The sequence below is a fragment of the Scaptodrosophila lebanonensis genome, unplaced genomic scaffold (assembly GCF_003285725.1).
Source record: "Scaptodrosophila lebanonensis strain 11010-0011.00,11010-0021.00 unplaced genomic scaffold, SlebRS2 tig00000166-arrow-arrow-pilon, whole genome shotgun sequence".
NCBI classification, from domain to species: Eukaryota; Metazoa; Arthropoda; class Insecta; order Diptera; family Drosophilidae; genus Scaptodrosophila; species Scaptodrosophila lebanonensis.
Window position 1 is genome coordinate 921829 of NW_022060600.1, and position 72089 is coordinate 993917.

The 72089-nt window shown below is 39.6% G+C and overlaps 1 protein-coding gene across 1 annotated transcript; it reads right to left on the bottom strand.

Moving 5' to 3' along the window:
• Window positions 1-9978: 9978 nt before the first annotated feature.
• On the bottom strand, window positions 9979-33604 carry LOC115629841 (mitogen-activated protein kinase ERK-A). The gene is made up of 8 exons (XM_030526422.1): window positions 33450-33604; window positions 33152-33326; window positions 22436-22562; window positions 22268-22378; window positions 22070-22204; window positions 21717-22001; window positions 21464-21652; window positions 9979-10267 (listed from the first exon to the last, which is right to left on the bottom strand). Exons 2-8 carry the CDS (start codon window positions 33307-33309, stop codon window positions 10142-10144), a joined length of 1131 nt encoding a protein of 376 aa, XP_030382282.1. The 5' UTR covers window positions 33310-33326; window positions 33450-33604; the 3' UTR covers window positions 9979-10141.
• Between the last annotated feature and the right edge of the window lie 38485 nt (window positions 33605-72089).

The window sequence follows — 72089 nt, forward strand, 5'->3', positions numbered from 1 at the left end:
CATTCATATCCCCAGTCATAGTGCGTGTGGGACCAGTAGCGGGCGGCAGAGGTAGAACGGCACATGTACGAGACTTGAAAGCGGTGAATGCAGAGAACAGCGAGGCCGACGAAGGCGGCAACGACGGAAGCCGCGTTGGTATGGTCACCAGGGCCATGCCACCGACAACTGCACAACGGCCACAGCAGCCCATTCCTCAGCGACCACAACAGCAGCCACAACGGCAGTCCGGGCAACAAGGTCAGCCACATCAACGAGCACAACGGCAGCAGACGGCTTCGTAGCAGCCACACCGACAACAGCAACAGCAACCCCACCGGCGTCCACCAAAGCGGGAACAGCAAAGCTGCCGTTCTAGCCGAAGAAGATGCTCATGTAAGCCTACAAACATAATTAAACGAAGGTTGTTGTTACGTTTCAGGCCATGTAAAGCGATGTAGATTACCACACCGCCTGAGATACACACACAGCGCCGAATATACCAGATGGGCGGTATGGGTACCGCAACCGTTCCATTGGCGATCCCTAAACAGCTACGGCAACAGCAGCCAGTCCCACAGCAGCCATTACAGCACCCATTACAGCAGCCACGACAACAGCAGCCAATTCAGCAGCAGCCGGCACAACCGCTACGACAGCGGCCAATTCCGCAACGGCCTTTACAACGGCCACGACAGCGGATGCAACAACAAGCCCAGCAGCAGGGCGCGAGCACCAGTAGCAACAGAATCCAGAGGATGACGACACGCCAGTACCACGCGGCGGAAATGGAGAGCGAAAACAACGAGGCGACAGAATGACAGCGCGAGCAGCTGACTGTGAAGGTACAGGTGGCTTTGACAGGTGGCCAAACGCGAGGGGTGGCAGCGCTGCCACCCAGCTGCTACACATATGGCTTTCGATTATGGCACGGTGAAGAAAAATTCGAAAGCACCACCGATCGGGCCGTTCGACCCCTTGGAAAAAGGGGGAGGTGTAACGACGCGCGGCTGACTGCTGTGCAACGCGTCGTCATGTTGAGTAGTTTAAGTAGTAATAAGTATTTGTAAGTAGTTGTAAGCCATGAAGGCAAAGGAGTTTTAAGTTCTTTGAATATTGAGTAGTTTTAGTTTTTTTGGTTTGTTAACAGAGTAACAACATTACAAACATTAATATAAGTATATCATGATTGACAGAGTCAACAGCTTTGCTGAAATCAGTATAAACAACGTCGGTTTGTCGATTTTGTATAAATCCGTCAATAACGTTTGAAGAAAACGTAAATGATTAGTGGAGGTTGAACGGGATGTAATAAAACCGTGTTCCGCATCAATGAAAATCGATTTACAATGATGTTGTATCTGAGATGTAATAATTTTTTCGAACATTTTTGGTATGGCCGATAATTTGGCGATACCTCTGTAGTTCTCAACGTCAGCCTTGTTCCCCTTCTTGAAAATGGGAGTGATAAAAGATTCTTTCCATAGAGAGGGAAAATTAGAAATTATAAGAGACCAATTAAATAGTTTTAACAGAGGGGGACACAGAGAAGAAGCACAGTATTTTAAGACACAGCTGGGTACTAGATCAGGACCAGTTGAAAAAGAATTCTTCAGTGATTTTAAATTTTGGAGAAGATCAGATTCTATTATTTTAGGGTTGCAGAGGATGGTCGAATGAGGTAAACAGAATGGGTAGGGAGTTGATATATTAAAGGTAGAGGAACTATAAGTGCTTTGAAAAAATGTAGCGAAAAGGTTGGAAATGTCACCAGCAGAATCCGCTTTTCGGCTATTCAAAAACATAGAAAGCGGTAAGGAGTGTGTCTTGCGCTTTGAATTAACGAAATCATAAAAACGGCGGGGGTCATCACGACAGTTTAATCTGCAACGATTTAAGTAGTTTTTATAGCATTCAGTGTTTAGTAAATTAACACACGAACAGAATTTGAAGTGTCGGATGGTAGGGATCTTCGGGAGTGGAAAGAGGTTTGATAGTAGATACATTGTATATTGAGCTATCATCCACAAATATGAGATCCAGCATTTGAGCACGAAAGTTTTTGAAACCGTTAATTTGGTTTAGAGAGAGGTCCAAAAGACCATCTACGAAATCATTTTGAATAAAAGGTAACAAAGCATTAGAGTCTGACGAGGGGGGCCACAAAATAGAGGGTAAGTTAAAGTCACCTAAAACAATAATGTGATCATTTTCATACATAAGTGATGATATATATTTAATTTTGGCTAAATGGTGCATATAAACATTAAGATCAGAGGAAGGGCTTATATACGAGCAGGAGATAAACAAGTAGAGAAGCTAAAGTCGGGTATCCCGACTTTGAAATACTCTGTACATATGTGTAGAATAATTATGAGTGTATTTGTGTGTGTCTTTGTATGTCTCGTGTGCCTGACCAAAGCAGTAACAACAACAGAAGAGGCGGACACTACTTGGTCTTATGTACATATATGGCTATAAATGATAAATCGGCCTATCATGATGAAACTTGGCATTTGGACTTATAATACCTAAATGGAGGTATTTGCCAAGTTCGAAATTCCAAGAATTACGGGAGTTACGATATGCGGGGGAGAGGGGGAGAGAGGGAAATTCCAAAATACACATAAGGCATCTGGGACTAAAATTTGGTGTCCCTAGGTCTTATAGTCTCCAAGATATAGGCTATAATACAAATGGAAAATCGGGAAAACGGCAATAGGGCGTACACACATAAGGCATCTTTGTGCAAAATTTGATTTGTGATGCTGATCAAGAACATATATACTTTGTGGGGTCTGCCACGCCTCCTTCTTGGAGTAGTTGTGGTAACATTTGTAGAAGTTCCCTTTTCTGATTCAGCAACTAAATCTGTGGTGACAGTGACAGAGGCACCAGGTAAAAGAGGAGACGATGGTTGCTGTGACCAAGGGATTCCATCCGAGATCATTAAAGAATTATCAGTTTGAAGGGACCGTGCAGGTGCATCAAACGTAGGCGACAGTATGAGCAAGTTTGGCGTAGTAGCTCGGTCAGGAACTGAAATTTGCAAAACATTATTATTATCAGAATCAGTCAGTGAGTTACGTTTATTCCTTTTCCTTTTAGGAGAGTCAGGCAGCAGTTGTAATCCGTTAAAAAAGTACTCGAGAGCATCAAATTTGGAGGCAAGCGATCTTAAGTCATCATTTATATCGTTAAATCCATTCCTGGTTTGCGCCATGAAAGTTCGCATCTCCATTTCAATAGGGTCCCATGCGTAGCGAAATAAAATCCAGTACGCGTCCATTAAGTCCTACGCATTTAACATGCGACAAGTTATTGCAAAGCCAGCATGATAAAAACTGATCGGTTGCAATTTTGTTTTTAAACGCACAATTTTTTATGCAACAGGTAAGCATAGCGACGATGTGTGTTTGACAGTGCAGTAGCTAAACAGATGGCTGAGATGACAAGCAGAGGGCACGTGTATAGTCCACACGCTAGAAGTATAGGCAGAGATAATAAAAAGCAAAAACAAATACGGGTGTTTGGTGCTAGCGCGGTTAGCAGAGCTTTTAAATCGAGTGAATTTGTGTTGTTGTTTACACGTTCAAGCACAGTGTATGCAAAAATATATCAAGAATGCAACAACAATTACAGAGAAAACTGCGGCGCAAACAATATTAATTATTGGAGAATATATAAAATCACTGTCTTTCACAAGGCGATATTTAATAACAACTCGAAGCGGGAGTTGAGCCCGTATCTGCGTGAGTTATTTAAATTATAAAAAAGCTCGGAATTTAAAGTGAAAATTAATTAAAAGCGGAGCTAAGTAAAAACACGACCGAATGCAAAGACAAGCGAAAGCTTTTTTGTCTTGTCATCCTGATCAATAATATATATACTTTGTGGGGTCTGCCACGCCTCATTCTGTGTGTTACATACATTCGCACAAAACTAGTATACCCTTTCACCCTTTGTGTACAGGGTATAATAAATAAGTACGAAAAATACTCCGGAATGCCCAACCACGCCTTTAGGCGGTTTCAGCTTCAGAGCGATTTTAGTGAATTTAATTAACTGATTACTTTAAACTAAAGACGATATCCTTTCAAGAATTGGGAGCATACCTAAGGGTTAGGTATCTGAATTTTGGGAATCCCCTTATTTAAAAATATTTATATTTGTCGTTTTTATGGAATTTTTTGTTGACCCCGCCAAAAGGCAGGGCTGGGTATTAGAGGGTTAATTGCCGAGCTCACCATCATTTTCAACAGCATGATGAAATGGGGCTATTATCCTCAACAATGGAGAAAATCTGTCATCACAATGAACCATAAAGCCGGAAAGGACAAATCTCAGCCATCATCATATAAACCTATCAATCTCCTGCCGTGCCTATAGAAGATATTCGAAAAACTGCTCCTGAATCTCATCTAACAGCACCTACACACCGCTGTTTTTCTGGATGTCATCCAAGCTTTCGACCGCGTTTGGCTGTATGGCTTAGTTCCCAAAATCAAAATATTACTGCCACAGAACATTCATAAAATAAAGTCATACCTACAGCAAAGAAGTTTCGCGGTCGGATGCAAAGATTTCCTCTCCGAATACAATCAAATTGAAGCTGGTGTATCCCAAGGGAGCGTGCTTGGACACTGTATATCATATACACAGCAGGTACACCGACAAACAGTCATACAACAATTTCGACATTTGCTGATGATACTGCCATCCTAAGTCACTCCAAGAGCCCAACAAGAGCTACAGAATTCTTGTTATCTCACCTCGTGGCCATAGAAGAATGGCTAGCAGACTGGCGATACATGTAAACGAGCAAAAGTTCAAACATGCCACCTTTACGCTAAATAAACAAACTTGTACTCCATTGCCGCTAAACAACTTTAATAATCCACAAAAAAAAAGATGTAACATACTTTGGTATCCATTTGGATAGACCGCTTACTTGACGCAAACACATCGAAGCGAAGAGAGATCAACTGAAACTAAAAGCTATTTATCTACATTGGCTCTTGAATGTCCGTTCACCTCTAAAACTGGAGTGCAAAGAACTCTTGTACAATACAGTTCTCAAACCAATTCGGGCATATGGATCTGAACTATGGGGAAACGCTTCCACACAGGGAACCCAGGTACATACGGAGTGAAAATATCCGGAAAGATTTACATGTGAGATCTGTTAAAGATGAAATCGCCAAGGTGAAAGCAAAGTACCAGCTTAAGCTTCGGTACCATCCAAATAGACTTGCGCAGAATTTGATTTGGCAGGCTAGCCAACACGACTCCGGCGAAGAGACCTCCCCACCCAGCAACAACAGTTAGGGCCATAATTCAAATTTTTAATTGCAATTAATTAAATAAGTATATTAGATTAAGATTTGACTACTTATCGTAAGTCTCCGAGAGAGAAGTTCGATAAATGAAGAAAACTTAAAAAAAAATAGTTATGTGGTTCTTATTTGAAACGAGAATTGCGTCAATTATAGTATGTATTTTATTTTCAACTTTCGTTCAAATCACACAATAAGACTTAATTCAGCAAAATGTGATGTTCGAAAAATGTAATTTTCATTTTGAGCCTAGGGGGCCTCTTTATTGCTAAGTTATTTTGGATGCTACGTGTGAATGCTGGTGTTTTAAGTATAACATTTAGTAATTTGATAATTCAATAATATTTACATAGGATATGCAAAATATTTTTGATGCATATTTGTGTGAATGTACTATATGTAACACACAGGAAGCGTGGCAGACCCCACAAAGTGTATATATTCTTGAACAGGATGACAAAACGAGTCGATATAGCCACGTCTGTCTGTCTGTCCGTCTGTATGAACGCAAGGATCTAAGAAAGTGTAAGAGCTAGAATGACCTGGTATCCAGATTCTCTTAAGTCCGAGAAAGACGAGTTTGTCTTTTTTTTCTAATGCAAAAATATCTTTGTTCGTGTTTTTAATCAAAGCTCCTGGAAAACAAACTCCTGTGGCAGAATTGGTTTTAGGGCGAAACTTGAGCGGAAGAGAGTTCTGGGGCACCCCTGTATATCTTAAATCCACTGATAATACACAGTGTAACCCAGACAAATAAATACGCACAATACAATGCAACATCCAAAATGTATTTTAGGCATGATAGTTTTTAGACAAATATGAAATTTAGTTAAAAGCATTATTTAATTTGGCTAACAGCATGAAAAAATTCAATATTAAATTTTTTAACACACATTTTTAGTTAAATTATAGCGACAGTAACGTACAGAAATATTAATAAGTGATGTGTTTTGTGAAAAATTTGTATTTTATGGTTATGCCAAGTATATATTTACATTTTATAATTTTAGGTGTTCGAGTTACGCGTTAATTGTTCTACAATAGATAAATAAATTTACACTATTAAGGTATGATATTAAACAGTTAATTCCACTTATTACATTATGAAAACTAAAAAGGAATTATTAATCTAATAATGAGATTTGATTCATATTAGTAATATTTATATTTAAACAAGTATAAACACACGTTTGTCTAAGATTAGTACCATTAATCAATAAAATTCGCTTTGTTATATTCATATTACAATGAGCATCATTATTTAAAGTGATTTCAATGAAAACGTTTTATTGATTAAAGCTACTAACACCAGATTTATTCAACATTGGAGTACTCTTCAAATTTCGTTTTAAACCCGAGCTGTATCTAAGGAACAAACAAACAACTTATAAATTTCTTTACAAATATTTCCTGGACAAATATATTGTTTATTACAAGATAAAATTGTATGCTTTTAACCTTTGACAATTTGTACACAAAAACTTTTCCACATAATTTCGACATACGTAACACCAATTTAGAAGGTAAATTCTAACTGAACGTACTTACTGACACAAAATTTTAATTTTTGCTATTACTATACTATTACTTGTTTTGTGCCTATACTACATACTATATTTTGTTGAATTTGAATGCAAGGACACGTGGTAGACCTCCCGTAGAGATATAACACGATTCTAGTATTACATATAAATCATTTTACGTGTGGCTTAGTTTCCCCAATAGGACATACTAAGACTAAATGAGAAGTTAATTTTTTTTAAATTACTAAATTTATATCAGAACTATGTATGAAAGGGATTTCCAGACCTCATGCTATAGGTATGTACGAGTATATAATCAGCATGATGAAAAAATTTATATAGATGCATAGACATCGAGATCATTTTTTATAAAAGCTTGGGACAGAAACCTTTTTTATACACCAATAGACCAACTTGTTTTTAGACCTTATATGGTCTTATTACTACTTGTATATGTAGTTGCAATAAAAGCGATAGGTACGAAATCGCTCCTAATTACATAACATTTTCATTGAATTTATTTTTGTTAAAGGTCTAAAATATTTGACATTTTAATTGTGCTTTCAAAGACTGTTAATGAGTACAAATTGTGATATTTTGTATATTGTAGTATTTTAAATTTTATGTATTTACAATGATTTTTTAGATTCATTTTTATAAGTTAAATATAAAGGCAGCCATAGTCACAAATGTCACATTTACCCAGTGTTTCCCAACAGCTGTTGAACGCCACCATGGCATATGAATCGGTAAAAGTGATTTGAATGTTCTAAGGCTTTATAACAATAAAGTCAATCAAAAAGCGGCCAAAATCTTCTGTGTAATTAATTGAAATGTAATTTATATCTCAAAATCAGCGACTCATCGCGCTTTGGTGAAACAATTGCGTCTGGTTCTTGCTTCATTCAGCAGAAGTTGACTGATAACCAAAAATCGGTAAACACTTGTGACTGATTTTATGACAAAAAATAGCACTTCAACAATCTACCCCTCCGCATATTGCATGACTTGGCACCATGCGGCTTTTAGTGATCTGACACAGTCGCAGTGCGCAGAGTCCACACGATTCAGGAACCAGGATATTGAGAGAGGCGGTCACTGCGTTTTAAATTTATTATGCTAAACATACGTATACAAAAACCATGTACACTGACACCTTTTAGTGAAGGCTATGGAAATGGAGAATTTGTATTAATGTTTTGATGCTCATTCTTATATTTCTCGATATTTACGTTCATACAAATAAAAAATGCCAGCTGAAATTTTAAACCTTTGAATTAACCGCCTTAATTGATTTTCTGTTATACTTGATACACTTCACAATGGGCATTGATGCTTCTCATCTCACAAAAACAGTAACCATAGTGGAAATACTTTGCATTCGTGACTATTATTTATACTGAGTTTTAATAAGACTCATATAAATATTTAGATATGATATACCTTTTAGTAAAAATAATAGAAGAGCCAAAGTAGAAATATAGCTGCCATTTTAGGTGTCTCCTTTATCTGATAATTTTTATTGGATCTTACTTAAATATTGATATCATACTATATAAATACGGGTCTGTTCAAAAATTAATAATTCTCAAAGTTAACATGCATTCGAATTATACGCATGGAAAATGATACTAAAAAGGTTATATTAATATTAATAGCACTTTACTGGCATTATATGTTCTGTTTACATGGTCATCTCGCCTGTACCGGAAATTAAAGGAACTGATCAGAATAATGTACTACAATAACGTCGTTGAGTCCTTATAAGATGCTGTGACTGGTTTTTAGTATTACCAATAACTTCAACAATTATTTTAAATATTTTAGAATGCCGCCTCAAACCATAATTCAAATTTTAAATGAGTGATGCAAGCATATTGCATTGAATAACAATGTCTGGACAAATTATAACACAAGAAGAAAAATTGGAAACAATTTTTCATTCTGATATCATTCCGAATTCAGCATGGCAGACCTTCAAGGGTTTGAAATCTTAATAATTACATTTGCATGAGTTTCGAGATAAAATTTTTGAAAATCTTCAAAAGCAGGTAAGTAGATCTGCTTGAAAGTTTCTAAAACACAACTATCAGAACAATATTGGTAGTTCCAGTACTAAAATCTGTTAGATAAGCTATGATTCAATGATAATAAAAAAAAGGATAAAAGTTGCTGTTCTCATCTGTCCGCTTGTAATAAATTTTATTCAAATTATTATTAATACCAAACTATGAATTTTTGAAAATTGTAGAAGCAGAAATTTATCACCTATTTCTTTATTTTAGAAGATAGATTTTGTCTTTTTAAATTTCGATTTTTTATTTTTGTATTTATAATTATCTGTTTTACTTATTTTTCTGGTTGCAGGTTAACGCGTCCGCACAAATAAATTTAGAATTACATAAATGCCATTCCATTGTAATATAAATTTGTACAGGTATTGTTAAAAAGGGGACAAGCACTTGATGGATTCAAAATTATAAGTGATAGTATTTTAAGGATAAACTTACAACAGATACCACTGAACGAGCGTAGAATTTCAGATCAACAAGTTACAAGGCAATAAAATGGTAACAATTTCAGTTTAAGTACTGCAACTTTGAATTTATCAAAAAATTTAATTAATCATATAATTTTCATAACCCATAAGCTTACTAATCAAAATTTGTATTTGCCAGAAAAGGCATTACTATATCGTATTTTACATAGCTGCACAACGACGTGTTGAATAAAAAAAAGCAAAATCTTCGTGGTTGACTATTTTATCTAGGGCATCAACTTATTTTTGTTAGAAAAACGGGACTGTGGACCCTTAAGGTACGCAATTATATTTATTTTGATTTCCCCTACTCTAAAAATGATTGAATTTAAATAGAATATTACTTCATGAATGAAATATATATACAAAATAATTCTGACAGTAATAATGTAAATACTTTTAATAAAATGTTGTTCTTTCATACTATTATTGTTTATATAATTCCTTTCAATATATTACCTTATTCGATTTTTAGCACAAATAAATATTCAAATCTAATTATGTGCACATACACTTTCGGAAATAATTAAAATTTTTAATTTTATATTTCTATAATTATTGATACTTGTTGATAGATTTATTTACTTTTAACGAAACATTGAAATTTACATGCATGATGCATGCACAAAATCATCTTAATTAGTGAACTATTTTATAAATCACAATAATTGGCGGTAACTGTAAATATAAAACGGTTAATCAAGGTGTCCAAGTTAATCAACGTGTCAAAATATGGTAGCATAGTTTTGTTTTTGCTGTACATTTTAAATCGTTTGCTCTGGCTGTCGCTCTTTAAATTTCAACGTTTCTTCAAAAATTAGGGACTTGAGAGCATCTCGCGATATATCATCGTTTTCCATATTGATGCGGAATGGTACTTCGGCAACGGGCTGAAAAAAAATATGTATAGAATATTACAATCACATAAATATACATAACATATACACGTATATTTTAGTTCTGTGCTTTTTATATCCTGTACCGAAAGGGTTAAATGGTAAAGATAGAATAAACAAACTTCGTACCCAGATTCTCCTAAGTGCGAGAAAGGACAAGTTTGTGTTTTTTTCTGATGCATTCTGATTTTTTCATTTTAAGTGACAGGTAGAGGGTATTTAAGAAGCGAGCCTTACGCTTCACTTTAGCACTTCTTTCTTGTTTTTATTATACCCTGTACCCAAAGGGTACACAAGTTTTTGGCGAATGTATGTAACAGGCAGAATAAGGCGTGGTAGACCCCACACAGTATATACATATATTATTAATCAGGATGACAAGACGAGTCGATATAGCCATGTCCGTCTGTCCGTCCGGTCTGTCTGTACGAATGCAAGGATCTCAGAAAGTATAAGAGCTAGAATAACCAAACTTGGTATACAGATTCGCCTAAGTCCGAGAAAGTATGGGCCTGAGTTTTTTTTCGATGCACCCCCCACTATTGTTGTGATCCGCCTAAAAAAGTTAGTATCGAAGCAACTGAATCCAAATTTTTTCTGGTTATTCTCTCAATATATCTTAACCAATCCATGTACAAAACAAAACATAATCATGTAAAATCTTAGCATAGAAAAAATGAAATCCAAAACAACTAGTATGAACTCAATTTTGCGTATTTTGAAACTTTCGCACGACGCTTATCAGAATCCAAGGAAACTTTTTTTTTCTACTTTGTCAGTTTTAATTACGCTTTTAATTATATGTGGCATACCTTCGACTAAATTTTCTTTAATTTCCTTTGTCACTCTTAAAACCACTTCGCATCATATTGCCGAGAAGTATATTGTTCTACTTGGGACTTCTGTGCAATCCTTCAGCGCCAGGTTGTATTTTAAATGAACGGTATAACCGCATATTTTCAGAGCAGATCTCCAAATTAATTTTCTTTAAAAATTTTAATATGAATATGAATGGAAAACATTTTTATTAAAAATCGATGTATCGATGTTAAGTTTTTCGATTTTCGTTTCCGATATATAACATTGATGTTCATTTCGGATTTACATCAATACTTATGATGCAAAGGATGAAAAAAGACAAGAATTTGAGCCCTAATGATGCTGCCGGCAAGCCAGTTAGCCAATGGATTGCATATCGAGCACTTAAGCGCACAACGTAAATCTCAGAATTGAGAAAGAAGAAACCGGCCTTAAGACGAAAGAACATCAAAGCTCGATTAAAATTTGCAAAGGCTCACAAAAACTGTACTGTGAATGACTGGAAAAAAGTTATATTGCCGGGCGAATCCAAATTTAATCGATACAAATCGGACGCGAAACAATATTGTTGGAGAAAGCCCGGAGAGTCGATGCAAAAAGTTCACGTCCAGGATACAGTGAAACACTCGGACATGACCTGGTCTGAGGCTGTTTTACTTAGTGGAGTCTTGATCCAATAAAAATTGATGAAATTATGAAAAAAGAAGACTATTTAAAAACTTTGCAGACCCAACATTGCGACTTTGGTGACAAATACGCGTATTCTGAAAATGAGACCACATTACAATATTGTTGGAGAAAGCCCGGAGAGTCGATGCAAAAAGCCCACGTCCAGGATACAGTGAAACACTCGGAAATGACATGGTCTGGGGCTGTTTTACTTAGTGGAGTCTTGATCCAATAGGAAATGATGAAATTATGAAAAAAGAAGACTATTTAGAAACTTTGCAGACCCAACATTGCGACTTTGGTGACAAATACGCGTATTCTGAAAATGAGACCACATTACAATATTGTTGGAGAAAGCCCGGAGAGTCGATGCAAAAAGCTCACGTCCAGGATACAGTGAAACACTCGGACATGACCTGGTCTGAGGCTGTTTTACTTAGTGGAGTCTTGATCCAATAAAAATTGATGAAATTATGAAAAAAGAAGACTAGTTAAAAACTTTGCAGACCCAACATTGCGACTTTGGTGACAAATACGCGTATTCTGAAAATGAGACCACATTACAATATACAATATACTAGTTGTTTGTGTTTATAATTTTTTTACGTTAAGATTTAAATGATTATGTCTTGTTTTGTACATGGATTTGTTAAGATATACTTATATTGAGAGAATAACCAGAAAAAATTTGGATTCAGTTGCTTCGATACTAACTTTTTTAGGCGGACCAACACTCAATGGCTGCAAACATGTACTCATTTTTGCACGCCACTGCATGTATATTTATTTATTTCCACCGACAAACAATGCAGTCGATGTACATAAAAAAATCAATACAATACAATAGAGAACTTAAACTTAGTAAAACTAAAGAAATAAAAAAGCATATAAAAATGACAAAAATATCTAATAACGAATCCGACACGGTGGGGGATTTTTAATTGCCAAAGGCCAGCTATGCCCCGATTCACAGCAGAGAGTAGTCAGATACGTTATTAGACGTATCAAAAAAGAAGTGGAGATGAAAAAATATAGCAACAAAAGATAGAAGAAAACAAAATAAAATTAAAATACTTAAATAATAAAAGATAAAATATAATCAAAAATTAAAGTTGAAGAATCACTGACCCGTTGGGGGAACATTTATTAGCCAGTCCGGGAAGCTATTCCCCCTACTCACAGCAGTGGTGATCAGTGATTCTGTCGGAGGTAGCTGAAAATAGAAGATTTTAGTGAGGAGAGAGAGAGAGCTCACTTGAGATTAAAAAGTCAAAAGTATTATAATTAACGCATAATACTCGAAAAGGATTGTGCATGGGGTAATCACTAGTGCATCTGTTAAGTTGAAGAGGCAGAAAGTTCCTTGTTGGCCTAGAAGGAACCGAAAAATTGATACGGCCTAAAAGCATAGAGGAATCAACATCTCCGACAATCAATTTGTGGAGGAACAGAACAAGAAGTATTCTACGGTGAGCTTCCTACTGGAGTAGGAAGGTAATCGTAGATTTAGATCCCAGTTTAGACCACGAAGAGCAAAAAGAAATTTCTGTTTCTGAACCGATCCTGATACAATTTATACTGAGGACACCAAACACATGAGCAGTATTCTAGCACTGGCCGTACTAGAGAACTGTACAGTAACTTGGTGGTGTAGGGGTCGTTAAATTCTCTGGACCAACGTTTAATAAAACCAAGAACACCCTTAGCTTTGTTAACGATAGTGGAGATGTGAAGATTGAAATTCAATGATCAATGTGATCAAAAAGAACTACAAGATCTTCAACTGTAAATATACAGTGCAATGGTATATTGTCAATCGCATAAGTACCTAGTCTGGACGAGAATGATAAAGTGGGTCTTTATACGAAAAAATTAGCTTCACATCATCGGCATACACTTTTATTTGATCAACATTGTGGTTTTCTTGTAACGGTCTTTTTTAATGACGTTCTGCTTGGGACTGGAAAAATCGATTGACACCAGCGAATCTCGTGCCAACTACTGAATCTTGCTAGAGCGACAGGACGTTCGAGCTGGATATATAAATATATTTTCTGTTATAACAGGTAATGATAACGTCCTCCGGGACGCAACATGGTCCTTCGAAGACAACAGAACGGCCATTGGATTGGATTACGTAACATAGTGCTAAGAAGCCAACAGAACGGAACTTGGATTGCACAAAAGCGACGCTTGATTTGGTCAGAAATTCCTGGAAGTTGTGTATGATTGCTAAGCACGATCTCGGACATACACACATACTGAAATTCACACGTATACGTACATACTCACATGAACGACGACAATTGCGAGTGTATGTATATATTGAGTGTGTAACGGAGAAATCGACAGCAAAGCGCATTACAAAAATTAAAAGCTGTGGTATGCATGTACTGTTAGCTGCGCTTGAACAGACTCAAGCATAAAAGCTGTATATATACATGTTGTATAGTTGGTGATATTATTGGTGGGAACGATTGGATTGCGTGGAACATTGTGACGTCATACGCGTTCCAACAACAAGAAAAACCACAAAGCTGGAAAGGTTGCTTAGCAACATCAAGTTATGGACACGCCACGTCCAGACCCGAATATTGGCAAGCAGCATGGCACACTTACACAATTAGACGACTAAGGACACTGTAATGCCAAACAAACATTTACTATTGCCTGCATCTACTCCGAAAGGGGTAATCAAGCGAGATGTTGATGGTCAATCCCAGGAGCATAGCGTTCAACATTCTCATACAAATGAACAACAAGAAGATGGCGCCAACGAAACTCTTATGGATAGACAAACGATTCGACAAGATTTACTAACATTTTCTGGTGATCCAATGGTATGGCCTATGTTTTTCTCGGAATTTGAATGTAGCACTGGCGCATGTCGATTTACTAATTATGAGAATATTAATCGTTTGCGAAAGGCATCAGCAGGACGGGCTAGAGATTGTGTTCAGGCACTATTGGTGTTACCACCATGTTGAAATAATCATGAATATTTTGAAAGAACGATTTGGTGATTCTGATCATATCATAAGGCAGTTAATTGAGAAAGTCAAATGTTTCCCGGTAATTAAGGATGATAAATATGAAAGACTCATAACATTTTATGATTTAATTACGACCTTGATACACATCAGAGAACTGCAAAGCGTATGTTCGACCACCCGTGCTGAAAATTCAATAAAATCAGATCTTTGCTTGGCTGCAAACGAGCTCGAACGAGTTGAGTACTCTCAGCATTTTTCTTATGATCGAACTTGAACGAGCCATCGTTCTATTTTTATGAACAAGCACCGGTCTTGATTGATTTGCTTTCAAAAAGTTCAGACTCGGTCACTTCGAGTATTTTGTTCATTGCGAACGGGTACCAGCCTTGATTGGTTTGCTTTCAAACAGTTCAGGCTCGGTCACTTGGTTTAAGATGACTGGGTCCTGATCGAATCAAACCAGACTTTCGAAAATAAGCGTTTGATCGAACGAGTATAGCTCAGTATTGTTTGGGTATTGCGCGAGTTGTACTTGGGTATTACTCGAGTATTGCGCAGGTTTTATCCGAGTATGTATCGAGTATTGCGCGGGTTTTACCCGAGTACCATTAAAAAATGCATGTACGAACATATTTATGTATTTGTGCGTCCATGTGTTGTTTGCAATTATGCGCAAACATGTGTATATGTATGTATTTTTAATAAAGAGGTACAGAATGAAAACAATATATTATGATATTCATCATGATTTTATTTCTTAAAAAAGGAACTCAAATATCCTAAAGTATGCAAATTAATATAAATTAAAACAGCATAACTATTTTGAATAAAGGTATTTCTTTTCGCTAATAGTTTCCATAGATTCCATTTAATTTATATGCATATACTTGTATATGAAGTTATAATTGAAATAATAGCCGAAAAAACAATAGAAAATGCAAGTGCACGCGCCGATATCATTGGTCATTTCGGTCATGCGGGCATGATTGTAAATACGACGTTCGATCATTTCTTGCACGCAGGCAAACAGTTTCGCTCACAACCGCTCACTTCTGAGTTTTTGCAGTTTTGAGTCGAACTGACTGGTTGGTGAGGGTTCGTTCACAACCGGTCATTGCTTGCATTCATGCAAGAACTTTCGGTCACAACCGCTCACTTTGTAGTTTTGATTCGAACTGAGTGTTCGTTGAGGCCTCGTTCGCAACCAGCCATTGCTTGTCACTAATAGTGACTCACTATACCCAAATGAAATAATCATAGCGAGTATGGGTAAATAAGTACTCGAGTATGACCGAAAATGTAGTATTCGTTGCAGTTCTCTGATTGTTATCAGTCGAAGACATTGATCAAATTCGTAATCCACTGCTGTTTAACGAAATATTAGAAAAGATTCCAGTTTCACATTTTGGAGTGCTCAATACTACAATGAACCAGACAAGCTTAGAATTGTTTTCGATGCGGCGGCTAAAAGCCATGGATTTTGTCTAAACGATTTTCTTTTGTCAGGCCCAGACCTTTATAATCAACTTTCTGTGTTGATACATTTTCGGAAACACAAAATAGCTTTTGTCGGTGACATAAAAGAAATGCTTTGACAAATTCAGCTTCAAGAAACGACCAGACATGCACAAAGAATCTTATGTAGCAAGAACAGACAACACAGACCTAAGGTGTATGAAATCCAAGTTTTATTTTTTGGAGCAAAATGTTAATGTGTAATTGGACTTCAAATTTACCAGAGGTTATAGAACAAATATACACTTCTGATCTGGCGACTGACAAGAAAGTAATAATTTGACTCAGGAACTCCCATTGAATTGGGACTATGAAAAATACGTTTTTACTTTCAATTTACAAAGTCGCACTTTGAACTTTTAAAATTGACTAGAAGACCAACAAAGGGCGAGGTATTAAAGCTAACAATGTCAGTTTTCGATCCGTTGGGACTTCTTTCAAATGTTCTTATTTCAAACAAGTAAAAAAGCTAAAGTCGGGTGTCCCGACTTTGAAATACTCTGTACATATGTTTACAATAATTATAGAAAATAAAAAAAATTAAGAAAATAAAAAAAAAATTTGATTGATTTTACCTCTCTCGGTATTCGAACTCACGTAAAGGGTGTATAATTGCACAATTACATAGCAATTGCGTCTGTGTGAGTGTATGTATGCCTATGCGCATCAATTCGTGTCTGTGTAAGCATTTTCGCAGTCAACCAAACAGCAACATCAACAACAGCCGCGGGCAGCGCTTGAGCAGCGCTGCAGCAGCAAATATATTTATGGCTATAACTTCTTGGTAAATCGGTCTATCATAGTGAAACTTGGCATACGGACACAAATTTACTAACTGGGGGTATTTGCAAAATTTTAGTTCGAAATTCCAAGAATTACGGGAGTTAGAGAAAATCGCATTTGCGGGGGAGAGGGGGGAGGGAGGGGAATTCCAAAATATAAATTTTCTGCGTATTCACACAAGGCATCTTGGACTAAAATTTGGTGTGCCTAGGTCTTATAGTCTCCGAGATATAGGCGATTATACGAATGAAAAATCGGGAAAACCCCCATAGGGGGGAAGTGGGGGGTTGTACAGAATACACACATAACGCATCTTTGTGCAAAATTTGGTGTCTCTATCTCTTATAGTCTCTGAGATCCAGGTGTTCATACGGACGGACAGACGGACAGACAGGACTAGATCGACTCGTCTTGTCACGCTGATCAATAATATATATACTTTGTGGGGTCTGCCACGCCTCCTTCTGCCTGTTACATTTTTCAGCTCCCGCAAACCTAATATACTCTTGTACATTTCATGTACAGAGTATAATAAGATACTTTTCCAAGCAATTTGGGGCAGTGGTATAAGTTGGGACGACATCATCACAGACGAACATTTTGAAATTTGGAAAACTTTATGTAATTCTTTAGGTAGAATATGTGACTTTGGTACAACAAGAGCAATGACTTTCTTGCTATTAAACGAATGCGACTTGTGCATATTTACGTTTTGAACACAATACAAAAGCCGAAAGTATTTTGATACTGGCCAAATCACGAGTTGCACCAATTAAACCAATGTCAATTCCGCGACTAGAGCTTCAGGGTACATTGTTTGGAGCTAGACTTAGCAAAATAATAAAGAAGGATTTGCAGATGAACATCACGAACACATTTCTGTGGACAGATTCAGAAATTGTCTTATACATATTCAAGATTTTCGAATTGATTCCTGAGACCGGTGGCATAGGTACAAAGATATACCTATACCTATTCTAAGTTTCTTAGGAACTCTTGAATATTAGATTTTTACTTTTATTTTTTTATATATAGCTATTAGATATTGATAATTAAAAATCCATAAATATATTTAGTATTTAATTAAGGGGACATTTCTTGTCTTGAACAAGTAGAGAAGCTAAAGTCGGGTATCCCGACTTTGAAATACTCTGTACATATCTGTAGAATAATTATGCGTGTCTCGAGTGCCTGAGCAAAGTAGTAACAACAACAACAGCTGCGGGCACTACTTGGTCTTATTTTCACAAAGATGCTTTATGTGTGTACGCTGTGCAAGTTTGTTTTATTTTGTTGATTCCCCCCCCCCCCCCACTTCCCCCCTATGCGCGTCTTCCCGATTTTCCATTCGTGTTATCGCCTATATCTCGGAGACTATAAGACCTAGGGACACCAAATTTTAGTCCCAGGTGCCATCTTTTAAAATAACGGTAATATCAAAAACAAATTTTGCATATATATCAATTTTACTGAGGTATGTACATATATCAAAGCTTAAGCGAATCAAATTCGAGGACGACGAACTTACCGCGAAAGAATTAGAAAGAGCCGAAATGTTGATATTTAGGAGAATACAAATAGATTGCTACCAGACCGAAATAGAATGTTTGAAAAAAGACGAACCAATACGTAGTTCAAGCAGCTTGAAATCACTACCAATTATTTTGTCAGATGATGGTTTGCTTAGACTCAGAGAAGGCTAGATTTTAATGAAAATGAGTTTGACCTTGATATGAAAAATCCTGTTATTTTGAGCAAAAGAGTATCCGATTACGAAATTGCTGATACATTACTATCACGTAAAAAACTGTCATATGGGTACTGAATTCCATTTGTGATTTCCAATCTTAGACAATCATCACTATCATTGACTACAATCATTGACTATTGTCAGCACTGCAAAAACAAAAAAACTCTGTGTCAATCACCAGTGATAGGACAGCTTCCATTATATCGAATAGAACCAACTGCAAGAGCATTTTTTATCCCGTGAGTCCATCTCGAAGTAGCTGAGGATTTGTCTTGTAATTCGTTCATGCATGTGTTTCGATGTTGGCTGCCGACGTGTATTTCCCACCGAATTATACATGGACTAGCAGGTCTTGCAATCTTTGCTGGGCTAAGTAAAATGTGCTTATAATTACAAGTTTATTTACTATATAATACTAGCAGGTCTTGCCCGCCTTTGCTGAGCTAAGTAAAATGTGCTTAAATTTATAAGTTTATTTACTACTTGTATATGATATTCTTCTTTCGACGCTCTCTAAAGTTTTTTAAAGAGTTAATTTTCCAAATAGCAAATATAGTACAATAAGTACTATGTACCGAAAAGTCCGACGCATCCATTTAATTTTGATTTATAAATCGGGACGTTCCGCCAAAATTGGAGCGTTCGGCAACCCTGATATGTACATACATTTAAATTTTTCATGCAGGCGTTATCCGCTTATATACTTGTACATACATACATCCATATATAAGTATGGATTAAATTTTTTAATTCAACACTAATTTGTGTCTTCAATTCCAAATATGATTGTTCTGAATGTAAAAGGTGTGTTTCTGCTTTTGTAAATCGCATGAATACACTCACAAAATAGGCTTAACGGTATATGACTCTTAGATTTGTTCATAATACATTTGTAGCGTTGTTAGCTAACACTAAAACGGTAAGTCGCTGTAAATATGCGATCAGCTGAGATGCTACAGATGGGCATGTGTCGGATGCTCTATGTGCTAGAGCATCAAAACTATCGATAGTTGAATCCGACGATACAATCAATAATTCCAGAAAATTTAAATAATAACATCTTATAATTTATTGAGATCAATTAGAACAAATAATATACAAACATACATATGTACATCTGCCCGCAACGCGAAGCAGAATATACGTAGGTCCGCTTTCGGTTTCTGCTTTACTATCGCTTACGCAGTCGTTGCCTAGCGACGGTAACTGTAAACAGTCAGTCAAGACAAACTGTTTTATATATATAGATAACGGAACTAATTTTAAAAGTGCGAGTGGGGGTATTAAGGACATTAGAGTTGGCTTTAAAATGAAATTAATTAAGTTAAAATAACAACGAAACAGTGCACTTGGTTTTTCAACCCGCCTCTGACCCCTCACATGGGAGGAGCCTGGTAGAGACTTATTCAGCCAGTCAAAAAATATTTGTGTGAGTTGCTTAAAGAAAGGTATCCCAAGGAGTTTAAAACTCTCTTTTGTGAAATTGAATTCATTTTTCATCATGAACTTCGACTTCTTTTGTACATATGTGCGCATATATGTATGTGTATATATATACATATACAAGGAATGTTGCAAAGTAAATAGGACTTTTAAAAAAAAACAGTACAAATGGTTTTTTCGGCAAAATCAATTTATTTTATTCAAAATAGTCTCCTTCTGCTTCAATACAGCTTTTTGCACGATCCAAAAGCATGTCAAACGAGTGCTTTAGCTCGTTGGCCGGTATGGCCGCCAGTATGCCGGTGCAAGCCCTTTGAATGGCCTCTACGTCTGCATAATGCTTTCCTTTCATGGGCAAATGCATTTTTCCGAAAAGGTAAAGTCGCACAGTGCCAATTTAGGTGAATACGGCGAGTGGTTATTGGTTAAAATGTGATTTTTGGTCAAATAATCGATCACAAGCGTCGATCGATTCTGAGCAATTTTTGGTCGTCAGTAAATTTGGGCGGAACAAACCGTGCACACACCTTTCGTAAGCCCAAATGTTCGGTCAAAATGTGATAAATCGATGTTTTGGAAATGTTCAATTCCATTTCCATAAATTTCAATGATGATTTCGGCTGATTTTTAATGAATTCAAGCACAGTTTCGATGGAATTTTCGGTGATCACGAATTTTGATTGATTTGAAGGCAATCATCGCCATAAACTTGTTCCATCAATTAAATCGTTTCGGTAAAAGTTTTACCAATTTTAAAACAAAATTTAATGTTGGCTCTTTGATCGAAGGTCATTTTCGCACCGATAACACAAACATACTGACACTTAAAACGCAATAACTTCACTTCCAATCCGTGAAATGTCATGAAATTCTCACTGGACACTGGATCGATAAAGATAGCAGATTCTAACGCACCAGTCGACATATAGATAGCGCCACCAGGGGGCTCCAAAAACTCCACAAACCCCGCATGGAGGGGAAGTGGGGGGTAAATCAAAAAAATAAAACAAACTCGTATAGGGTAGATACATAAGGCATCTTTATGTAAATTTTGGTGTCTCTATATCTTATAGTCTCTGAGATATGCACCAAACTTAGTTAATTTCATACGAAACCAACTCTTAATACTGCCAAAAGCAATTTTCATGCAGCTGTCTTGCCGATGCAGCTATACTGTATATATATATATAAGTATATGATTTCTTTTCTTTAAGTTACCTCATCTCCGGGGTCGTAATATTGCTCTAAGTATGGATGTGCAAGAGCTTCTTCAACGGGAATACGCTTGTGCGGGTTAAATGTTAACATTTTTCCGAGTAAATCTAACGCTAACGCATCAGCATTCGGAAATAGCCTCGACCACGGTACATTCGGCTTGAATGGAAGGGACTCCAAATAATTTCTAGCCTGGGAATTTGTTACAAAAAACAACTTTTATTAAACATTCAAGATATTTTGCTTTCGTCCATACCTTCTCATTTATTATACATTCCAAATCTTCCTGTGATGGCGATCCCAATACGCCCAAAATGTGGTTAAGTTGATCTAAATAATGTTTTCCAGGAAATATTGGTCGGTTGCTTAACATTTCAGCCAAGATGCATCCTACCGACCACATGTCAATAGATTTAGTATATCCCTTTGAGTTCAGCATTATTTCAGGTGCACGATACCACCGCGTAGCTACGTACTCCGTAAGAAAACCAGTATGATCATGTTCCGGATCAGCAATTCGAGCCAAACCGAAATCGCAGATCTGGTAACAAAAACCAAAAAAAATTTGTAACAATTACGTTTTAATTTAAATAATGGTATTCAACGAACTTTTAAGTCGCAAGTCTTGTTTAGCAAAAGATTGCTTGGTTTTAGATCACGATGTAAAACGTTAGCCGAATGAATGTACTTTAAACCGCGCAAAATCTGATACAGAAAGTAACAAATATGGTCATTGCTCAGCCTCTGTAATAAAACAAATGTTGTATCATAAAATATATAATAAGTGCAATTGAACATTTAATTTACCTGTGTTTTAAGTAACTTATACAGGTCAGTCTCCATTAAGCATTGTACAATATATACGTCCCTCATTTGTTCTATGCTATCTACTCGCAAAATATCTCGAATGTCTATAATCTACAATTATAGATTAATATTACAAGTCACCATACAAATACATAATTGCACACTTACATTTTCATGTTTGAATCGCGTTAGTATAGTTATTTCTCGCAGGGTACGCTGACAATAAGTTTGGTGTTCAAAAGGTGAAATTTTTTTGATTGCTACGCGTTGGTTTGTTAACGTGTCATCAGCAGATCTGTAATTAAAAACATTTGCTTATATTTTAAATAAAATTAAATATGTGTGACCAGGATCGGTTTTTACCGATAGTTCTCAGCAGGGTTCGTAAAATGTGCTCATTACCCGCTGCTACCCATAAGGAATGCTGTCTCGGGTATTAGTGAGCCGCTGCCGCAAGAGGCCGTGACTCGAGTAGGTCGCTGCCGTATGAGCCGTCTGCAGAAGCTGACGCTCGTTCGTGCCAAACAGGCATATGTACATTTTTGTGATGTGTAAATTTGTATGATGTGGATATACTTGTGTGTATATACTTTTTACGGCGAAATGTGCGTGATCCTTTTCACTCTGCATAGCCATAAATATATTTGCTGCTGCAGCGCTGCCCAAGCGCTGCCCGCGGCTGTTGTTGATGTTGCTGTTTGGTTGACTCCTAACATGTTTACACAGACACGAATACTCGAGCATATACATACATACACTCACATAGACGCAATTGCTTTGTATATGTGCAATTATACACCTTTTACGTGAGTTAGAATACCAAAAGAGTTAAAATCGATCAAAATTTTTTTTTGTAATTCTCCTACTTTTTTAAATTTCTATAATTGTTCTAAACATATGTATAGAGTATATGTATGACGTTATTGTACAGCTTTTTTGTAGGCTTTCTTATCTTGTAAGTTCAGACTTTGTTGTATTAATCATATTTGTATTTTAAATATTAATCTTAATATATATATAATATGTTAATACATATATATTGTTTTGAAATAAATCGACAGAACTACTTGTTGATTTAAATAAATAAATAAATAAATTTCAAAGTCGGGACACCCGACCCGGCTTTTTTACTTGTTTAATAAATAAAATCATGCTGAATATCATAATATACAAATAAATAAATATGTTTTGTTTTCATTCTTTACCTCTTTATTTAAAATTAGCAGGTCTTGTCCGCCTTTGCTGGGCTAAGTAAAATGTGCTTAAATTTATAAGTTTATTTACTACTTGTATATGATATTCTTCATTCGACGCTCTCTAAAGTTTTTTAAAGAGGTAATTTTCCAAATAGCAATAATAGTACAACTAGCAGGTCTTGCCCGTCTTTGCTGGGCTAAGTAAAATGTGCTTCAAATTATAAGTTTATTTATTACTTGTATATGATATTCTTCTTTCGACGCTCTCTAAAGTTTTTTAAAGAGTTAATTTTTCAAATAGCGAATATAGTACAATAAGTACTATGTATGGTCAAGTTATCCCCGAAAAGGCCGACGCTGGACATTTAATTTTGATAAATCGGGACGTCCCGCCAAAATTGGAGCGTTCGGCAACGCTGTAAATACATTTAAATTTTCCATGCAGGCGTTATCCGCCTATATATGTACATATATACATACATATATAAGTATGTATTAAATTTTTTAATTCAACCCTAATTTGTGTCTTCAATTCCAAATATGATTGTTCTGAATGTAAAAGGTGTGTTTCTGCTTTTGTAAATCGCATAAATAAACTCACAAAATAGGTTTATATGATGCCCCTAACTATTTGATATTTGCGTTCTTTGTAATTTGTTGTTGCTGCATAAAGTTATCAATGAAAACCCAAATGCCAAATGTACTATACAAAAAAAAAATTACTTTTAAAAATGTTAAATAATTTTTAATTTATTAACATTTATTGCTCTGTCAGTGCAAGACGAATGAACATACATACATACATAGATGTGTACATGTACATAGATGTGTACATATGTATGTGTGTACATTCACACATTAGTGCCTCACATTTTGCTTTGGCTATTTCAATCGTTTGCACGCAACTACACGAGCAGCTGCTTGTATGTGTGTGTGTGTATGTATACTTAGTTGTCCCCAACTGTTTGATATTTTGTATTGTTTGTTCTGCCTGATTTTGTAAAATGCATATTTTGAAAATCCTTGAATGCAAAGTTGTAGATTTAGTTACGTAGATTACAGTCCCCAAATTTGAAATCGATCGGAAAAAATTTATAACACAAACTTTTCATTTAAAAAGGTGAATAAATATTAAAACCCCAATGATTCAAGCTCCACCTCAAATTTCGAAAATCCGAGTATGCAGTTTGTCTTGGAATTCTTTTGGGAGTATACATTTTGCATACAAACTTTGGAGCTCGATTTCCCCCCTTTGGAGCTCGAATTATCTTAAATCCCTTCTTATCGCCAGCCTACACTATGAAAGGATACTTGAGTCGAAATTTCAGCTTCCTAGCTTTTACCGTTTGGGCTGTGCGTTGATCACCAATCAGTCAGTCAGTCATTCAGTCAGGACAAACTGTTTTATATACTTGTATATAGATAGGTACATACATATACACATGTTTGCGCATAATTGCAAACAAGGCATGGACGCACAAATACATAAATATGTACATACATGCATTTTTTAACGGTCATACTCGGGTAAAACCCGCGCAGTACTCGATACATACTTGGGTAAAACTTGCTGTAATACCCGAGTGCAACTCGCGCAATACCCAAACAATACTGAGCTATACTCGTTCGATCAAACGCTTATTCTCGAAAGTCTGGTTTGTTTCGATCAGGACCCAGTCATCTTAAACGAAGTGATCGAGCCTGAACTGTTTGAAAACAAATGACGAAGCCTGGTCTTCTCGAAAGCAAACCAATTAAGTCCGGTACTTGTTCGTAAAAATAGAACGATGGCTCGTTCAAGGTCGAACATAAGTAAAATGCTGAGAGTACTCAACTCGTTCGAGCTCGTTTGCGGCCAAGAAAATATCTGATTTGATTGAATTTTCACCAAGGGTGGTCGAACATACTCGTGCAGTTCTCTGGTACATATGTATATTTATGTATGTATATAGTATGATAGGAATAAATTACTGGCCTTGATTTCTAGAATTAAACGTTGTACAATTTGGCAAAGGTTTTTGGTCAATTTATGCAACTGCACAACATTTAAATTAGCATACACACGGGACTGAGCCGGAACGTCTGGCAACGCTGATATGTATATATGAACATTTTATTTTTCGATGCAGGTGCTATCTATCCTTATATACATGTACATACATATAAGTGTACTAGCAGGTATTGCCCGTCTTAACCCGGCTCAATATAATGTTTCCAATTGTATTTATTTTGTGTGTGCATAACCTACCCATATGTTTTCACCTTATAAGTTACCAGTAGGAAGGCATTTAAGGTATTTAAATGAACATTTTCTGTTCTTGACAAAAAATTGTTCAGTAGTCCGTTACATTTTTGTTCTTGCCAAACTATTTCGTTAAACGAACATAACTAATATTTTTTAATATATTTTTTTTGCCGTGCAGCGATGAGCCACGATCAAAAAGCACTGACAATTCTCATCTCAATTTGCTAGAGTAAAACTTTCGATAGTTGAAGCCACCGATACCATCAAAATATCGAAGTTTGAATGCAATAAGCAGAATATTTAAATAATAAAATCTAATTATTTATTGAGATCAATAAGAACAAATCATATACATACATACATCTGCCCGCAATGCGAAGCAGAATAAGCGTAGCTCCGTTATTCGTTTTCTGCTTTACTATCGGTTACGCAGTGGTTGCCTAGCGACGGTAACTGTAAACTTTTGGCGTTTTGCCTTTGCAATTAACATTAAATGGTCAAAACGAAAGAAGATGTGCGAGCCAACAACTTGAAGTTGTTGTTGTTGTTTTGTATGTACATGCTACATACATATACAGGCATACATACTTACATATGCTTGTACATATGTAAGTATGCATGGGCACACATAGACACGAACTGTTGCTTGTTGTATGTATGTGTGAGTGTGTGTATGTGATGTCCCCAACTATTTGATATTTGATATATAAAAAACATATTGCTATATTTTAATCGTTGAATGCCAATTTGTTGATATAGTTATGTTGATTACATTACCCAAATTTGAAATCGATCGGACAAAATTCATAACACAAACTATTCATTTGAAAAAGTGAATAAATATTAAAACCCGAATAATAAAATTAAATGCGATATATCGAAAATATCGATACTTGTGTTGATATATCGTAATACATGTCGAATACAAATACATCGAAAAACATCGTTTGAGAGGTATTGATTATAATACTGTATTCGATTGTTCACTGTACACATATATACATACATACATACATACAAATGTATTTGTATGTGTACGGTAACTGTAAACTTTGGGCATTTTGCGTATGCAATTAACAGCCGTAAATGATCAAAACGAAAGAAGATTTGCGAGCCAATAACTTGTTGTTGGTGTTGTTTTAAAAATTTTGATTTGAAATCATAGAACACTATTTATTACAATTAAACAGCAGTGTTCGATGGCCCACTGCATACATACAAACCTATATATGTATATAAGAATGTACATATGTACGTACATACTTACTTATTGATGTACATATGTACATAATATACATACAGACGTATGTACATATGTATGTATGTACGTATGTAATACATATAGTGCTGGTGTAATTCATAATGCGAATTTTTTTCTAGGGGGAGCAATGTCCCCCCTGCCCAACCTGCGTACGCCCTTGTAGTCCGTTGTCCTAAAAACCCCTTATGCCAAATGTACTAAACAAAGAAAAAATAACATACAAATGTTTATGTTATAATGTTAATAATTTTTAATTAATTAACATTTCTTGTCCTGTCAGTGCAAGACGAATGTACTTTTATACATATGTATGTATGTATGTACATACATGTGTACAAATGAACATTCACACATTAGTGTCTCACATTTTGCTTTGGCTACTTCAACCATTTGCACGCAACTACACGATCAGCTGCTTGTATGTATGTATGTATGTATGTGTGTGTGTGAATGTATACTTAGTTGTCCCCTACTGTTTGATATTTTGTATTGTTTGATCTGCCTGCATTTGTAAAATGCATATTTTAAAAATCGTTAAATGCAAAGTTGTAATTTTAGTTACGTAGATTATATTACCCAAATTTTAAATCGATCGGACAAAATTTATAACACAAACTTTTCATTTGAAAAAATGAATAAATATTAAAACCAATAATTCAAGCTCCAATTTCGAAAAACCGAGTATGCAGTTTTGTTTGCATTCTTTTATAGATTATAAAAACCAAATTTAAAGTTGATCGATTCAGAAATGCAGAATTTTCAAACAAACTTTGGAGCTACTTTTCACCCCTTTGGAGCTCGAAAATCCCTTCTTAGTGCGCATCTACACCATGATAGGATACTTGAGCCCAAATTTCAGTTTCCTAGCTTTTACCGTTTGGGCTGTGGGGTGTTGATTGTGTTTCAATTTTTCCACGAAAAACCCCCCCTTTTTCATGGTGAAAACCCAAGTATACAGTTTTTCTTGTATTCTCTTTGAGAGTATACAAACTAAGTTTGAAGTTAATTGGATGAAAATTGTAGATTTTTCATACAAACGTTGGAGCCCGTTTTCCCCCCTTTGGCGTTCTTAGTTCTTCTTAGTTCTCATCTACACCACTGAAGACAACATGTGTCCAATTTTCAGCCTCCTAGCTCTTACCGTTTGGGCTGTGCGTTGATTGCAAATAGCTTTTCGTTTACTGTATTTTCCACCTGAAAATCATTATTATTCAGGCCGCAGGAAAAATATTGAAAATCCAAGTATACAGTTTTTTTTTGTATTCTTTGTGAGAGTATTCAAACTAAGTTTGAAGTTAATCGGATAAAAATTGTAGATTTTTCATACAAACGTTGCAGCTCGTTTTCCCCCCTTTGGAGCTCGAATTTTCCGAAACCCCTTCTTAGTGCTCACTTTCACTATAAGAGGGATCTTCAGCTTCCTAGCTCTTACCGTTTGGGCTGTGCGTTGATTGCCAATCAGTCAGTCAGTCAGTCAGGACAAACTGTTTTATATAAATAGAGATGTATTCAATTGTACAGTTGAACACTTATCCATATGTGTATTTTGAATATGAATGTGGTGAGTGTAAAAGGTGTGTTTCTGCGTTAGTAAATCGCAAAAATACTTTCGTGGAATGAACTTAACGCTTAATGTCTCCAAGAATTTTTCAGAATACATTTGTAGCGTTGTTAGCTGACGCAATCGTTTAACACAAATGGTAAATCGCTTGTACAGCTACAGCTCAGACAGGCAGACGGCTAGAAATTGAGAGTCAGATGGAAAAATGTTCTTGTAGTAAAAAGGAATAAAAAAAATATATGTATATATATAAGAATAACAGAAACTAACTTAACTTTACTTAATAGCATTACTTATGCCACATATATATATATGTATATATATTTTAATGGAATATGCAGTCCTAGCTCCTTTTACCTGATGGCCATCGCAAAGAAATGAATGTAACTGAGATATACCTAGTACACTCTTCACTTCCTTCCATTTTTCGTTTAACTTATAATGAAGGGATAACTTTTCAATTTCAGCAGAAGGCATAAAATATATTTTAGTTCTCGAGCTGAAGACCCACGTTGCCATTGCTCAACATCATTGCTAGCTCATAATTTTAATTATTTGTTAGCTCTTTATAAATAAATAAATATTTTAGTTCTATTAATGTTGTTTTCTGCACATTGATAAAACGAAAAAGCATCCTCTAAAACAATGTTTTTCGATTTGGTTACTTGCCACACTTTTCTTTTAATTACGGCACCAACTCCATCAACTGCTCCCTTCCCGTGAGAACTTGCAAAAAAATTCCATTCGATATATAAGCATCTAATTTCTTTAATTATGTCAAGCTTGTCAAAATTTATTTTTTAATTGACTGCAGCTTCCATCCGAAAATATTAAAATTTTGCAAAAATGCCCATACAAGCTTTTAATTTCGAATAAAAGCTTTTAAACAAAAATAAATACGTCATGTTTATCATGCGTAAGTTTATCGCTTATTACCGCAAAGGACTGGGAAGCACCAGCCAACCAAGCTACGCAGGTAAAAATTGTTACCTGCGGTAGCTAAAATGAGCACTTTGTACTTCTTTTTGGTGTGTCAACCTATAATTTTCGGCGAAATCAATTTAAAGAACGAGCTTGGAAGGCTTTAGATTAGTTTTTGCTTTTTACAAAAAAAATAGGTTTTTAATGAGGGTAACTTAGTTTCCATTTCATGTACTAACTCAGATAAAGTAGGAACTTGTATTTGATAGAGTTATGTGGTTATCTATTTTACGCCATTGTTGCCAGTTAACTTCCTCTTCCATATTAGCCAAATATGCAAGAGGAATAAACTGATCTTTTAAATCTGTAAGGCACCTATTACAATTGTTTGTCATGCAATATTCATTTTGAGTATCGCAGCAAACTGCTTTAAGAAATGTTTCCAAGTCTCTGGGAAAACATGGAATAATTTTCGTGCAACTTTCCAAGAGAAAGCCGAAATTCTATCTTGTTTTAAATATTATTTGCAATAAAAAACTGTGTTTGCAGCTAATATTTTACGCTCCTTGTACAAATACCCTTGACGCTCTGATAACAAATGTACTTTTTCGATGTCGCACCCGACACCCAAATATACCTTAAAGCAAAGATAAAAATTGACCGTAATTGGCAATCGCATCGTTCCTTTTACATTTTTCTTATATTGCTTAAATATAAACCAATATTTAAAAGAGCAAATATCAATACATAATGTCTCTTATTAAAACAAAACGTGCAACAGATGTGTTCAAAACTTGACTTTTGCAGTTGTTCGACTTTGCATTTGATTTTTCCGAAATGTGTTATAAATAATCGTAAAATTTGATTACATTAGATAATTTGATAGATATCCTATACAAATATGTTAAAACATGATACTTGTGCAGACTTTGAGTTTTTTGGCTGCGGTTGACATTTCTAGAGACATGCCCATATATATTCTTGATCAGCGTGACAAGACGAGTCGAGCTAGCCGTGTCTGTCCGTCTGTCTGTCTGTCCGTCCGTATGAACACCTGGATCTCAGAGACTATAACAGCTAGAGACATCAAATTTTGCACAAAGATGGCTTATATGCGTCTTGACTTCAAGAATATATTGCAACAAAATTTAAATAAAATGGTCGATGGTTGTTCCAACAGGACATCGACCCAAAACGTACGGTTTACGTTGCCAGGGTTTGGTTGCTCCACAATGCACTACGCCAATTGAATATTTGACCGTAAAGCCCGGATTTGAACAATATTGAACACACATGGGAGCTTTTAGACCGGAAGCTGAGGAAATATGACGTTACCAGTGCGCCAAGCCTAAAGGAAGGGCTTCAGTCTACTTGGTAGGATATGACACCTGTAGAACTGCGATATCTGGTGGAGTCAATGCCGAGGCATCTTCAGACCGCCATTGAAGCACGTGGAGGTCCTACCAAATATTAAAATAAATATTATGCGGGGGTCAAGTTCTTTAAATCTCAGTATTTTTACGAATTGTCACGAATTTTTACGTCGAACGTACACTTTTGTGAAGGAAAAAATATGTTTTTTTCGTTTATATCTTTGTAACGACACCTCATAAGTTAATAATTTTTCGTTTACTTCCATAAGAATAGATAAGCTACGAAACTGCTTCATAGGTTTTTAAATAAATATTTAGTTCGGCCAGGTAGCAAAATATTGGATCGTATGTAGACCTTTGGCGCCCACTGTATGTACAGAGTATTTCAAAGTCTGGATACCTGACTTTAGCTTATCTACTTGTTCAAACAAACTTTGGAGCTAATTTTCCTCCCTTTGGAGCGCGAATTCTCCAAAATCCCTTCTTAGTGCGCACCTACACCATGGTAGGATGCTTGACCCCAAATGTCAGCTTTCTACCTCTTACCGTTTTGGCTGTGTGCTGTTAACACGGTCTCCTCTTGTTCCCCAACGTTTTTTTACGGGAAAACTTTCATATTTCAGGCCCCAAGAAAAATTTAAAACAAGTAAAAAGCTAAAGTAGGGTGTCCCAACTTTGAAATACTCTCTACATATGTTTATAATAATTATAGAAAATTATATTAAAAAAATTAAGAACTCTGAAAAAAAAAATTTGGATCTATTTTACCCCACTTGGTATTCGAACTCACGTAAAGGGTGTATAATTGCACATACACAAAGCAATTGCATCTATGTGAGTGTATAAATGCCTATGCGCATCTATTCGTGTCTATGTAAACATGTTTGCAGTCAACCAAAGCACCAGCATCAACAACAGCATGGGCAGCGCTTGAGCAGCGTTTCTGCAGCTCTTGAGCAGCAAATATATTTATGGCTATAACTTCTTGTTAAATCGGTCTATCATAGTCAAACTTGGCATACGAACACATAACTGGGGGTATTTGCAAAATTTTAGTTCAAAGTTCCAAGAATTACGGAAGTTACGATTTGCGGGGGAGATGGGGGTGGGAGGAAAATTTTGGCCTAGGGCTTATGGGAACTTGTATACCAAGTTTGGTTATCCTAGTTCTTATACTTTCTGAGATCCTTGCTCTCATACAGACAGACAAACGGACGCACATGGCTATAAAACTTGTCTTGTCAACTGATCAATAATATACATACATATGTATGTACAGAGTGCGTCATCTTTTATGTCGGTATGTAGATATTGAATAACTTTGTCATTAGTGAACCGATTGACTTGAGTAGACCAGTGTTGCCAACCTCAGTTTAAGAAATTGTACAGAACCAAATTAAATAAAAATATCTCATACTTGAAAATCGGTTGTTTATTTTCAAGGATATTCAATGTTTGCATACCGGCATAAAAGATGGCGCACCCTGTACATATGTATGTATATACTTTGGGAGGACTGCCACGTCTCCTTCTATGTGTTACATATGTATGTACATTCGCAAAAAATAATACATACATATGTACATACATATAAAAGAATTGAATGCTAGAGTCGAGTGAGCTAAACTGTACCCACGCCCACAAACATTTCTTTAATCAAATCTAAAATACATAACATGTAGTTTTAAAATAATTCAATTACTTCAATATTGCGTATGTATATGTGTTCGTGTATGTGTGCAGTACAGAGTTGAGCCAAAGCAGCAGGAACAACAGCTGCGGGTTGACCATGGGCGGAGATTACACTTGTGGCTATAATTTCCTTTCCATAGGACCTATCGTAATGAAACGTGACATGAGGACACATAAGCACTAAAGGAATATACATGCCGAATTCCAAGGTATTATGGAAATCGTGGAGTGGTGCTGTATTCAAAAAACAAGAAAAGAATGCTAAAGTCGAGCCAGCTCAACTCTTAAAACAACTCTTAAAAACTAGTATAGCCTTTTACCCTTTGGGTACAGGCTATAAAAATCAAACCTTCTCCTTTCTAAAATTTAGAAGAATATGGACACCAAGTGTGGTTATTCTACATATGTATGTACATATATAGCTCTTATATTTTCAGTGATTCTTGCGTTTATACAGATGGAAACAGCTATATGGATTCGTCTAACCATAAAGAATATAAACTTTGTATATACATATGTACACGCCTATATACCACGTATAGACATATGTTTTTCAGCCCACCTTTATTTTATAAAAGTTTAACCATTTCACTTTTGTACTTAAGTCTTGTTTGTAAATCTGCTTATATACTCACACAACCATGCCATAAGCTCCTTCGCCAATGTAAGTCAATTTCCTGTACCTTGGTCCTACTTCAAATATTTGACCCCTTATTACTTCAGCATTAGGATGAGGAGCAGTGAAAGCAGCGGCTGCACCTTCAATTCCAGAAGAAGTGTTATGTTCCGACATTTTCTCTAAACAGAATTCTATAAAAATAAAATATTTACAACTATAGCAATTATAACTTTAAAATTCATTTTTAATATATCCATCTTTATACATACATACATATTTATATACATATGTATGTACATAAAATTAAAAGATACCTGTTAAATTCTTTAGGGCAACACCCTTTCCTTATAATTCGCCTTTTTTGTTGGCCTTTCAGTAGGTTTGTACGAGCTAACAGCAAGTTTGTAGAAGTTGTATACCTATGTATATACAAAACCCACTTATTTCAAAATAATTTATTTATCACTAAAAACATTAAAATACTTTATTCTTCTGTAAGTGTATGTATATGTATAGTAGGGATGTGACTAGAGTTGACAAGCAATCGATAAGTTTTTCTTCTTATATTTTCACCATCGATATTTCTTACCCTTATCGATTATTTTTCAGATGTAATGAACCAGGGAAGACAGGATTGGCTAAAATATAAGCTTCAGATTTTACTCGTATTTATAAATACTGAAATATTATATATTTATTTTTCCAGTTTTATGTATAAACATTTATAATTTAATACAAAATTGCATACCAGTTAAATAAATAAAATCAATATATAGAGGACGTGTTTTTATACACTGTACCCAAAGAGAAAAGTGGTATACCAGTTTTATGCGCATGTACATACATATGTAAGTATAAACAGGGTGCGCCATCTTTTATGTCGGTATGTAAATATTAAATAACTTTGTCATTAGTGAACCGATTGACTTGAGTATACCAGTGTTAAAAACCTCAGTTCAAGAAATTGTATAGAACCAAATTAAATAAAAATATCTAATACTTGAAAATCGGTTGTTTATTTTCAAAGATATTCAATGTTTACATACCGACATAAAAGAAGGCGCACCCTGTACATACATGCATATGAAATACGCTGTATAACAAGACAAGTCACTATACATCTATATATATAAACCAGTTTTTCCTGACTGACTGACTGAATGACTGACTTACTGACTGACTGACTGACTGACTGACTGATTGGTGATCAACGCACAGCCCAAACGGTAAAGGCTAGGAAGCTGAAATTTGGACTCAAGTATCCTTTCATAGTCTAGGTGCCCACTAAGAAGGGATTTTGGAGCTCCAAAAAATCTACAGTTTTCATCTGATTAACTTCAAACTTAGTTTGTATACTCTCAGAACAATTCCAAGGAAAACTGTATACTTGGTTTTTTGATATTTTTTTTTGGGGCCTAAAATATGGGAGTTTTCCTGTAAAAAAAATGTTGGGGCACAAAAGCAAACCGCGTCAACAGCCCACACGGTAAAAGCTAGGATGCTGGAATTTGGGCTCAAGTATCCTATCATGGTGTAGATGCGCACTAAGAAGGGATTTTGGAAAATTCGAGCTCCAAAGGGGGGAAAACGAGCTCCAAAATTTATTTGAAAAATCCGCATTTTATAGCCGATCGACATAAAACTTGGTTTCTGAAATCAATAAAAGAATACAAAGAAAACTGCATACTCGGTTTTTTAAATTTTTAGTTGGAGCTTGAATTATTGGGGTTTTCTTGGGCCACAAAAAGAAACCGCGTCAACAGCCCACAGCCCACAGCCCACACGGTAAAAGCTAGGATGCTGAAATTTGGGCTCAAGTATCCTAACATGGTGTAGATGCGCACTAAGAAGGGATTTTGGAAAATTCGAGCTACAAAGGGGGGAAAACGAGCTCCAAAGTTTGTTTGAAAAATCCGCATTTTATAGCCGATCGACATAAAACTTGGTTTCTGAAATCAATAAAAGAATACAAAGAAAACTGCATACTCGGTTTTTTAAATTTTTAGTTGGAGCTTGAATTATTGGGGTTTTCTTGGGGCACAAAAGGAAACCGCGTCAACAGCCCACAGCCTACACGGTAAAAGCTAGGATGCTGAAATGTGGGCTCAAGTATCCTATCATGGTGTAGGTGCGCACTAAGAAGGGATTTTGGAAAATTCGAGCTCCAAAGGGGGGAAAAGTAGCTCCAAAGTTTGTTTGAAAAATCCGCATTTTTCAACCGATCGACTTAAAACTTAGTTTCTAAAATAAATTAAAGTATACAAACAAAACTGCATACTTAGAATTTCGTTTTGGAGCTTGAATTATTGGGGTTATAATATTATTCACTATGTCAAATGAAAAGTTTGTGTTATAAATTTAGTCCGATCGATTTAAAATTTGGGTAATGTAATTTACGTAACTAAATCTACAACTTTTCATTCAAGGATTTTCAAAATATGCATTTTACAAATGCAGGCAGAACAAACAATACAAAATATCAAACATTTGGGGACAACTAAGTATACATACACACACACACACACACACACACACACACACACACACATGCAAGCAGCTGTTCGTGTAGTTGCGTGCAAACGAATGAAATAGCCAAAGCAACATGTGAGACACTAATGCTTGAATGTACATATGTATCTACATATATATGTATGTACATTCGTCTTGCACTGACAGAGCAAGAAATGTTAATTAATTTGTTGAAAAATGTATATCGATGTATAGTATATCAATGCACGCATGTACGATCACACAACATATGTTTTTCTGTATGAAGCGTTTGTCACACGAAGAAGATGGCAAACGAATAATGTAAAACTAACCACGCATACACACAACATATGTTTTTCTGTATGAAGCGTTTGTCACACGAAGAAGATGGCAAACGAATAATGTAAAACTAACCACGCATAGTTAGTCTTCAATAAACTTCTCAATGGTACACATGTGTTGCGTTCATTATTATTTGGCCGGGTTTCCGTGACGAACCCCTCCCTCATTTCAATAGGTTATGGGCCCAGGCAATGGCCTGTTAGTGAACTCGTCGACAAATGTTTGAGTTACGAACTCTGAGACATTAATAATAAAGTGTTTGTGAAGATTTTGTGTTTGCAACGTGCAAAAGAAACAACACAAAATGAGTGCATTATACCAGATCGAGAAACTGGAAGAAAAGAACTATGAGTCATGGAAAATACAAATGCACAGTGTATTGATCCATGCGGAGCTATGGGGCGTGGCCTCTGGTGAAGTGGTTGCGGAAAGTGCTGAGTATGCCAAGTGGAGAGCTTTGGATCAGGCCCTTGCAACTATCACATTGAGTGTAAAGCCATCGCAATTGGGTTATATAAAAAATAGCCAGACAGCAAGTGAAGCTTGGATGAAATTGCAAGAAGTTCACCAGCCTAGTGCCCCTGTGCGCAAAGTATCACTTTATAAAAAGTTACTTAGCTTGCGGATGGCACAAGGACAGAGCATTTCCAATTATTTAAATACGTTTAATGAAGTATTGGACCAGCTAGTTTCTGTGGGAATTGAGATAAATGATGAGCTACGTGCTATTATTCTGCTTTCCAGCCTTCCATCAGAATACGAAAATTTCGTTGTTGCTATCGAGACGCGCGATGATTTACCGCAATTCGACATTCTAAGTATAAAGCTCAAAGAAGAGGGTGAACGAAGGTCAATAGAAACAGACAAGGGATATGCAAATGCAACGGCATTCACAATTGTTCAAAAATCGAACACTTATGCGAAAGGCGCCTCAAAGAAGAAACAGTTAACGGTGTTTGCTTCAAATGCGGCGAAAGGGGACATTTCAAGGCGAATTGCCTCAGTGTAAGCGTGCACAAAGCGAGCAGAAATATAAAAGAAGGAAAAGGCGAAGTGGCATTGGTTTATATGCACTTAAGCTGATCGACGTTCTGTATGTACCGCAGCTGACGGGCAATTTCGTTTCTGTAAATCGAGCTGTTGAAAACAAATGTTTGGTTAATTTTGGCCCGGCAAAAGCTAAAACAATTCAAAATGGTGATTGCATACTGGAAGTAAACAAAGTTGGTAATTTATACATGTTTCAAGACAAATTAAATCAATGTTATGCTGCTGTGCAAGTCGATGGAGTCTTGTGGCATAGAAGATACGGCCATTTAAATTATGCAAGTTTGTCGTAAATGACAAAGAAAGGCATGGTACGAGGTGTGGAAGCGGCTGAATTTTCGTCAGAGAAACAATGCAAAACGTGCATGGTGAGCAAGATTCACGTTCATCCCTTCCCAAAAGCTGCCGAAAGTCGGACAAAAGAACTACTGGAGCTGGTTCATAACATGTTCATTTGGCGGATCCAGATATTTGAAAAGTTCGTTGAGTACAAGAATCTTGTGGAGCGTCAAACCGGCAAGAAGCTTAAATGTATTCGTAGCGACAATGGGCGCGAATATGTAAACAAAAGGTTTGATGCATTCCTTACACAACATGGTATTGCACGTCAGCTGACCGTTGCATACACACCGCAACAGAATGGAGTTGCAGAGCGAGCTAACCGTACCCTGGTGGAAATGGCGAGGTGTTTGTTGGTGGAGTCCAAACTTTGCAAGGCGCTTTGGGCTGAGGCTATAAACACTGCAGCGTATTTGCGAAATCGGTCGCATACAAGGGCGCTGACAGATATGACAACAATGGAAGCGTGGACTGGTAAGAAACCATCAATAAGCCACTTAAAAGTTTTTGGTTCCGTTGCAGTAGCACTCGACAAAGGTCATGCGAAGGGAAAGTTTCAACCAAAAGGCAATGGTCGGGTACTCGAGGCAAGCAAAAGGATATCGTTTATATGATCCAGAATCGAAGCAAATAGTCGAAAAACGGGACATTCTGTTCGATGAACTTGGCGAAGAGGCACAAACTAGAAGTGAACCAGCAACGTTTGATGGGCTGATTCAAGAAAATTTTGGTACCAAAGGCTCCGAGATTAATTTGAATGACATCAACGACGATGGCTCTGATGACAACAAAGACGACAACAGCGATACAGAAAGTTCCAGTACAGATGTCGACAGCGGCGATGCATTCGAAAGTGCTGAAGATGCACCTGCCCAAGAGGATCGTGGTGTGCGGGTTGGACCCGGCAGACCAAGATTGCTAAGGACGGGTAGACCTGGTCGCCCGAAAAAGCAGTTCAACGTACTTAGCGCTATGGTCACAAGCGATGTCGTTGTGCCATTATCCTATGAAGAGGCAATGGAGAGTACACATGCATCTTACTGCCGCGAGGCAATGAAGAAAGAATACGATTCTTTGAGAGCGAATGAAACCTGGGCGCTTGCAGATTTACCAAGAAATCAGCGAGCAATTGGCTGCAAATGGGTTTTCAATTTGAAGCGAGATACAAGCGGTAGCATAGAACGTTTTAAAGCACGTTTAGTTGCCAAATGATGCTCGCAGCTGTATGGTATTAACTACGTGCAAACATTCTCACATATATGCCGAATGGAGAGTTTCCGGTTCATTCTGGCATTGGCGGCTAAGCTAAACCTATATTTGCACGAAATGGACGTATGCACGGCATACCTGAACAGCGACTTGAAAGACACCATATATATGAAGCAACCACAAGGGTACATAGATGGAAGTCATCCAAGTAAAGTCCTGCTGTTGAAGAAAACGATCTATGGATTGAAGCAGTCAGGAAGGGAATGGAATTCCAAGCTTGACCATGTCCTGCGAGATATGGGCTTTATTCCATGAGACAATGAGCCTTGTTTATATAAACAGCGCGAAGAAGGTAATCTGTCTCTAATTCTGGTATATGTTGACGATCTTCTTGTAGCATGTCAGTCAAAGTCGGATTTACACATACAATACACATGCAATCGAACACAGTTGTTTGATTGTAAAAAAAATAATGCTCTAAAAACAACAATAACTACAAGTCATTGGCTCGCTCTTCTTCTTTCGTTTTGACCATTTAATGTTAATTGCAAAGGCAAAACGCCAATAGTTTATAGTTACCGTCGCTAGGCAACGACTGCGTAAGCGATAGTAAAGCAGAAACCGAATAACGGAGCTACGCATATTCTGCTTCCCATTGCGGGCAGATGTATGTATGTATATGATTTGTTCTTATTGATCTCAATAAATAATTAGATTTTATTATTTAAATATTCTGCTTATTGCATTCAAACTTCGATATTTTGATGGTATCGGTGGCTTCAACTATCGAAAGTTTTACTCTAGCAAATTGAGATGGGAATATTCAGTGCTTTTAGATCGTGGCTCATCGCTGCACGGCATTGACACGAGTGCCGTGTTTCATATTCCGAGTTTGTGCGTGACCGTATTGACTCAATATGGCACGAAAAGACTCAAATGTGAATTTAAAATTAGGATATATCCTTATAATTATTCCCCTTTTTTGCACATAGTCTATCTTAAAACGTTGCGGTATCTCTATATATAAAACAGTTTGTCCTCATGTTCGTTTAACGAGATAGTTTGGCAAGAACAAAAATGTAACGGACTACAGAACAATTTTTTGTCAAGAACTAGGGGCTGCCACCTACCGCCAGTTGATACCAAAGTGTTTAATGGCGACTATTTGAAATGGCCCACGTTCAGGGTCCTTTTCACGGCCGTATATATACGCAATCCGCGCCTCACAGAGGTTGAGAAGTTGTACCACCTCAATTTCAAAACGAGTGGCGAAGCGAGGGCTATAGTGTCCAAGTCCCCTCTTACCAATGACGGCTTTGCCACTGCATGGAAGGATTTGGCTGAGCGTTTTGAGCACAAGCGGCTTCTCGTCAACAGCCAATTGAAAGTTCTCTCCTGCCTCCAACCAATTTCTTCGGGGTGCGGTGCCTCCATAAAACAACTTCAAAGCACCATCCAAGGTTGCCTAACCGCTGTAGAGAACGCACATGTTAATAATATATATAATTATATTAATAATAATAACATGTTAATCAGTACGGCCAATTGGGATTGCATTTTGATTTTCTTCTGCGCCTCCAAGTTACCCCGTTTGACCCGTTTGGAACAGTCGCTCAAAAACAAGTCGGAAATTCCCCCTTGGGCAGATATGAACCAGTTCGTCAGATCGCTATAGCACTCTTGAGGCAATAGACGATGTGCGGCCAAGTACCAACGTTCGCCTGCCCAAGCCGGCTCAGAAGGAGCCAACTGCACGAAAGGTCAATTCTTTCGAGACGAAAGTCCGCGTACGGACGCAAACGTGCCAATTTTGTTCCAAAGAGAACCATGCAATTCGTCTGTGCCCACGTTCACTGACGGTGACGGAGTGTTCCGGCGATCCAGGAGTATTTAGCCTTGGGACAGGTTCCTCTGCTCACGAGCCGCTCCAACCTCCCCACCATGCCGTTTTGAAACCGGACAGCGTCACGACGAAACTCTGCGTGGTTTTCAACGCCTCAAACACTTTTTCAAACGGGAAGAGCCTGAATGACGTTCTACACGCGGGACCCATCCTCCAATCTGACCTGACACTGCAGGTCCTGAAATGGCGTTTCTTCCGGTACGTGTTCAGCGCCGACATCACCAAGATGTATCTGCTAATTCGGGTCCACGCTGAGCACACCCCGTTCCTGAGGGTCCTGCACCGAAACTCAGCCGGAGACGTGTGCGACTTTGAGCTGGACACCGTCACTTTTGGGGTGAACTGTGCCCCTTTCCTGGCCATCAGAGTCCTACAACTCGCAGAAGATTCCCGTTCGCAGTACCCGTTGGCCAACCGGATCATCACAGACAACATGTTCGCTTTCATCCATCGATGAGCTTCAGCGGACGTTTAGCGCCGCCGGCTTCCCGCTCCGAAAGTAGACCGCCAATGAAAAGGAGCTCTTACAGAGTCTGCCTGACGGGCACCTGCTGCACACCGATTTTTTGGACATAGAAGATGCCAGCATGACGAAGACAGTTGGAATCCGCTGGAAGGCCACTAGCGATGAGTTTCTCTTCTTCGGCACCAAGATGGGGCCGAAACCAAATTTCACGAAGCGAGAAGTCTTGTCGCAGATAGCAAGATTGTTCGATCCAGCAGGCTGGCTGGCCCCCTCATAATTCGCTCAAAAATCTTCATGCCCGAAATTTGGCTAAGCGGAATAGGATGGGACGACCAGCTCCCCAACGGCGTACTCCTTAAATGACACGATTTTTTACGCGATTACCCATCGCTTGACCGGATCCGGATCCCGAGGTGGGTCCACTTCCTTCCACCAGGTACCGTGCAGTACCACGGCTTCTGCGACTCTTCACAAAGGGCATACGGAGTTTCAGCAGCAAATCCAGGTTCACCTTCTGGCAGCTAAGACAAGAGTTGCCCCTACCAAGGCGGTGTCTCTGACGCGCCTGGAACTATGCGGCGCGGTGCTCCTGGCCGACATGTGTGCGGCCATTCTCCCACATCTCCCGCTTAGCAGCCTTCCGACGCAGCATTGGACCTACTCGTCCATCGTGCTTGCCTGGCTGCGCAAACCGGCTTGCAACTGGACCACCTTTGTGGCCAACCGGGTGGCCAGGATTATGGTGGCACGGGCCGGCGTGGCTCCAGACCCCCCGCGACAACTGGCCAGCGCAGGAGCTGGCCCCACACGAGACGAATCTGGAGGAGCGCAATATCCATTCGCATCTCGTCACGCGGCCCTCGGCCTCAGACTTTCTCGAACGGTTATCCGATCTGGGCAGGGCGCTAAGAGTGACGGCGTACATCCAGCGGTTTCGGCGGCAATGTCGAAAGCTGCCTGTCTCGCCATCCACGGAGCGGACGCACCAGGAGTTAGCCGAAGCGCAGCGGATTCTGACCATCTACACGCAGAGGAGGGAGTATCCACAAGAGTACGACGCCCTGACGGATCGGAAGAAGTTAGCAAACGGCAACCGCTTGCTGAACTTGAATCCCTTTATAGACGAGCAAGGAGTCATGCGACATGGCAACCTGGCCAAAACCATCATCAATTCGTGCAAGGTCTGCGTCGCTGCAGACCCAACTGATGGGAAGCCTTCCAGCCCCACGTAGCTCCTTTTCCCCCTTTTTCTCACACAGGCATCGACTATGCAGGTCCATTTGAGATAAAGAATTACACGGGCCGCACCTGGGCTACGTGTGCGTCTTATTTTTTTATAATATTCTAATTTTTGGTAACGTTAATTTAGTTAATGTTTTGTAAGTGTGCTAGAATCTTAACTCTAAAGTGCGTCTCGCTACTAATTGTTTTTACGTTATGCGGAAGATCATTCCACAGACGAACAGCAGAAATAAGGAAATGTTTTTCCGAGATTGCTAATTTAAATTTAGTGCAAACTATGTTGTTCGTTCTTCTTGATGTCGTGAAAGCAATTTTGTCGTGCAGATAATTTGGTTCCTTACGTGCAATAATTTTGTGCAAGAAGATTAGGGTTCTAAGCTTAATCCAGGAGTCAAGGGTCAGATTGAATATTTTATTGGTGTATGTCGTTATTGAATCTCTTCTTTGAATGTTGAAAATGTACCGTGCTATGCTATTAAAGGCTACTTTTAATTTGTTTTGACTTACTGCATCACAGTATCCAAAAAGTTCAATCCCATAAAATAGCAAGGGTGTCAGGCATGTTTTGGCAATAAGGAGCTTTAGATTTACAGGAAGAAAATTCTGCGTCAAAGACAGACGCCTTAGTGCGCTATATAGTCTACCTACTGCCTTATTGACATGGTCACACCAAGTTAATGTTTGGTTTATATTTATTCCCGGGTTTATTGCCTGCTCTACATACGCAATGGGCTTATTGTTGAGGCGTACTTGCTCAAGATTGAGTGTGTTGATTTTTTTTTTATATATTACTAAACATTTTGACTTTTTAGGGTTGACCTCCAATTCGTTAATACTTGCCCATTTGCTGATTTTGAAGAGATCATCATTGCAGACACGTATACATTCATCTATTCTACATAACGGACGACTAACATACATCTGGACATCATCAGCATACATGTGTAACTCGGAATTAGACACACAACATGGAAGATCATTGACATAAATTGAGAACAATAGTGGCCCTAAGACAGACCCTTGAGGGACTCCACGCTTTATGAATAAAAAAGACGAAAAATTATGCGAAGTAACTACTGCTAGGTGACGACAGGACAAATATGACTCGGGATAGGAATAATTTTTCCTGATTTCCACTTATACGGAAAGCACGATGTCGTAAGCACTGAGTTAAATATGTGAGTTATATAATTTAAGACTTTCGGAAGCAATAATTTAAAAAATTTGGGGTGTAACTCATCTAGGCCAATGGCGTTGGACTTCACTTTAAGAACTGCATCTAAGACATCACATTGACGTACACACATAAAACTAAAAGAAGTATCACAGTTTAATAACGAGGTAGAATTCAGGAACGTATTTTCAAGGACTTCAGGTACTGCTAGTTGTACAAATTTGTTGTTTAGTTCATTCACGTCGACATCAATACATAAAGAAGGTCTAATTTTTCCGATCCATAACTTATTAAATTCGGCCCAAACTTGTCTGGACGAGGTGACCGATGAAAATTTCAAGGAGAAGTGAGCACGCTTCGCATTCATAACCCAACTCTACGTCTCAGTTTGTTATATTGTCGTTTACCTTTTCCACTTTTTATATACGTCGTCCCTGCATTTTATTGCACATTCGATATCCCTATTAAACCATTCATGTTTTACAGGCGTGATTACTTTGTGCCGCAGCGGCACAAAAGTATTGAACAGTAGCTCAACATTGTCATTAAACAGTTTGAGCTGCTCGTCTACGGTGGGTTTTAGGTAAATGTCATCAAAATTCAAGTTATCACAAAAGTCAAATAGTAGTCTATGGTCAATGTTCCTAAAGTCCCTATAACTAAATGAGTGGTCAGTGTGGTCCAGGAAAATATCGTAAGTTATGAAAATCAAGTCATGTTTGGAAAAAGCAGGTACGGACAACTGGTCAAATAGGAGAATTTTTTCAGTGTCATTTACAAAAAATAAGTCAAGAAGGGTATCAGAGGTGTTAGAGAAATGTGTAGGTACTGTAAAGTTTACTAGCTTCATGACAAGAGACACCATATCGTCCTTTAAATGTCGTTCAAGAAGCATATTGCTATTGAAATCTCCAGCCAGGACAATATTGTTATGCTTCAGGGACACAGAGGAGAGAATGCTCAAGAAATCAGTGTAGTCAGTGTTTCTGTTTGGTCTATAAACACATCCAACTAGTATGCTTTCCATATTTCTACTGTTTGATAATTGCAAAAACAAGTACTCAATATTGCTGTCTACTGGCTGTTTGCAAATCACATTAGCTTTGATATTATTTTTAATTTGATTTTTTTTTAACTACGTCTACATTAGAATTAACAGACAAATACCTAAACTCATCCATTTTTTTTACTAAGCTCTGCGTGTTATGGTGGCATATGTGTATACCATTCTTTTGTTTACATAGAACCCGAATAATAGAATTACTGTTCGCTGTGGAAGCACATCTTAAGTTATCTTGCATTGAGTCCATAAAACAATCATACGCTTACGCATTATACAGCGATCAAGAGCACTAACAGATGATCTGCACACTATTAATACATTAACATTTACAAGAAAACAAATATTACAAAAACAATTTATCCAAAAACTAAACCTAAAACTTATATTAATATTAAAAGCTAACATATGTTTACACCGCAGAGTTAAAGGTAGTGGGAGAGCGAAATCCACTCTCATTATGGTGAGAGAGCTGTAAAAGCTCGTCCCTGCTTTGTATGGGCTGCGCACTCTCGTTCTCCCTAAGCTTCACGTGCACTATGCCTCTACGTGAAAACACAGCCACAAGACGTTTCTGTTTTTTAAGCTTTATCGCCTCTTTGAAGATTATGTAGTTATCTCTAGTCAGCTGCTCATTAATGTAAATGGGGGCTGGAGAGTCAAAGCCCAGCATTTCTAAGCTTAGTACTTTCTTGCTTTGTCGACGGTAGGCTGCCGCTGCCTTCAGAAACGTGGCTATTTCATTAAAATTTTCAAATTTTATAATGATATCGGGATCAACATTTGCTACCTGCTTATTCCGAACACGAACAATTTCCCGTATCCTAGGCGGTGGTGTAGTGTCGATGGCGAAGCAGAGCGTGCTGTACACAGTACGTACATTTTCCCCCTCCATGTGAGGGACGCCGTGTATGCGCAAGTCGCAGGCAGCATTGGCGTTGAGCTGCGCAGCGAGCTTCGCCTCCAGCACTCCAACCCGCTCCCTCAGCGTGGACAACACTCCGACCTCGCGCTCCATATTATCCACCCGCTCATGAAGCTGATCCACCCTAACATGTAGCTGCTTCATCTCTTCTGCCATGCGGTCGAAACGCTCCAGCAGCACGTTTAGGATGCGCTACTCAGCATCTCCCATATTGGCAGTGATGAGGCTGGCCTGCTCCTCAAAACGCAGGTTTATTGTAGCCATTATCTTTGCCGAGATTCTCTCTGACTGGCGGCCCTCCGTAAGGTCAGTGACAGTGTTTTCTCGTGCGCGTTTGTTGGGCTGAGGTGCCATGTTGTTCAGTGTAAGTTTTCGTTTGTGTTTTATTGAGTGGTTTGTTGAGCACAGATGAGAGATTTTTTTTTAGTGATTATTGAGCGTTAATACAATTAAGGTTATAGCTCAGTGTCTCGGTGTTGGTGTTGATCTATGTGTTTGTATAGATTGGTTTATTCAAGCGCGTACTTTTATTTAATTTGTGATTTTGTTAAAGATTCCTTTAATTTATTTGAACACCAGAAGTTTCTATGAAGAACGTTATTGTACTTCCCGCAATTATTTGCACTGTGTACGTACACAACTTAACAAATTCAACAATTTTTGGCGCAGCGATAGAAAATCACGTCCGTATGCAAGCACAGCTGAACTTTACGTTTTCGTGTGCTTTAGCACGAAGGCCATCCACTTGGAAGCTACGTCCGATCTGACCACGGATAAGTTTTTGGCAGCTTTCGCGCGTTTCGTCGCTCGAAGGCGATGCCCCCAGCAGATCCACACAGATAACGGAACTACTTTCGTAGGAGCAGAAAAGGCACTAAAGAGGGATTTCCTGGAAGCGACCAGGGCACGGATTGCGGAATCCTATGGACAAAAGATCCTCTCCTGGCGTTTCACCCCGCCTGGCGCTCCCCACATGGGCGTTTTGTGGGAGGCCGGCGTCAAAAGTTTCAAGGCCTTGCTTTACAAGGCCACCTCCATCTTTAAATTCGAGGAACTCGCCACGCTCCGAGGACGCTTCAGACATCCTGGCACTAAGCGCCATCCATCATCAACCGGTGGCAGCGCCTCAAGGCCCTCAACCAGCAACTGTGCCTCCGTTGGAAGGAAGAATACCTCAGGGAGCTGAATAAACGTAACAAATGGCAACAGCCACAGGAGGACCTGCAAACGGGCGCCATGGTCATCGTGAAGGAGGACATCATTCCGGCCTACGAGTGGCGTCTCGGACAAAGGATCGCATCCGGGCAAGGACAACAAAGTGCAAGTGGTCGACATCCGCACAGCCCGTGGCGTCATCCGTCGACCCGTAGCCAAGCTGGTCCTCCTCCCCACTAATTCCAACTTTTCTTTACTTTCCAATCTTTCTAATCCACTCTATCGCTTCTCATTCTAGCTGAGAAATACCATGCCGTCACATCGATCGACCACCGCTCCTGCTACCCATCAGGTCCGAGGTCTGAGCTCATTTCGGTGCCGGCTGTGGACCGGGCTGTCCAAATTAATGAATACTGCCAGAACTGTTTGGCACATCAGCACTCTAGTGGCTCATGCCTCAGCGGGGACGGCTGCCGAGTATGCGGAGAGGCGCAGCACACGCAGCTGCATCCCGACTCCCCCATCCGCTCCCGCTCGGACGTGAGCATCGCATACTCACCTAGCCGCTCCCGCTCGGACGAGAGCCGCGTCCGCTCCCCAAGTCGTGCCTGCCTGGATGGGGGCTGCATCCATTCGCCATGCCGTTCCCGTTCGGATGTAAACTGCGTCCACTCGCCCCACAAACGAACATGACCACTATAACTAATATTTTTTAAAGCTCTTTGTCCCCCCTTTGGAGCCAAAAGCCTTTCTTAGTGTGCTCCTACACTATGATGGATACTATGAAAGGATACTTGAGTCTAAATTTCAGCTTTTACCGTTTGGGCTGTGCATTGATCACCAATTAGTCAGGACAAACTGTTTTATATTGTAACGGGTATAGAAAATAGCCCATTAGCGTAGGCGAGGTGTTTTGTGTATGATTGAGAGCGCACGCTATTATGTTCCGGCTCGGGCTCGTCGGCTAGTGGGTGGTGTTCGACGTCTCTCAACTCATACGGCCTTTTAATTAGCTTATTATTTAAAAACAAAGCGTGCTATCAGAAAAAGCCATAAAATCGGTAAGATGACACAAATAGGACAAAAAAAAGCTGGGTTTGCAGATCACAGGACACAAGTGGACACACCTTTGGTATTCCTCTGTTGACGTTGAGGAAGTATTGGCCCACCCAACCTTGGTCACAAAACAACCAAAACAATCATGCAAACCTCTACATTCTGCGGCTAACGGAAATCATAAGACCGAAAAATTTAGGTAATCATTATAATGTTTTTATTAAAAACTAACTTCATTGAAACCATTGTGTTTACGACGTTCCATATACAACCTAACTTTAACCAACGGCAAACTAAAACTAGTTTTCAATTCTTTCACATTATCTCTTATGACGAAATCAAGTCTATGAACAATTCTAATTAAATGTCTAGTAATAAATATCTATATATATATACAAGTATGTAGAGTATGTAAGTGAGTAGAGCAATTGGCTTGGCTGTAAGAAAAGGTTAATTTACATGCATTTGTATAAAATAGTTAGGATAAATAAAAATAAGATTTCTTTACGTTATCAGCGGAGGCATTTATAGCCTTTCATTTCAAACGGTTTCCAAAAAAACTAGAAGTAGGAAGCGCACAACAATGCAAAAAAATAAAAGTTCAATGCACCTCAGGCCATCAGGTGTTTCATATGTATGTATGTTAGGCACACGCGTTTTCATTTAATTGCGCATGTAGGTATGTATGCCAGCATTTATTGATAAAAATTATAATGGTTGTACTTACAGTCTTTTGTCCAACGTAGAAAGATCTTTCGGTTGCGACGACTTCTCTGCTGCTACAGCCATAATTAGTAAAAGATTTTTCTTTTGAAAATGCCGAATATATATGACATCAATGCCTTGCACACATTGAATATAATTTTTGCATAAATTACTTCTTGCGTTATCTACTCAGTCTTTGCTGCTTTCATAACTGTTAATAAAGTGGTCGGTTACCTCTTTGAAATAACTCTTTCTCTTTTTCACTCACACCAGGCCTTTTTGCTTTGCTCTCTTATAAATGCGATTTCTTGCGATTATCACTTGGGCGGGTCACTTTTGCCGGTATGGCTTTGCCAACCTCGTGCCAGGCACATCTGTGCCTTTACAATGCAACTTATGCAACTCTCACACAACACGTGGCTTTTGCCACAGGCCAAGGGTACGGGACCATACCACAAAAATTAAGCGGAGGTACTCTTCGATCACCAGGCGACCGTCGTATTTGACATGAACCACGACACTGCTGGATATCTTCTCGTCTTATGGGAGTATGTGCGATACGCCGATATGAACTCTTATACGTTCCCTCTTCTGCGCCCTTCCTTCAGCCTAGCCACGGCATCAGCCTGCGCTTCAAAGCGATATGCGCTAATTGCTCATTTATTTATTTGGTGCCATTTCTGCACGAAAAGAGCGAAGACAAATCGAAATGACGATATAAAAGCTTGCACTTTAAATGCGAGAATAAAACAGGTGTTATTTACCCGTTGGTCGGAAGTGGCACCTTGCCGAAAATCCGTTGATATGACGAACAACGCCAATTTATGCTCTGCCAAGTTAAGTTCAGCCGAAAATACGTGCCGAAATAATAAAATGGTCAAGCCAAATTAGAAAGGCTTATAGGTTATATGTAACCACAATCTTAATCGTTCAGCCAGAGTAGATTGAGCACGTCTTGCTTCCATGCGATCTCGAGGTGAAAAGAACGAATCGGATGCAGATGCCAAGCAAGAAAACTTTCCTTTACGGAAATCGCTTCACCTTTCTTTTGACAATGCCCCCTTTGACAGGTCAAGGTTGAAAGAAAGGACCACTGGCAACCTACAAATATTGCCACTATGCAAGAGGAAGATATCCAATAGGTGGCCAAGAGCTGATCTGCTGAAGAAAATTAACTCCCCTTTTAATAATCGCATAAATACCAAAAAGATATCCATTCTTCTCCCTAACTAATGTCTAAAATAAAACAACAATTACCCATTGGTAATTGGTACCAATTGTCGCTAAAATAAATCAAAGCAAAATACAACTAAAACACACACTGCTTGCTTAAATTTAAACGCGACGAGCACTGCTTTAATAAAGTAAGGCAACGAAAAAATACGATATTCACTACCAGCGTCGTTACAATATATAGAGATAACGCAACGTTTTAAGATAGACTATGTGCAAAAAGGGGGATCATTATAAGGATATATCCTAATTTTAAATTCACATTTGAGTCTTTTCGTGCCATATTGAGCCAATACGGTCACGCACAAACTCGGAATATGAAACACGGCACTCGTGTCAATGCCGTGCAGCGATGAACCACGATCAAAAAGCACTGATAATTCTTATCGCAATTTGCTAGAGTAAAACTTTCGATAGTTGAAGCCACCGATACCATCAAAATATCGAAGTTTGAATGCAATAAGCAGAATATTTAAATAATAAAATCTAATTATTTATTGAGATCGATAAGAACAAATCATATACATACATACATCTGCCCGCAATGCGAAGCAGAATATGCGTAGCTCCGTTATTCGGTTTCTGCTTTACTATCGCTTACGCAGTCGTTGCCTAGCGACGGTAACTGTAAACTTTTGGCGTTTTGCCTTTGCAATTAACATTAAATGTTCAAAACGAAAGAAGAAGAGCGAGCCAATGACTTGTAGTTATTGTTGTTTTTAGAGCATTATTTTTTTTACAATCAAACAACTGTGTTCGATTGCATGTGTATTGTATGTGTAAATCCGACTTTGACTGACATGCTACAAGAAGATCGTCAACATATACCAGAATTAGAGACAGATTACCTTCTTCGCGCTGTTTATATAAACAAGGCTCATTGTCTCATGGAATAAAGCCCATATCTCGCAGGACATGGTCAAGCTTGGAATTCCATTCCCTTCCTGACTGCTTCAATCCATAGATCGTTTTCTTCAACAGCAGGACTTTACTTGGATGACTTCCATCTATGTACCCTTGTGGTTGTTTCATATATATGGTGTCTTTCAAGTCGCTGTTCAGGTATGCCGTGCATACGTCCATTTCGTGCAAATATAGGTTTAGCTTAGCCGCCAATGCCAGAATGAACCGGAAACTCTCCATTCGGCATATATGTGAGAATGTTTGCACGTAGTTAATACCATACAGCTGCGAGCATCATTTGGCAACTAAACGTGCTTTAAAACGTTCTATGCTACCGCTTGTATCTCGCTTCAAATTGAAAACCCATTTGCAGCCAATTGCTCGCTGATTTCTTGGTAAATCTGCAAGCGCCCAGGTTTCATTCGCTCTCAAAGAATCGTATTCTTTCTTCATTGCCTCGCGGCAGTAAGATGCATGTGTACTCTCCATTGCCTCTTCATAGGATAATGGCACAACGACATCGCTTGTGACCATAGCGCTAAGTACGTTGAACTGCTTTTTCGGGCGACCAGGTCTACCCGTCCTTAGCAATCTTGGTCTGCCGGGTCCAACCCGCACACCACGATCCTCTTGGGCAGGTGCATCTTCAGCACTTTCGAATGCATCGCCGCTGTCGACATCTGTACTGGAACTTTCTGTATCGCTGTTGTCGTCTTTGTTGTCATCAGAGCCATCGTCGTTGATGTCATTCAAATTAATCTCGGAGCCTTTGGTACCAAAATTTTCTTGAATCAGCCCATCAAACGTTGCTGGTTCACTTCTAGTTTGTGCCTCTTCGCCAAGTTCATCGAACAGAATGTCCCGTTTTTCGACTATTTGCTTCGATTCTGGATCATATAAACGATATCCTTTTGCTTGCCTCGAGTACCCGACCATTGCCTTTTGGTTGAAACTTTCCCTTCGCATGACCTTTGTCGAGTGCTACTGCAACGGAACCAAAAACTTTTAAGTGGCTTATTGATGGTTTCTTACCAGTCCACGCTTCCATTGTTGTCATATCTGTCAGCGCCCTTGTATGCGACCGATTTCGCAAATACGCTGCAGTGTTTATAGCCTCAGCCCAAAGCGCCTTGCAAAGTTTGGACTCCACCAACAAACACCTCGCCATTTCCACCAGGGTACGGTTAGCTCGCTCTGCAACTCCATTCTGTTGCGGTGTGTATGCAACGGTCAGCTGACGTGCAATACCATGTTGTGTAAGGAATGCATCAAACCTTTTGTTTACATATTCGCGCCCATTGTCGCTACGAATACATTTAAGCTTCTTGCCGGTTTGACGCTCCACAAGAATGAATCTTGCTCACCATGCACGTTTTGCATTGTTTCTCTGACGAAAATTCAGCCGCTTCCACACCTCGTACCATGCCTTTCTTTGTCATTTACGACAAACTTGCATAATTTAAATGGCCGTATCTTCTATGCCACAAGACTCCATCGACTTGCACAGCAGCATAACATTGATTTAATTTGTCTTGAAACATGTATAAATTACCAACTTTGTTTACTTCCAGTATGCAATCATCATTTTGAATTGTTTTAGCTTTTGCCGGGCCAAAATTAACCAAACATTTGTTTTCAACAGCTCGATTTACAGAAACGAAATTGCCCGTCAGCTGCGGTACATACAGAACGTCGATCAGCTTAAGTGCATATAAACCAATGCCACTTCGCCTTTTCCTTCTTTTATATTTCTGCTCTCTTTGTGCACGCTTACACTGAGGCAATTCGCCTTGAAATGTCCCCTTTCGCCGCATTTGAAGCAAACACCGTTAACTGTTTCTTCTTTGAGGCGCCTTTCGCATAAGTGTTCGATTTTTGAACAATTGTGAATGCCGTTGCATTTGCATATCCCTTGTCTGTTTCTATTGACCTTCGTTCACCCTCTTCTTTGAGCTTTATACTTAGAGTGTCGAATTGCGGTAAATCATCGCGCGTCTCGATAGCAACAACGAAATTTTCGTATTCTGATGGAAGGCTGGAAAGCAGAATAATAGCACGTAGCTCATCATTTATCTCAATTCCCACAGAAACTAGCTGGTCCAATACTTCATTAAACGTATTTAAATAATTGGAAATGCTCTGTCCTTGTGCCATCCGCAAGCTAAGTAACTTTTTATAAAGTGATACTTTGCGCACAGGGGCACTAGGCTGGTGAACTTCTTGCAATTTCATCCAAGCTTCACTTGCTGTCTGGCTATTTTTTATATAACCCAATTGCGATGGCTTTACACTCAATGTGATAGTTGCAAGGGCCTGATCCAAAGCTCTCCACTTGGCATACTCAGCACTTTCCGCAACCACTTCACCAGAGGCCACGCCCCATAGCTCCGCATGGATCAATACACTGTGCATTTGTATTTTCCATGACTCATAGTTCTTTTCTTCCAGTTTCTCGATCTGGTATAATGCACTCATTTTGTGTTGTTTCTTTTGCACGTTGCAAACACAAAATCTTCACAAACACTTTATTATTAATGTCTCAGAGTTCGTAACTCAAACATTTGTCGACGCGTTCACTAACAGGCCATTGCCTGGGCCCATAACCTATTGAAATGAGGGAGGGGTTCGTCACGGAAACCCGGCCAAATAATAATGAACGCAACACATGTGTACCATTGAGAAGTTTATTGAAGACTAACTATGCGTGGTTAGTTTTACATTATTCGTTTGCCATCTTCTTCGTGTGACAAACGCTTCATACAGAAAAACATATGTTGTGTGTATGCGTGGTTAGTTTTACATTATTCGTTTGCCATCTTCTTCGTGTGACAAACGCTTCATACAGAAAAACATATGTTGTGTGATCGTACATGCGTGCATTGATATACTATACATCGATATACATTTTTCAACAAATTAATTAACATTTCTTGCTCTGTCAGTGCAAGACGAATGTACATACATATATATGTAGATACATATGTACATTCAAGCATTAGTGTCTCACATGTTGCTTTGGCTATTTCATTCGTTTGCACGCAACTACACGAACAGCTGCTTGCATGTGTGTGTGTGTGTGTGTGTGTGTGTGTGTGTGTGTGTGTATGTATACTTAGTTGTCCCCAACTGTTTGATATTTTGTATTGTTTGTTCTGCCTGCATTTGTAAAATGCATATTTTGAAAATCCTTGAATGCAAAGTTGTAGATTTAGATTACATTATTCAAATTTTTAATCATCGGACTAAATTTATAACACAAACTTTTCATTTATAAAGGTGAATAAATATTAAAACCCCAAAATTTAAACTCCAACACAAATTTCGAAAATCTAAGTATGCAGTTTTGTTTGTATTCTTTAATTGATTTTAGAAACTAATTTTTAAGGTTGAAAAAGGCGGATTTTTCAAACAAACTTTGGAGCTACTTTTCCCCCATTTTGAGCTCCAAAAACCCTAGATTATGACAGGATACTTGAGCCTAAATTTCAGTTTCCTTACTTTTACCGTTTGGGTTGTGGGGTGTTGATTGTGTTTCAATTTTTCCACGGAAAACCCCCCCTTTTTCATCCCCCAGGAAAAATGGTGAAAAACCAAGTATACCGTTTTTCTTGTATTCTTTTTGAGAGTATACAAACTAAGTTTGAAGTTAATTGGATGAAAATTGTAGATTTCTCATACAAACGTTGGAGCCCCCCTTTGGCGTTCAAATTTTCCGAAACCGCTTCTTAGTGCTCACCTACACCACTGAAGACAACATGTGTAAAATTTTCTTACCGTTTGGGCTGTGCGTTGATTGCAAATAGCTTTTCGTATACCGAATTTTCCACCGGAAAATCATTATTATTCAGGCCGCAGGAAAAATATTGAAAATCCAAGTATACAGTTTTTTTTTTATTCTTTGTGAGAGATACAAACTAAGTTTGAAGTTAATCGGATAAAAATTGTAGATTTTTCATACAAACGTTGCAGCTCGTTTTCCCCCCTTTGGAGTTTGAATTTTCCAAAACCCCTTCTTAGGGCTCACTTTCACTATAAGAGGGATCTTGTGTCCGAATTTCAGCTTCCTAGCTCTTACCGTTTGGGCTGTGCGTTGATTGCCAATCAGTCAGTCAGTCAGTCAGGACAAACTGTTTTATATATATATATATATAGATGCATACGGACACATAAGAACGAACTGGGGGTATCTGCAAAATTTGAGTTCGAAATTCCAAGAATTACGGGAGTTATGATGTGCTTGGGAGAGGGGGGAGGGAGGGAAATTCCAAAATAAACATTTTCTGCGTATTCGCAAAAGGCATCTTGGACTATAATTTTGTGTTCCTAGGTCTTATAGTCTCCGAGATATAGGCGATTATACGAATGGAAAATCGGGGAAACCCCCATAGTGGGGAAGTGGCGGTGGGGGGGGGGGGGGAATAAAATTAAACCAAACCTGCACAGCGTACACACATAAGGCATCTTTGTGCAAAATTTGGTGTCTCTAGCACTTATAGTCTCTGAGATCCAGGTGTTCATACGGACAGACGGACAGACAGACAGACAGACGGACGGACAGACAGACAGGGCTAGATCAACTCGTCTTGTCATGCTGATGAACTCACTCACTTCGTGAGCTCGCGGAAACCTAATATACTTGTGTACATTTTATATACAGAGTATAAAAAAAATAGATTAAAGATATTTAAAGTGAACGTCGTAGACGTCGGACGTCTTTTTATTTCACTCCGCCGTGTGTTAAAAATATATTATATATACAATTAACGCCAAATTAATTCGCGAAAAGACGCTCAGGGTATGCATGGGCACTTATGCTCTTGTGACCCATGTAAATTGATCATATATTGTGATTAGAACTGATTTAAACTAACTAAATTTTGTGAAAAAAATAAAGTAATGCCAACGAGTAAGAGCATAACCTCCGTACACAACAAAGAAAAAAGGAGCCAGAATCGTGCAGCAACAACAAGACGAACGTCGACTTTCGTCACTTCATAACAACGCGTACTTCTCTATACGCGTACACAATGTAACGGTACCAACAGCAACTGCATTACTGCAAGCTGATTTGGAAAGAGAACGCTCTCTTTCCCCTGCGTTAATATGCTCACCCAGCACATTGCAAAGTGGGTCATGGAGTGCCCTTCTGCAGACCCCTACTGTCTTACCAATGAATTGCTGATAACAACAACGACCAGTACAATGCCCTCGCTTACAATCGTGTCTTGGACAACGAAAACAACAACAACAACAGCAGTCTCTCAGCGCCCGGTATTGTCAACTCACTGCGACCTCCCCCTCTCCCAGCCGAAAAGTACGCAAAGAATGTTAATACAGACCGCTATGTGCAAATTAAACGAAAACTAAGCCCACAAGCAACTAAGAGAAACAACTGCCAACTATAGAGGTTGCCCTGTATACAAAGAGTTAAAAAGTCGCCTAAGAAAACAAAAATCCGCATCTCGAAATCCAGTCATCCGACAAAACTTGCCATACATACCATCAACTACGATTCCAGTAGTATCTTTTGCTAAGGCATTAAGTTACACCAACGAGTCGTATGCTCCAGTCTATAAACAAACCACTGCAGAAATAATGAATCAGACATCGCAACAGGGGCAAGAAACTACTACCTAATATGCAATACAACAAACGATGCAGAATATTATGTGCAATCAAAATTTTCTTCTGGAATTACTAATCAAACAGAAAATTACTTAAATGGTTTGCGACGCGAATGAGTATATGACATCTCATCAACGCGACGCAAACAAACATTCAATAAAATATCTTGGCAACACATATCATAAGTACACATAAACCTTTACACCCATATTGTTTTAGGATAGATAATATTTGCACCATAGTCTGCACGAATTACAAGTGAATTGACACTGGCTAACCAACATAAGCAATAGTAACAAGTAAAAAAGCTAAAGTCGGGTGTCCCGACTTTGAAATACATATGTTTACAATAATTATAGAAAAAAAAGACAAGTAAAAAAGCTAAAGTCGGGTGTCCCGACTTTGAAATACTCTGTACATATGTTTACAATAATTATAGAAAATAAAAAAAATTAAGAAAATAAAAAAAATTCAATGATTGATTTTACCTTTCTCGATATTCGAATTCACGTAAAGGGTGTATAATTGCACATTTACATAGCAATTGCGTCTGTGTGAGTGTATGTAAGCCTATGCGCATCAATTCGTGTCTGTGTAAGCATTTTTGCAGTCAACCAAACATCAACATCAACAACAGCCGCAGGCAGCGCTTGAGCAGGCTATAACTTCTTGGTAAATCGGTCTATCATAGTGAAACTTGGCATACAGACACATAATAACCAACTGGGGGTATTTGCAAAATTTTAGTTCGAAATTCCAAGAATTACGGGAGTTACGATTTGCATCGGAGAGGGGGGAGGGAGGGAAATTCCAAAATATAAAATTTCTGCGTATTCACACAAGGCATCTTGGACTAAAATTTGGTGTGCCTAGGTCTTATAGTCTCCGAGATATAGGCGATTATACGAATGGAAAATCGGGAAAACCCCCATAGGGGGAAGTGGGGAGGAAAATCAAAAAAATAAAACAAACTCGTATAGCGTACACACATAAGGCATCTTTGTGCAAAATTTGGTGTCTTTATCTCTTATAGTCTCTGAGATCTAGGGAGAGATCATACGGACGGACGGACAGACAGACAGACAGACAGACAGGGCTAGATCGACTCGTCTCGTCATGCTGATCAAGAATATATATACTTTGTGGGGTCTGCCACGCCTCCTTCTGCCTGTTACATTTTTCAGCTCGCGCAAACCTAATATACTCTTATACATTTCATGTACAGAATATAATAAGCAAGAATTAGACACATATTATTCTGCTACCTCAGCATAAGACGAACAATCAAATCATAGCTTATGAGCCAAATTGGGCTGACACCAGCACACTTAAGCTCATAATATATGCTTGGGCATCATTCCTGCCACTGCAAGCAGTCACCATCCGGTTTAGGATTCTGGTTCAGCTCACTATTAAGTACTCAAGCGCAGGACAGCCGGTGTTACTCGGACCTACTGGACCACAAGGGTCCACTGAAGCATCAAGGCCACAAGTGCCTTTAATTAAACGGACCACGAATGTCCACCCAAATATCATGCCGGACCACTGGCATCACTAAAAATATGTTTCTGGAATGCGAATGGCATTTCACAGCACAAATGCGAGCTCTTGCAGTTCCTCAATCAACATGACATTGACGCCATGCTCATATAACAAACAAAAATTATGTTCATCTCAATTGCTATAACTTCTATGCGTCCAATCATCCCGATGGTAAAGCTCATGGAGGTACTGGCATCCTGATAAAACGTCGCATAAGGCATTATCCGTTGCCATCACTTGCTACCACTTATCTACAGGCCACAACAGGCGCCCACACTTTTTAACTTCTAGAAAAACAGATTGGTTTAAATATAGAAAGTAGGTAAGTTCCATTAACTGTAAAGATGACATAGATACCAGTTGAAGAATTAGTGTCTGTAATGTCACTGGCAGCAAAACATACCACTCCAGAAATCACAGCTTATAAACTTTACAAGAGCATTCGTGTTCCAAGGCATATTGAAGAGCTGCTAAAAATAGCCAACCATCTACTACGCAAAGCCCTAGAAGATGAGAAACACCGAGCTCAAATTGACTATATGGAACAACTCTCCCCAAACAACAATCGATTCCCATTGTGGAAAGCTAAATCAGGCGTATGTCACCATTACGTACACAAAGAGGAAATTGGGGTCGCAGCAACGCAGAGAAGGCAAATCTATTTGCCGCCCATTTAGACAAAGTCTTCAAACCACATCCAGCAATAAATAGCTTTGTGCTCCCACTAACCAATCATCTTGAAGTTACCACACCTATCGTATTCCAAGCACGAGAAGTTACAAAATTTGTATTTACAAAATTTTAGTTCGAAATTCGAAGAATTGCGGGAGTTAGAGAAAATCGCGATTTGCGGGGGACAGGGGGGAGGGAGGGAAATTTCAATATACACATTTTCTTATTTTCTTCTTTCTTTCTTTCTTATAGCCTCTTAGATATAGGCGATTATACGAATGGAAAATCGGGAAAACTCGGGGGGAAGTAGGGGAGAAAAAAAAAAACAAACTTGCACAGCGTACATACATGTAAGATAGGCAGATGGGCAGTAGTGATATTGGCAAAGCGCACGCAGGAGAATGGCATAGTAGAAGAGGAAGATCGACATCAGTAGTGAGTTGTCAGCCGTCGTCGGAAGGAGTCAGTTGTAAACGGTCGTTTCAAGCAGTCAGTCGTCAACCGTCATATAAGCAGTCAGTAGTCAGCCGTCATAGGTAGTCGTGAGAAGTCGTAGTGTCGTTGTACAGCCGTACGCAGTTGTCTTGTATCCACCGCCGCCTATTCTTGTTATGACATTTACCTTGTCCGCTAGTTTTAAATCACATTAACGTCATAATCAATATTTTATAATACACATATAATAAATACACTATTATTACATTTCGGGGCTCAACCGTTCGAACTTGTGATTGGAAACGCGGAGGAAACCATATGTGCAGCTTACAGTGTGTCAGAATAATGGTACATTTTGGTGCACAACTCGGGATTGGAAACGCGGAGCAAAGCAGATGTGCAGCTAAAGTGTGTCCCAATAATACTAAATTGAAGTGCTGAATTTATAGGACTTATGATTAAAGCCGCGGAAAAAGCAGCCGCGTAGCATAAAGGTCCGAATATTCAATTAACGGGCTAAGTAGTTTGATGAACAACGAACTAAATAATACGCAGAGCAGACGCGCAGTAAAGAGACGTAAAAATATTGTGAAATACAGTGGCAGACGCATTTATTCTAACGCGCAATAAAAAGAGGTACAGTTGGCAACAAGCAGAAAAACTATCGAACGTATATCTGGTACGCCACGAATACACGCAAAACTCTTGCCGTTTAAAAAAGAACAAAAGCCGACTGTAAAAAGAGCTAAAAGAGAAGCGATAAATTTGAAAAGTATAGTGAAACAAATTGTAACGGCAAAACCTAACACTCGTGCAGCACATAATTTCAACAAAATGAATGTAGTACCAAAGGGCAAGAAGCCGAACAAGCGATCGTGGAAAGCAACGAGAAGCCGCCACTCGTTTCAGTGTTGCAAAAGGAAATAGCTGCTACGTCAACGAGTGTACGAGAAAATCCGAGAATAAACGAAGAGAACACAAGTGGGATAGCAGACAACAATACAACGTTACAACAACTCGTTCAACTGTTGACGCTTAAAATCCAAGTCGATGAGAAAAATCAGAGCGATTGCCGAATTGTTGCGGATAATTTCAATAAAATCATTCCGGATTTTGATGGCGAAAGCATACCAGTGCAGCAGTGGTTTACCAACTTCGATATGAATGCCGATGCTTATGGCCTTAATGAGAAACAAAAATATGTATAGGCGCGCTCCAAAATGACACGTACAGCTCAATTATTTTTGGAATCGGCAACAGTCTGCGATTATAAAGAACTTTATGAATTGTTGGTCGATGAATTTGGAAAACAATATGTGTGCTGTGCCGACATACACAAGGAACTTAAAAGCCGCGTGAAATCGAAAGGCGAAAGTTTTCATGAATATCTGCTGCATATGAAACGCATTGCTGCACGCGGCATTGTGGACACTGAATCGGTTATACGATACGTTGTGAATGGCTTAAACATGAGAAGTGACTACAAGTTTAACCTATATAGCTGTAAAACATTAAAGGAGTTAAAAGAAAAGTACGATGTCTATGAAAGCGTTACGGAGCCAGAACAGGAAGCATTAAAGTTTAAAAAGCCGTATGAAAACAATAAAAAATCCATGCAGAATAGGCCAGAGAAGAAGCAGCATTGTTTTAATTGTGGATCAGCAGAGCATTTACGCAAAGATTGCAGGGCCGATCTTAAATGCTTCCGATGTAATAAAAGCGGCCACATGTCAAAAGAATGTAAAACAGAGAAAAGTGTCAACATGGTCTATCAGGCAAAACGCTTAAAGAAGCTTATGGTCAACAACATTGAGGTGCAAGGGCTGGTCGACACGGGCGCTGACGTCACAATATTAAGGGAAGCAGTATTTAGCAAAATGAAAATTGGTGAGCTGCAGCAAATTGGTGAGCTGCAGCAAAGTTTTTCTCTACGTGGCTTGGGAAGCAATTCAACGCGACCTCTTGGATTTGTTATTGCCGAAGTTTTGATCGACGACATGAAAGTAGCCCATAAGTTTTTCGTTGTGGCTGACAGAGCCATAGAATGCGATGCACTTCTGGGATACGATTTCGTGAGCAAGTTTGGATTTACATTAACGGAAGCTGGCTACAAGTTTTCTCCCCTTGGGGAGGAAACTGAGGAACCAAATCAGATAAGTATATTTAACGTAATCGAAACAAACACTGATCCACATGTACCTTCGCAGTTTAAAGATGCGGTGAAGACAATGATCGAGAGCTATAAACCAGTCGAATACAATGTGACTGCTGCAGAAACTGATGTCATGCTGAAAATCGTTCCAGATGAAAACATCATGCCATTTCAACACTCCCCAAGTCGTATTGCATTTGCTGAAGCTGAAGCAGTAAAAAAACAAATCGATGAGTGGCTCAAGGCAGAAATCATACGACCTTCTTCTTCAAATTTTGCAAGCCGTATCGTCGTTGTGAAGAAAAAGGATGGAAGCAACAGAGTTTGTGTCGATTCTCGCAAGCTTAATCAAATGGTTCTGAAGGGCTGTTTTCCGGTTCCCATCATTGATGACGTTTTGGAAAAGCTGCAGAAGGCGCGGTACTTCACTTCAATGGAATGGGATGGTCGAGGAAAACAGCAAGAAGTATACTGCATTTGTTACTAAGGATGGTCTCTATGAATTCAACAGAGCACCTTTTGGCTTTTGTAATTCACCGACTGTTTTCATACGATTTGTAAACCACGTGTTCCAAGGTTTACTAAGCGAAGATGTGATGGTTTTATATATGGACGACATAATAATACACGCAGAGTCGCCGGAAGAGTGTCTCAGCAAGATGAAAAGAGTATTTGACACTGCAGCTGCAAACGCTTTACAAATAAATTGGAGAAAATGCCGTTTTCTGCAAACATCGATTAATTTCCTGGGACACACAGTTGAAGAGGGACGAATTAAGCCGGGCAAGGAAAAGACAGATGCCGTCAGCAAGTTTCCAGTGCCGAAAAATATCAGAGGAGTACAATCATTCCTCGGTCTGACAGGATTTTTTCGCAGATTCATACGGAAGTACTCTCAGATAGCAAAACCGCTCACAGATTTGTTGCGAAAAAGTGTACATTTCAAAATGGGACCTGACGAGTTGCTAGCTTTTCGTAACTTAAAAGAGGCCCTCATAGAAGAACCAATACTGCGACTGTACAACAGAGAGGCAAAAACGGAATTGCATACCGATGCATCGAAGGACGGCTTTGCAGCGGCTTTAATGCAATGGTTTGATGGTCAATTGTACCTTGTTTCATTCTGGAGTAAGAAGTCATCGGATGCAGAGTCTCGCAAGCATAGCTACATACAGGAGGCGAAGGCAATATAACTAGCAGTTAAGAAGTATCGCCATTATTTACTTGGCGTGTCGTTCAAGCTGGTTACGGACTGCGCCGCATTTAAACAGACCCTTAACAAAAAGGATGTACCACGAGACGTTGCTCAATGGGTCGTATATTTGCAAGATTTTCAATTCAACGTAGAACACCGTGCAGGAGAGCGACTGAAGCATGTAGACTGTCTTAGCCGCTACCCACTGCAAGTCATGATGGTATCTTCGGAGTTAACAGCACGCATAAGGGCGTCGCAGCAGAAGGATCCTATGGTCAGGGCGATCTATGATATTCTCTCCATCCCTCCCTATGAGAACTTCAAAATAAAAGGCAGTTTGTTATTTAAAGTAGCGAATGGAGTTGATTTACTGGTGGTGCCAAAACTGATGGAAAAGGAGATCATACTGAACGCGCACAACATTGGACATTTTGCTGCACAAAAGACAATGCATACAATCCAGCAGACTTACTGGATCCCTCACCTGGAGAACAAAGTTGCACACGTTATAAATAATTGCGTACAGTGCATTGTGCACAACAATAAGGTTGGTAAGAAAGAAGGTTTCCTTCATGTTATAGAAAAAGGCGTACTCCCGTTACACACGCTGCACGTGGATCATCTTGGCCCAATGGACTCCACTGCGAAGCAGTACAAGTATATATTTGCCATGGTGGATGGGTTTACCAAATTCGTATGGTTATACCCGACCAAAACAACAACAAGCGAAGAAGTGGTTAAGAAGCTTAGCGAATGGGCCGCAGTATTCGGAAATCCAATCCGTATTATCAGTGATCGGGGCACAGCATTCACAGCGGACGCATTTAAGCAGTATGCTGATTCAAATAATATCGACCACGTTTGGAGTACCACAGGAGTTCCCCGCGGAAACGGTCAGATAGAACGAGTAAACCGTTCCGTGCTGGCGATTATATCGAAGTTGTCCTCGGAGCAACCAGCCAAATGGTTCAAATACGTGCCGATAGTCCAAAAATCCATAAACTCCACAGTCCACGATGCTACTAAAAGATCACCTTTTGAGATAATGTTTGGCGTAAAGATGCACAACTCTGCAGATAACCGAATTGTGGAAATGCTCGAAGAAGAAATGGTTGCTAATTTTGACAGCGAAAGGCAATTATTACGACAAGCTGCGAAAACTCAAATTGAACGTACTCAAGCTGATTATAAAAAACAGTACGATAAGAAGCGTAAAAGCGAATACGGATACCATATCGGCGATTTGGTGGTAATCCGTCGTACGCAATTTGTAGCAGGAAGGAAGTTGGCGAGCGAGTACCTTGGCCCATATGAGGTAACAAAAGTTAAAAGAAACGGGCGCTACGAGGTGCGAAAAGCAGCAAATGTTGAAGGACCAATAAGCACGGCCACAAGCTCTGATAACATGAAGCTTTGGAGGTATGCGGTGAACAACGAGGACCCATGGTCATCGGGGACCGATGACTAGTGCAGGATGGCCGAGTGTAAGGTAGGCAGATGGGCAGTAGTGATATTGGCAAAGCGCACGCAGGAGAATGGCATAGTAGAAGAGGAAGATCGACATCAGTAGTGAGTTGTCAGCCGTCGTCGGAAGGAGTCAGTTGTAAACGGTCGTTTCAAGCAGTCAGTCGTCAACCGTCATATAAGCAGTCAGTAGTCAGCCGTCATAAGTAGTCGTGAGAAGTCGTATAATAAATACACTATTATTACATACATAACGCATCTTTGTGCTAAATTTGGTGTCTCTAGCTCTTATAGTCTTTGAGATCCAGGTGTTCATACGGACAGACAGACAGACAGGCAGGGCTAGATGGACTCGTCTCGTCATGCTGATCAAGAATATATATATTTTGTGGGGTCTGCCACGCCTCCTTTTGCCTGTTACATTTTCAGCTCCCGCAAACCTAATATACTCTTGTACATTTTATGTACAGAGTATAAAAATGAGCGTGCAAATGACTTGCAGTTGCCGTTGTTGCTTTTCGTTTTAAAAATTTAATTTATGATTTAAAACCATAGAAAACTATTTATTACAATTAAACAACAGTGTTCGATGGTCCCCTGTATATGCATATACAAACATAAACATTCATATGTATGTAGAGACCAGAGATTGTAGTCCGTCAAGGGCTTACGCACCTTTTTACACGATGCGTTTAAATAATAATTTATGCATATGATTCATTAAAAACAAGTAAAAAAGCTAAAGTCGGGTGTCCCGACTTTGTAATACTCTGTACTTGTACATATGTTTACAATAATTATAAAAAATAAAAAAAATTAAAAAAAAAAATTTTTGATCGATTTTACCTTTCTCGGTATTCGAACTCACGTAAATGGTGTATAATTGCACATTTACATAGCAGTTGCGTCTGTGTGAGTGTATGTATGCCTATGCGCATCTATTCGTGTCTGTGTAAACATGTGTGCAGTTAACCAAAGCACCAGCATCAACAACAGCCGCGGGCAGCGCTTGAGCAGCGCTGCAGCAGCAAATATATTTATGGCTATAACTTCTTGTTAAATCGGTCTATCATAGTGAAACTTGGCATGCGGACACATAATAACTAACTGGGGGTATTTGCAAATCGAAATTCCAAGAATTACGGGAGTTAGAAAAAACCGCGATTTGCATGGGAGAGGGGGGAGGGAGGGAAATTCCAAAATATACTTTTTCTGCGTATTCACATAAGGCATCTGGGACTAAAATTTGGTGGTCCTAGGTCTTATAGTCTCCGAGAAGTATTTGTTTCGCGAATAACTTTTCTTATAATTGACCGAATTGAATAAAATTTTAAACAACGGTAGATAATCATATATAAATGATATGTGCAAAGTTTGGTTTAGGCAAGTCTCGCTATTTTGTTCGCTCGTCTAATTACACCAACAAACATTAGGCAAATGTCGTTGCTTTTTTTAAGCTACTTTTCTATTCTTTTGCGTTTCCCCTGACTCTGATTGCTTTGTCTTGTTCTGACATTTAGCTTACCGCAAAGTGTTGCATGCGACGCGTGTGTTAATTGCGTAGTGTAAGATTGAAGTATTTATACATATATGTAAATGATATGATGGTGTGCCGTACTGCTGGAACATTTTGCTTTGGCTATTTCAATCGCTTGCACGCAACTACACGAACAGCTGCTTGTATGTGCGTGTGTGTACCAAGTACCAAGTATTTGAAAATTCTGGAATGCAAAGTTGTAGATTTAGTAACGTAGATTACATTACGGACAATATTTATAGCACAAACTTTTCATTTGAAAAATAGTGAAGAAATATAATAAATAAATAAATAAATAATATTAAAACCAATATTTCAAGCTTCAACACAAATTTTGAAAAGCTGAGCATGTAGTGTTTTGCATTTTTTTATAGATTATAAAAACCAAATTTGAAGTTAATTGATGGTAAAAATCTTTTCTTAGAGCTCGAGATTCTTGAGGTGTGCGTTGATTTCCAATCAGTCAGGACAAACTGTTTTATATATATAGAGATGTATGCCTAAAATTTTCAAATTTTCTATTTGATGTAGTTATACACATGTTATTTTAAGTTTATTTGATTTGGTTACACTCAAATAAGTTTGTGAATTGAAGATAGGAAGCAAATTAGAAGACTTGTCTGGTAAATTTGTTCAATAGATAAAGTATAACTTTTAAGTCTTTTTGAACCATTATGAATTTAAATATGCCTTTGATGGTTGTATTTGTTATTGTGATTGTTATAGTGTACTAACAATAAATTCAATCTTAAGCGTTGTTGCAGATATGCGTTAAAAAATAACTCAGCATGAAAAAAAATGTTGGACCTTGTAATGTTGTTACTCTGCCGCGGGCTCGCCGGCCAGAGTTTGTTAAAATTTAATAAATATTAGGCACCCCAAAGTGCCGAGGCGTCCGCTAAATAAAAGAGGGCGGTATGCCGAAATCTGTTTCACGTGTTTTATTCACTAACTTAAAATTTACAGCCTGCGCTTCAGTGCGCGTTCGACCTCCGGAACAAACCAAAAAGAACTAACGTCAGCTGCTCGCGCTGTCATTCTGTCGCCTCGTTGTTTTCGCTCTCCATTTCCGCCGCGTGGTGCTGGCGTGTCGTCATCCTCTGAATTCTTTTGCTACTGGTGCTCGCGCCCTGCTGTTGGGCTTGTTGTTGCATCCGCTGTCGTTGCCGTTGTAAAGGCCGTTGTGGTATTGGCCGCTGTCGTCGTAGCGGTTGTGCCGGGTGATGTTGTCGTGGCTGCTGTAATGGGTGCCCATCTGCTGCGTCTCTGGTATATTCGGCGCTGTGTGTGTATCTCAGGCGGTGTGGTAATCTACATCGCTTTACATGGCCTGAAACGTAACAACAACCTTCGTTTAATTATGTTTGTAGGCTTACATGAGCATCTTCTTCGGCTAGAACGGCAGCTTTGCTGTTCCCGCTTTGGTGGACGCCGGTGGGGTTGCTGTTGCTGTTGTCGGTGTGGCTGCTACGAAGCCGTCTGCTGCCGTTGTGCTCGTTGATGTGGCTGACCTTGTTGCCCGGACTGCCGTTGTGGCTGCTGTTGTGGTCGCTGAGGAATGGGCTGCTGTGGCCGTTGTGCAGTTGTCGGTGGCATGGCCCTGGTGACCATACCAACGCGGCTTCCGTCGTTGCCGCCTTCGTCGGCCTCGCTGTTCGCTGCATTCACCGCTTTCAAGTCTCGTACATGTGCCGTTCTACCTCTGCCGCCCGCTACTGGTCGCACACGCACTATGACTGGGGATATGAATGCTCGCACCGTGAATGGTCCATCGAAGCGAGGCGCCAGCTTGGCCGCAAACTGCTCGGCTGCGTTGGACAGGTAATGTTGTCGCACCTCGTCGTCCAGTTTGGGTCGCCACTCGCGTCTCCGCAGATTGTACTGGCGTGCCTGATCCTCGCTGGCCACCCCTTGGTTTCTTCTTGCTATAAGGGCAACAAACTGTAGCAGCGTCGCGTGTGTTTCTGGGCTACCTGGTGCTGCCTCAGGGGCATCAGAATCCCTGCCGTACAGTGTGTGTGGATGCCGTGGTTCTCTTCCAAATAGGATGAAAGCCGGCGAGTAGCCCATTGCGTCTGAAATGGCTGTATTAATGGCCAATTGTGCTTCCGGCAGTTGTTCGTTGTGCTGCCCGTCCGCCAGCTGGGCAATCAATGTTTTGACCGTTCTATTGGTCTGCTCCGTGGGATTCTCCTGAGGTGTGTATGGTGCCGTCAGTTGTTGCTGTATGCCTGCCTCGGTGAGGAACTGCTTCAGCGCGCGGCTCGTAAACTCGGCTCCGTTGTCTGTAATGAGCTTTATTGGTGTGCCAAACCGCGCCAGATTCCGCTCTCGTAAGGCCAGCTTCACTGCCGCTGCCGTCGCCTTGCGGATGGAGACCAGTTCTGCCCATTTACTGAACTTATCCACCAGGACCAGTAGATACGCGTTGCCTCGTTTGGACCGCGGCAGTGGCCCCACAAAATCGGCGCAGACGACGTCCCCCGCTGCCTCTGCTGGTTTAAATTGCATCTTGCCTGCCGTCAGCTGTTGCTGGGCTTTATAGCGTTGGCACAACAGGCACTGGTGCACATACTTCGCTACGTCGCGATACAGACCAGGCCAGTGGTATCGGTCTGCAACGCGCGCACAGGTTCGGCGTACTCCCATATGGCCCGCCGTTGCGTCGTCGTGGCATTCTCTCAACACCTCCTGTCGTAGAGGCGCGGTCACGCATAGCCTCCATGGTGACACCTCATCTTCTCCTAGCACGTGGGCGATGCGGCGGTACAGCCTGTCGTTCTGTATGGCGTAATCTGGGTACTTGCTGGGACTCTCCAACACCGCTGCCGTCAGCCGCTGTAACCATTTACAAGTTGGTGCTGCCTCTGACTCCACGTGTGCACGGCCGATCACCTCGCGTGGCTGTCGTGACAGTGCGCCGGCCACCACGTTCAAGGCTCCTTTCCGGTACTGGACATCGAAGGTGTACTGCTGTAGCTCCAAAGCCCAGCATGCGATGCGGCCGGTGGGGCTCTCGATCGAGTTGAGCAACGCCAAGTGATCGGTCACGACAGTGAAATAGTAGCCTTCCAGGTAGTGTCGTACCTTTCGGATTCCCCAAACAATTGCGAGGCACTCCTTCTCCGTGGCGCTGTAGTTGACCTCCGCTTTCTGCAGCTTCCTACTGGCGTAGGAAATCACGTGTTCGTGGCCGTCTATGTCTTGCGTCAGAACCGCGCCCAGCCCACACTCGCTAGCGTCCGCTAAATAAAAGAGGGCGGTATGCCGAAATCGGTTTCACGTGTTTTATTCACTAACTTCAAATTTATAGCCTGCGCTTCAGTGCGCGTTCGACCTCCGGAACAAACCAAAAAGAACTTAAACTACTTAATATTCAAAAAACTTAAAACTCCTTTGCCTTCATGGCTTACAACTATTTACAAATACTTATTACTACTTAAACTACTCAACGTGACGACGCGTTGCACAGCAGTCAGCCGCGCGTCGTTACAACCTGTGCATATTGATAATAGGTGCTTTTGTTGGAAATAGTGAAATGAGTTCACGAATTACAAGTACATTGGCACTGGCCAGCCAACATAAGCAATAATAATAAGCAAGAATAAGACACATATTATTCTACTACTCCAGCATAAGACCAACAAGCACTGCACATATAAGTTTATGAGCCAAATTGAGCTGACACCAGCATACTTAAGCTCAAAATACATGCTTGGGCATCATTATTGTGAAACCGCCAACACAAAGAAATAGTAAATGTAAATAGTCATAAGCTAGTTTTAAGCATGGCTATATAAGCCATGATTTGTAAGAATAAAATCAGTATGCAAATTATCAACGAACGGCCTGTTACTTTGGGTCAATATGGGAACCGCTGATCTTTATCACGCCGACTAGCAAGTTGAAATGGTGTTACTCGCACCTACTGGACTACTAGGATCCACTGAAGCAGCAGGGCCACAACTACCTTTAATTAAACGGACGACGAGTATCCACCCAAATATCCAACCGGACCACCGGGATCCCGGTGATTAACAGTAGAATCACCACCGTCCTTTAAATTAAATTCGTCAGGACCAGAATCGTCCTGCAAATTCGCACTACCACACGTGTGAAAATTAGTGACCCCGACGTGATCCTTGATACAGAATCACAATCACTGAGCACGTAACTCAGAGAAAACGTTAACAAGATGTCGAAAACCGACAAGTCTGCACACAGCGAGGCAGATTCGATGAGATTGAGCGACTCATAACTAACTACAAGAAGGATGGCTGGGAGCGCAATTCCAAGCCCGAGTACTACCCAAACCTGGCCCGTCGGCTACAAAGTTTGGCACAGGAGTTGGAAGAGGGTAACAGCGCCCTGATAGCCACAGAAGAGCTACCAACCGAGCATGAGTACTTCCTGCTTTACGAGCACACTCGGAAACTGGCCCAGAGATACTTAGAGTTGCTCCAGCAGCCGCCGACCAGAGGGGCTAGCCGCAGCCCTAGCCGCGAGCCCAAAGGAAGAGCAACAACCACCGAGTCAGGGTTCCAGCTGCAGGTGCCGCCAGCCAGTAGCTCCTCAAGGCCGGTAACCCCAACGAGCCTCGGGGTGGAGTTAATCAACTTGGCGGCCCTGGAAGCAGGAAGGATGACGCCGACAAGGGTAACAGCCCCGGGCGTCGCTTCTCAACCGATTCTGTTAAAGAGACAAGAATTGAGGGTCCAACAGCTGCTGAACGAGTTCCTGTTTAAGGAGGCTCCACAGGAGTCATGACCAAGCACGCAGCCCACCGCGATCTAAAATCCTGCGTGACGGGAGAGGCAGCTGAACTCATCGACCACTTAAGTGGAACAGCTTCAAACTATTCAGTGGCCTGGGAGACATTAGTGCAACGCTATCAAAACCCCTAGGTAATCACGACAGCTGTTTTGGAAAGATTCATGGAGCAGCCCATGGCGAAAAACGACACAAAGGCCATACGGGCACTGCGTGACACCACCGTCAAATCATTGAGTGTACTGCGACAAGTAGGCCTAGATCCCGTCAAGCTACAAGACAGCATAGAAGCTGGATAAATTCAACCTGGCGCTACTAGAACTGGAAACGGAAGACTCAACTGAGCTCGAATCAGTCATTACATTTCTGGATTTCCTCAACCATTGCTTCCGAACACTGGAGGTAACAAGGGCAACAACAGACCAGTCAAGGCCACCGCCTGAGCTGGAACAACCAGAGAGCTAAATCCTGAGAGAGTCTGCTGTTACTGCACGCTGACTGGACACACAGTATACAAGTGCGTGACGTTCAAGACAACACACGTGGACTGGTGGGCCTGGATTCAAGAAACTAACCGATGCGCAAAATGTATCATCGCCACGCACAGCTCTAGGGAATGCTCAAGCAGACTGTGCTTCCGATGCCAACAGCCACATCATACATTGCTACATAAGGACAGCAGAATAACGGCGGCAGCAACCGTCAGTCAACCAGCGATTTTCAGAACTAAGAACCAATACGTTTTATTGGCTACGGCACAGGTCAAAGTAGTAGGCCGCAATGGTCAGCACAGAATCGTGCGAGCATTACTGGATTCTGGATCCCAAGCCAACTTTGTATCCAGTCGCTTATTGACATACTTAAAAATCAGGCCGCAATGAACAGCTACTACTTAGAAGAGCATTGGATAAAGTAATCTACCAGCATCAAAAGAAGTCTACAGGTGTCATCGGTAAACTACAAGCATAACATGCAAGAAAAAGCTCTTGTACTGAACACAATTGTGCCTGACCAACCGTCGACGACGATCACCAATGATGAAGTACAAATTCCGATGGGAATAGAGTTAGTTGATCCTGAGTTCTACCGGTCAACCAAAATTGACTTGTTGATTGGAGCCGAATTTTACCACCGTCTAGTGCAGCCTCATCCACTACCACTAGGAATTGTACTGCACTCGGATGGATTGGTTCGGGACCAGTAAATGTTCGGGAGTGCGTTGGGGCTGTTAGAAAGGGTCAATCAGGTCAGGCTGTCACAGTAGCAGAACATTCAGGGCAGTACTACAGGAAGCCTAAACGGACATCGAAACCGAATCGTTGAACTTGCACCACACAAACATAAAGCCTACATCTATTGCACCCATTGACTCAAGGTGCTTACTACGGAGTCCCATTACTTTCTACCGGAGCACCCTACATTAACGTTACAAGTACTGGAAGCAGATTCGGGCTATGTATTGGGAAGCAGAACTTGAAAGGCAACCAAGGTTTAGTAAGCAGGCACAACGAATAAGTACAGACCAAGTTACCATGTTGATGCAGCAAGCACAACTCACCATTCTGACAAATGCACTACTTGAAGACATAAAGCCAGTTTCACTTCGCCGCAGTCATCGCCACCAGCGGTATCTACGTAAACCAATAACAATACTGCCTCCAAACTGGCATGCACGACCTGGCTGGCATACAGCACAGACCGAGAGCTGACAACAAAACTGCAGCAGCTACCGGAATTAATATACGTAAGCAAAGATTCAACACATCGACACATACATACCTTTCCACAACTTTAAACAATCATCATATCAAAGGTCGTCAAGTTTACGTACTCAGAAGCAAACCATACAAACAAGTAGTAAAGGAGCAATCTGCAAAGAATTCCCGAATTTGTATCCATTCACCATGCATGCGAATTCATGTATTTTTACAGCCAATTACGTGATTGTGCTGTGATGGGCTGAAAAAAGCTGACACATGCCCATCTCTACCATCTCAGCTGTACAAGCGATTTACCGTTTGTGTTAAACGATTGCGTCAGCTAACAGCGCTACAAAGTATTCTGAAGAATTGTGGGAGACATTAAGCGTTAAGCTTATTTTTAAATCAAAATTAAATATCCCGCGCGGGACAGGCTCATTCCCACTTTTCGGGAATAACTCGTCCACGCGTGTAACGTGCTTTGATGTGGTTCCTTGGCGTGCACCGCAGTTCGTAGCAAAAACGACGAAGATGGAGAGGAGCCAGGCTGATGCGACGAGGCGCAGAGTATTGTGCTCTCCTTGGCACCGGTGAAACTTGTCCCGGCTTCTGC

What these genes read in the sequence shown, in the direction of transcription:
- LOC115629841 (XM_030526422.1), bottom strand. Translation starts at nt 33,309, where the DNA reads ATGTCGGAACATAACACTTCTTCTGGAATTGAAGGTGCAGCCGCTGCT. An exon ending in GGAGCTTATGGCATGGTTGT is followed by an intron (nt 22,563 to 33,151) that starts GTGAGTATATAA and finishes TTTTAATTACAG; the next exon opens with ATCTGCTGATGACACGTTAA. An exon ending in ATAAGTTACTTAAAACACAG is followed by an intron (nt 22,205 to 22,267) that starts GTAAATTAAATG and finishes GTTTTATTACAG; the next exon opens with AGGCTGAGCAATGACCATAT.